At 48.9% G+C, this 70,737-nt stretch overlaps 1 protein-coding gene and 1 long non-coding RNA gene across 2 annotated transcripts; one reads left to right on the top strand and one right to left on the bottom strand.

Moving 5' to 3' along the window:
- Positions 1-38,292: 38,292 nt before the first annotated feature.
- On the bottom strand, positions 38,293-41,445 carry LOC119507349. Its single transcript, XR_005211211.1, has 2 exons — positions 40,834-41,445; positions 38,293-40,012 (listed from the first exon to the last, which is right to left on the bottom strand). It is a non-coding gene; the product is annotated as an uncharacterized LOC119507349 (long non-coding RNA).
- A 62-nt stretch (positions 41,446-41,507) lies between these two features.
- MEDAG (mesenteric estrogen dependent adipogenesis) lies at positions 41,508-58,832 on the top strand. Its single transcript, XM_037800527.1, has 5 exons — positions 41,508-41,987; positions 51,117-51,223; positions 55,050-55,162; positions 55,581-55,866; positions 57,989-58,832. The coding sequence occupies exons 1-5, from the start codon at positions 41,713-41,715 to the stop codon at positions 58,111-58,113; spliced, it is 906 nt and encodes a 301-aa protein (XP_037656455.1). The 5' UTR covers positions 41,508-41,712; the 3' UTR covers positions 58,114-58,832.
- Positions 58,833-70,737: the final 11,905 nt, after the last annotated feature.

The raw sequence follows: 70,737 nt of genomic DNA, 5'->3' as shown, positions 1-70,737 counted from the left end.
ATGGCTAATGAAGTTGAGCATCTTTTTCTGAGCTACCAGAGCCCTTCTTTACCTAATTGTTAAGGAGAGCAGACTTGCAAATTGCAAAGAGGACAAGCACTGCTGCTCTAGTGGGACTTTTAAGACATGGCACAAGCTACTCACATCAGGAAAAGCTTGGATGAGGCTGGAAATGCAAACCTGGCTCTCTGGTGGGTGTTTGCCCTTATGAGGTTTGTCTCCATCTGCCTTGTCATCCTTCTCCTTGTCTTCCTGGCTGTGTCTCCAGCTATTATGGGTTCGGGCAGACAGACACATGGGGGACGGCCATGTGACCATGCAAGCAGAGGCTGGCGTGATGCAGCTACAAGCCAAGGACTGTGGAACCACCAGGAACCAGAAGACATAGGAAAGTTTCTCCCGACAGGTTTCCGAGGCAGTGTGGCCCTGCCAGCACCGTGAATTTGGACGTCTGGGTTCCAGGACTGTGAGACAATGTTTCTGAGTCCCCCGGTCTGTGTGACTTTGCTCCACAGCCACAGGGAACAGACACCATCTGAGTCTGCCCCTTGCTGTCTTGCTCAGGGTCTGCCTTCTCTGCTCTTTCTTAGTCACCTTTCCAATTGCTCATGCTCTGTATTTGTCTTTTGTCCTTTCTATCTCTTTTTATGACCTGCTTTGAGTCTTCGTGTGCACATGTATGAGACAAAAAATTAAAAAAAAATTTTTTTATACAATGCATTGGGCAAAAAAACCCCCCAAAGTAGCTGGAAACAGAGAAGCAGCCATGGCCCATCACTTCAGATGCAGGATCTGACCTAATCCGACAACAGTCTTGTGAGGTGTTAATAAACCCATGTTTGGAGGGGAAACTGAGGCTCACTGGGGTCCCATGGGTGGTATGCGCCAATGCTCGGGCCCCATGTCAGTGCTTCCGGAACGTGAAGGTGCACACAGGTCACCTGGATCTCGGGAAGAGGAGACACTGGCAGAGTGTGTCTCGAGCAGGACCCAAGATTCTGCGTTTCCGTCAACCCCACAGGTGATGCCGCTTCTCCAAGCCTGTGATGTGGAATACCTGGACCCTGTGTGGTCTGCCCCCCACCCCCTCGTCTCCTCGGTCTCCCTCTTGCCAAAGTCCCGCCCGCTTCGTGGGCCTCCTCATTGTGCCCAAACACACTACGTGCACTCACTTGAGGGCCGTGGCTTGCTCTGTTTCTCTGTTCCCCCAGGTCTACCTGGGCCCACACCCTCCTTCCACTGGGTTGAATGGTGTCCCACAGAAAGACAAGTTCAAGTCCCCACCCCAGGACCTTCAGAGGTGACCTTATTGTAAACAGGCCAATATAATCAAGTCAAGATGAGGTAGATTGTTGGATAAAGGGCCCTAAGTCCAATGACTGGGGTCATTACGAGAGAATGGAGAAGGAGACTGAGAAACAGACGCACAGGATGCATTTCTGTAGTGTGTGATCTGCACAGCCCATGCCTGGTGGGTCGTGGGGGGCCTTGGAATCATGTTGTAGCAGAATGTGGACAAGTGGAGCACAGAAGGCAGATCACAACTGCATCGTCCAGCTCAGCACACCTCAGTCTCACATACCAAACATGTTTTAAGGTTGTCTCTGGTGTCACTTCTTTGTTCTACCCTTGGGTCCCAGCCAGGGTCCCCGATTTCTTAGCTTGTCCCCCATGTAGGAAGCTTAGAGCTCGCTTCTGGTCTGCCCAGGTCTTTGTCCTGAGTTTGGACCAGATGTTCTCGGGAAGCCTTTGACCCACTGCCATAGACCTGTCACCCACTCAACGTCTTTCCTAGATTCTTTGTATCCCCTTAGTGGTGGCTTTTGATTTAAAACTTTTATAACTGCTTGTTCTAAATATTTCTACTTAACTGTGTGGCTTCCCTAGCTCTGATCATATGGTCACTTTGGCAATGCAGCCAGTGTCCTTGTTTCCTTTTATCCTTGTGCCACCTGAAGTGGCTGCATATGGGGACAGCGCTTGGCAGAACATTCCCCCAGAGGAGGTACTTGGAGCTCTTCCTCCCAGCCCTCTAATCCTGTGGTCTTTTCCAGGGACCCCATGGTGGGCTGTTCTCCTGGCCTGCCACACACGATGCCCCCTCCACAAGAGGGTCACGCCTTCCCCGTGGGGCTGTTGACTGTGCTGGCTGATGGGATGGGGGCTAAAGCGGCAGGGGCCGTTCTTCTGAGCAGCAGCCTCTGGCACCAGCGAGCAGTTTGGGGGCTCTCCGTCCTCCACCCGGACCCCGCTCTGGACCGCAGCTGCTCCCCAGGCCTGAGCACGAGGTGGAGACCTGCGGAGGAGAAATGAACAGATAGTGAGAGTGAGAAGGAAGAAAAACACCTTTGTTTTTATAACGCAGACCAACACATGGAGGAGATAAAAGATCACAAGGACTTCCTGGGGTCCCTCGATTCCTCAAGTCTATAAAAGACCCCATTGTTTCCCTGATCAGTCACCTGTCTTTGAGCTTGTTTGAGTTTTATCACTTAATAACAATAGCAAAAATAATAAAAGCACTAATAATTTAACTTAATGCTTACCATGAGCCAAGTTTCATATTTAACTAACCCTTAAACCTACAGTAGCCCACTATATAGATGAAGAAAGTGAGTCACAAGGGTGGATGTTAAGGAACTTGCCCAAGTCACTCAGCTAGTAAGTGGCAGAGCCAGGAATTGAACTTGAAATCTGACCCCAGGGCCTGCACCTTCAACCAAAATGATGTAGTGTCTTTCTCCAAAAAAAATTCATGGGGGTTCTCCTGGGGGCAGTCTCCCAGCACCCCTCGCTGAGTGCAAACATCCTCATGTCTGTAAGTCATGTTTGGCTTGTATTCGTCTGCTCCTCACCATTTGGGGACCACACAGAAAAGAGCAGACGTCATCTATTCCCAAAGCCTGTTTTTGGATTCTGGATCAAAGCACAGAGAAGGAAATAAATACCACGAGAAGGACTGGTAGCTACCACTTGTAGCCCATTGTTTCAGATGCTTCTTTTTTTTGTTTTGTTTTGTTTTGGTGACAGGTCACTGGTCTACTTCAAAGTCCCACTGAAGACAAACCCATAAATAAAAGAAATTTAATTGCATTTTGAGTCTCACCTTCACCTCTGCTTTCTTATTCTCCACTCCTCTTCCACCAGCCAAGAACTTTTGTAGCATCTAAAATATATAGAGAAAAAGAATTTCACTAGACAGAAAGAGATGAGGATCAGTGTCCTTTAAACTAATTGAAGAGAGTCATGTCCCATGAGAGTTGAATAAAGGTCTGGTTAAAAATGAAAACACTAAAATTGGTTCTAATTCGGCAAGTGAGGTGTGGGCCTTGGCCTGTGTGTCTGAATGAAGATGAGCCTTCTCTGGGAGGGTCTTCGGAGAGCTCTGTGGGCAGCTTCCTGTGGCCACAAAGGCTGAGACGAAGGGGTCCCCTCCGGCCAGCCCAGAGACAAGGCTTTCAGAAGTCAGGGGCTGCCCAGAGGGGCCTGGGCTAGTTGGTCTTAGAGCCCCAAACTAGGTTGCCTTCGGGTGTTTTATTAATCTCTCAATCAACAAGGAATTCGACATATATTGGCTCAAATATTTTTCATAGTCATAGCAGGTGCTCAAATATTTTTGAATGAATTAAAGAAAATAACGGCTTCAATATATTGAGTACTCTCTGTGCCAGGAAGTGAAGGGGCTCAATGTTTTTCTCAGCTTGTCTTATTTTAACCTTTCTGACAGCCGCATGATTATCTCCAATTCACCACTGAGGAACCCAAATCCCAGAGATGCCAGGAAGCAGGCCCAAGCCACACAGCTAAGAGGCAGGCCGGGGCCTGGTTCCCAAACATGTGCTTTTAAATGCCACGAACCATGGCCTTGCCAGGGTAGCTCAAATCAAAGAAGCTCAGCAAGGGATCTCTGGAGAAATAAATGCTGAAGTTTATGTCAGCTTCTATAGTCCTTTGCTGGAGAGTTCCCAGGAGCTGGGGCTGAATGAAATAACTTCTTTGCAGCCTCGACATTGCTGACAAAGGGATTTGGGGCTTGCTGCCCTGCTGGCTCTCTCCACTTGTCTCTCCAAAATGAGCTTGGGTGCCTTCCGTTTGGTCTGGTCCACCTGCCCCTCCATGAGTAGCTGTGCCATGTGCCTCCCCCAGCTGGTGGCTCTCCGCGTCCTTGTAAACCACTTACTGGTCTGTTGCTGTCAGGGGGCAGGACCACGTGTTGAGCTTCCCAGCTGGTGAATTCCGAGCATGCAGCTCAGAGGTGGCACGTAGTTCTACTCAATAAATGTGTGTTGAAAGAGTTTATGAATGGTTGCTCTGAACATTTCCACTTGGTAGGATGATTTGACCTACTCTCTATATTTCTGGTACTGCAAAGGGCCAGTAGCCCCGAAAGCGGATGCTGTCACCTCTGAGCGCTGTTGGACTAGCTGTCAGGGTGGGGACACACTGCCTGCTGCTCTGGGCCTGTGGTCAGTGAAGGCCTCGCCCTGCCCATTCCGGGCCGGCCAGCGGGCACTGCCAGAGCCTGCAGCGTGTCTCCTGGGTGGTCCTCACATGGGGAATCCTCTCTCACTGCCCTGTGCCCTGTGGAGCTGTTGTCACAATCAATAACCTTGAGGTGGATTTGCAAAGGCCTGTCATTCACGCATCCATCCGGAGAACAGCCCTTTAGAAAATGAGCATTCCTTTAATCTCAGCAAATATCCACAGCGCAGGCAGAAACTGGTGCTCAGGACAGAGCAGGTTGGCCCCGAAAGCCCTAGCGACAGGGACAGCTGGGGTGCATCGTGTGAATGGGGGTCTGCCCCACAGAGCCTCAGTGATGGGGACAGCTGGGGTGCATCGCGTGAACGGGGGGCTGCCCCAGAGTTGGTGAGGGAATACCCACTGAGACAGGTTATCTGGCGTAACTTGTGGTATCACATGTAGTAAAAAGGGCACTGGATGGGCAAGTCCTTCAACCCCATAAGGGCCTGGCTGACTTCTAAGACAGGGTTGCCTCAAACCTCTGCTTCTATGGTCTGGATGTCCAGGGTCCTTCCTAAGTTCATGCAAACCCTGGAGAACTGCTCCGTCACCGTTCTCTCTTCTGCCACCCCATGGGTGCACCTCTGCTTCACTTAGCACCCACCTGGACCCCAAATTCAGCACCCTGGGGAGATTCCTCCAAGGGCCCCTAAATGTCCCATTTTAAACATTTTTAAGTATACAGTGTAAGAGTATTAATTACATTCAAATGTTGTGCCACCCTCACCCCCATGCATTACCAAAATGTTTCATCACCCAAAAAGAAACTCTGTGTCCATTAAGCAATAACTCCCCATTCCCCACCTGAGCCCCAGCCCCTGCAACCTCTGATCCACTTCCTGTCTCTATGAATTTGCTTATTCTAGATTTGCATGAAAGTGGAATCACACAATGTGTGTTCTTCCTGTCTGGCTTATTTCACTCAGCATGATGTCTCCAAGGTTCACCCCTGTTGTCTCAGCATCAGAACTTCATTCCTCTCTGCAGCTGCCTGATATTCCGTTGCATGGGTGGACCACACTTTGCTTCTCCGTTCACATGTGGATGGATGCTGGGTCGCTCCGTCTCTTGGCTGCTGTGAACCATGCTGCCATGCACACTGGGGTCTGAGCACCCCCTGCTCTGCTCAGGGATATCACACTCTGCACAAGCCCCCCTCGGTGTGCACACGTCTTCCAAGGTGTGGCCCACGCTGACGGAAGCTGGCAACCATGTGGACCGGCCAAGTGGCCAGGAACTGGCAGTTGGTGGTGACACAATCAGTCCATGAGATGCTGGCCTGGGAGACAAATGTGGAGACATAGCTGTCCATGCCCAGCAACCCGCTTCCCTCTAACAACAGAGCCGAGAGGGTCCTGTCTGGCTTCTATTCTCAGGGGAAGTTTTCTCTCCAGAGGGTCTTCCATGACAACCAATAGGGTTGTGGTGGGGCTGCCCACCACTGTCCACACGAGCCCGGTGAATCCCAGGGGTGGGTGCAAGTCAAGGCCAAGCTGGAGTTTCCATGGAAAAGGCCCCGGGGACACTTGGCTTTGGGGTCAGATTCTATTCAATTAGATTATGAATTCTAGAACATACCAGCTGTGTGACCTTGGGCAAGTCACTAACTTTCCTGCACCTCGGCTTTGACATAAAATGGAAATAAAGTGTTTTCCTTTCTTTCCCCCACAGTTTATTGTGAGGCTCAGATGAGATAACATATGTTCAAGACATACTTTACTTCACACACAGCCCCAACATAAGGTATTACGAAACAAATTTAATGGAGGGAGTCCGTCTCTAAGTTTTCAGATTTGGGACTGTCCCCGACAGATGCCTGGAAGAGGAGGTGTGTTGGGATAAGCTCAACTCTTGCCACTTTATTGCAGGAAACCTGGAATGAAATTCCCAAATTGTTCACATAAGCATGGAGCTGCCGATATCCCTTAGCATATTGGTCCGGTTCTCATCTTAAAAAGTGTTTAAACAGTGTGGCTGAGTCTGGGGCAATTTTAAAGTCGTCCACATGATGTGCACATGGTGTTCAGTTTCGGCTGTTCTTATGGCCTTTTGTCACACGGGTGATGTCCTTTCTTTCTTGGCTCAGCTGTCTGCACGTCCATCGGAGAATGTCAGCATAAATTGTCACAAAACCAGCTGTGTCAACAATCAACTCAGCAGGTTGATAAACGAGGCTTGACTGAGTTTTCCACGGCGTTGACTAAAGACCTCTCCCCTGGCGTTGGGTGCTGGCTCTGACGTCTCACGGCCGATTCTCCCTCTGTGAGTTCCCAAGCGGATTGTTGCCCGCACACCAGCCTGTCCTCAGCCCTCACCTGCAGCAGACACGGCCCTGCTGCAGCATCTCCTTCCTTACCTTTGCGATGTTCTGTTCTCTCTTCCTGTAGCATAGGACATGGAGAGTGGGTTTAGCAGTGGCAAATTTGAGATGTCTCTAAGACACCCAAGGAGAGGTGCAGGTAGATACAGGTGTTAGCTATTTGTTACTCTGTAAGTAGTGACCCTAAAACTCAGTGGCTTCAAACAACACACTGATTAGCTCAGGGCCTATGGTTCTGCGTGGGGTGCGGCTGAGCCGGGGGCTTGGCTGAGGTACGAGTGTTGTCTGAAGGTTCTCCAGGGGGAAGATCCACTGCTCAGCTACCCCACCGGCTGTTGGCAGAATTTGGTCCCCTCCCCACAGCTGATGGACCGAGGCCCCCGGTTCCCCACTAGCCATTGGCCAGCAGCCACCCTCAGTTCCTGGCCATGTCGTCGCTCCACATGGTTGCCAGCTTCCATCAGTGTGGGCCACCGAGAAAGTAAGAGAGGGCTGGCAGGATGGAAATCAGTGTGCTCTGTCACCTCATCCCAGAAGTGGCTTCCCATCCCTTCTGTCACGTTCCCATCATCAGAAATGGGTCACTGGGCCCAGTTCACCCCCGGGGGAGAGGATTGCACATGGGCACGAGTCTCATGAAGCAGGGATGATGGTGGTCATCTCTGAGGCTGCCCACCATGAGATGCAATCTTGGTGGTCGTGAGAGAGGGCTGGGCGCAAGTGGACATGTGGGACCTACAGGCAGCTTAGAGAGGAAACAACGAGGAGCTAAGATCCAGAGAGAAGAGAGCTGAGGCTGAGCCCTGGGTGCCCCGTGCAGATTCCTGCTTTAGGAATATGCACATGGGAAAGAACAAGCAAAGGAAAGAGGGAAGCAGGAGCAGTGCAGCCTGATCCGCAGGCTGGGCAGCGATCGATTAGAAATGTCCCAGTAGGTCTCCTCCCACCTCCGGGCTGGCAGGGCAGTCCCAAGCTCCCGGGAAATGGGGAAGAAACACGAGGCTGAGGCCAGGCAGCACAGACCAGAAGCATCTGCATAAAAGAGAGCGAGGCTGCAGCCCCCTCACGTCATTTCCCAGGACCTCAGTCTGTGTGTTCAGCCCCAGCGGGCATCGCTGGCTGAGTCAGCATCTTCGAGCCGTGGCAGCAAACCGTTTGACTTTGCACCGAGTCCCCCTGGAGCCGAGTTTCCAGCCAGGCAGTCAAATGAGAAAATGTGCAATTAAGCAAATAGAAATAAAGAACAAGGAAATAATAGCAGCCACCAGCCATGAACTTGCTGCAGCGTGGATGGTTTCCTGACACTGGGGGCGTCCACCCTGCCTAGCGTTCGTCCCCTCGGCCAGGCGGTCAAGCCCAGCGGAGGCCCTGCGACGCCGCGGTGAAAGGGCCGACACTGGCCCTGTCCTCGAGGAGCCGGCAGTCAGTGAGGGGATGGCGTGGACCCCACGTTCACACGGCTGCGTGGAGACTAGAGGGGCAATGACTGCTGTGAACGCAAAGAAGCGGGACACCTGACCTTGTCAGGGATGTCCAGAGAGGCTTCCTCGAGACCTTAAGGCAGGATAAAAAGTATGGAAAAATATGGAAATAAAGCAAAAGGATGACCGTATGGCCTCTCAGTGTTCAATATTCACTTCTCCGTCTGTTCCGGGAAGAAGGTTTGATTTTGTGTAGTGACAGGATGCCTTTGACACCAAATACACCCTCGACACCTTCTTTCTCTTTGACTTGGGGTATGGCGTCCCCAGACGCAGAGCCCCGTGAGTAAGGATTGCGCCGTGGCCTTGCTGAGCCCGGGACTGGCTAGGAGAGGAGGCCGCGTCCCGCTCCCCCGCGGCCGAGGCGTATCCCCTTTGGGAGTGGGGTCTGTCTTGCCTCCCATTTTCCCGCATTTGGTCTCCAGATCCTTGGGAAGAGTTCACTTTTTTCAGTTCCCTCTCAGGCCTGAAGGGATGGCCAGGGCGGCTGCAGGAAATGCGGGAGGGCCTAGAGGGGGCTGGGCGAGGGGAGGGAGGAGGGGAGGGTCTCCGGGTGGGGGCTGGAGGTGGGGCCGGGGCTGGGAGGTTTGGAAATCAAACGCTGACTTCCCAGTTCCATCTTGGGCTGACCTGCTGGGAATAAAAACATTTGGTCTGATTGCCACAGGCTCCAAGCCACGCTGTAAATGGTGAAGCATTTCGGAACACATTCCTTTTAGACCTCAGATAATTTCTCTACCAAAAGCCTGGGTGGGGGTGGAAATAAGGAATTCCTGGGCTCGGCTCCAGTCTGAGACATCGCAAATAATTCAGATACTAAAATTCAGACTCTAAATCCACCGTTGCACTTACCAATGAATTATTTGGCATCCCAATAGGCGGGCAGTGTCTCTCTAAATGTTCTTTCCATTCCCCGTGCTTGCTGTCATCAGCAGATGGCCCTGCCTTCCCCCACCGCCCCGTTTTAAACAGACCCTCCTAATAGCTAATATCCTGCAGTGACCACAGCCATTAGATGGATGAGGCCATTACTGCCCCCATCAGGCAAGCACACAATGCTCCCGGGGATTGTCGTTATTTCTCTTTGGTTGTTGCTTTTATGGAGGAGGGCAGAGGGTTACAGTTGTTCTTTTCAAGGACACCTCCCCACGAGCCTTGGGGTCTGAGATGCCTCCGTTAGAATGACGGCAGATGTCGGCTCCGGGGCTAGCACCAGCTCAGAAAGGACCCAGGCGCCTGTCCCTCGCCACCACGATCTCTAATACGTGTCCTTTCCCCACCGCCACGGCCACTCTCTGCCCTGTTTGTGCAGGGAAGGGTGAGCGGCCACCAGCCAGCCACCACGATGTGGGACGCTCTGGGGCACGGTGACCCGGCGGCACGGCCAGGGCGTGACAGCGCACAGTGGGGACACAGGCAGGCCCACGTGGCCGCTGAGGGATGGAAAGAGCCTAGAGCTGCAGGAAAGCACTCTCCGTGTCACCAACTGGCTAACGAGGGTAGGCGACCGGAAAATGGAGAGAGGCAGCAGGGATATGGGGAGAGAAAAAAGAGGAAGGGAACGGGGCGGTGCCTCCAGGCGGCCTTTTCCCACATGGAGGAAACGCCCACTTGCTCCAAGGGGGAGCTGGGGAAAGATGGTGGGAAGATGAGTCAGTGGAACTCTGGGGATCCGCCTCGGTTTGGATGACTCCGTCTCCCACACGTCTGGCTTCTTGAGGATCCTTGGCCCCCACTGACTTTGGAGGAGGGGAGAGGGGAGGGAATTGCAGGAGGTCATTTTCTTCTCCTAAGGGGGCTGAACCAGACTATCGGAAACACTGAGTGAGCAAGAAAAACAGAAATACAGAATGTGTAAGCCATGGGCAACCCTTAAACGCTTCAACGATTTGACTTCCAAATGCAGGAAAGGGAGATCCTAAAAGACGCCTCCATCTTAGCCCTTTCTTGGTCCAGGGCTTGCTGTCAGTGGCTGGGGGGGATGCCAGCAGGCATGGGTGATTCTCAGGAAGAACCTGCTGTCTCATCTTCCAACACCAGCTCCAGAGATCCGTTACATTCCAGCACTTTCCATGGGGGGAGGGCAGGCAGGACTGAGAGGAAATTGACACAGAAGGGCTGTGCTTCATTAAAATTAAGGCTAAACCAGAAGCTCATGGATTAGTAATTTAACAAGTCACTCTTCTCGGTCATCTTTTCATTTTTGAAAGAAAACCACTGTTAGAGTGCAAGTTATTCCAAAGAAATTCGCTTCTGCTGGTTGAAATTTAAGAATCCAGGCAGGTGGTGAGGGCAATTTGTATCAGATTGTTTCCATCTTGCCCCAGTGGCAGCTTGCCTCTGCCGTCAATATTTCAGGGTGGGGGGGTGGGGGGAAGGAAGCATATGTGACCACTATTTTAGAGACTGTTAGAATCATTTTCCTAGCCAGGTTGAAAGATTTGGGTTCAAGCTCCATTTGGAGAGACCCAGGCTGCATTTCCGTCTGAATTTAGGGTATGCTGGTTTCCACTTACCTAAAGGGCTCATGTTGCAAATACGAGTAGTAGGGCCTGGGATTTAAAGTCTGTCTTGAAGGGGATTTGAGCTGAAATGCTTTGCCCGCTGGCCACTTTATGAGCCAGGAATCATCAAGCTAGCTACAAATACCTCGAGGGGTCTTTGCAGTTGCTCAACATAAATCAGCAAAATGACAGGCAATTGACTTTGAAGACCACTCTTACATGGCTGAGTGGCTGAAGCTGCTGGGAGCAGATGAGGGCATTTTCCTGTAAACACAATTGTGATGAGTACCAGAGTAAACACTGCATCGGGCCCTATCTGTCAGACTCTGGCCTGCTGCGGAGCTTTTATTAGGTCAGAATCAGCATGCGACTTGGAGCAGCCAAGTTGGCAATTCTGAAAATGAAGTTTTATTTCCACACTTGGTGAATCCTGCTTCTGACTGCAACAAAAAGTAAGCAATGGAAAAAAAAACACAAGAAAACTTTCTTTTGCCCTGTTTCCATGGAGAACAAAATGGAGTGTGTGAATCAGATCCCTCCAGGCAAAAAGGCAATTCTGCTTGTAGCCCCTGCTCTGATGCCGTCCAACAAGGTTTGGCGTATCTCAGCATTTGGCTAAGTGGACGGGTGTGCGCTTGAAAGGTTGACGTTACTGATGTCAACCAAGGTTACCAATTCAAATGCCCGCGGAAGCTGGGAGGTCACCTGAGTGGCCAAGCTGGCCGGGGGCCCAGGCTGCCTGGAGAGTTGGGGCCAGGGAAGCAGGTGACCCGGCTCCAGCAACGGCTGCAGCCACGTGGGAAAGAGAGCCCGGTGCGGTCGCAGTTGAATTGTCTGGGGGGGGGGGGCGGCCGGTTGCTGAACCCTCGGCTCTCGGCGTTGCTCGGAGGGTACCGGCGGCGGGGGCTCTTTCCCGGAGGCGAGGGCGAGGCGGGGGACTGGGCCCGGTCCCCGGCGGAGGCGTGCAAGGTGTGGAGGGTGGCGAGAAGGAACAGGCAGGACACGGTTCTTTGAGGGTGAAGAAGCCAAGAGAGTTTATTAGGGGTGAGCACAGGTTATATAGGCCGGCATAGAGGGCAGGGGTTGTTACAAGTCAATGCTGAGGGGATAAAGGCTAGGATTGGTTCTGAGAGGGTGCGGAGGTTAGGATTGGTTCTAAGAGAGCACGGAGGTTGTTTGAAAAGGGGCGGGAGTTGCTCTGGCAACGGTGTCTGGCAACAATGTATGCGCACTGGTGGTGATGGGAGTTGCACTGGCAACTGGGAGTGTCCGGGCAAGATAAGGGGGTGGGGAAAAGGCGGTTCCCTCCGGCAAGCCTCCCCTAACAGTGGTATTTTGGGTGAGGAAATGGGGCCTGCCTCCGGCCTCACTTTCCCAGGCCTGGGGGGCTGTGGAGGGCGCTGTCGCCCGTGCCCACTACCCTCCCCAGGGGTGGCCGATCCCCTGGCCCAGGCCCGCCAAGTCGAAGCACGTAATCAGTGTCCCGCATTTCCCCCTTTTTTTCTAATTAAAGGAAGAAGCTTACCGGAGAGGTCCGCTAAAGGATGAGGGAAGGGGAAGGTTGGGGAGGGGAAAAAGGGTTGACGGTGGCTCAGCAAGGCTGGAGCTCAGCGTTGGTGTGGCGCCCGGGCGCTCGACAAGGGCCTCGCTGCTAGCGGGATGGGCGAAGGTGGAAGGTTTAACTGGAGCTCGAGGTTGGTACGAGGTTCAGGCGATTGAGAAGGGCCTCGCGGTCGGCGGGTTGACCGGTGGAGGTGAGGTTGCGGAGGGTTGGTTGTTATCTTGGAGTAGGGAGCGTCAGAGGTGGCGAGTCGCTGGTACTGGATTTGCACGAACGAGGAAAAAATAGCATCTGTTTGTTTTCTTACAAGTTGGACGATTCTGCGGATAATGCAGGGTCCTAAAGTGAGAGCTAGAATGATCATTAGTAGGGGGCCGAGAAGAGGGAGGAGGTAAGGGAGGAGGGGGGTAAAGATGTGGGACCAATAGCTGGTGGCTTCACGGTCTCTTCTACGTCGTTCTAGTCCCTCTCGGACCTTGTTTAGGCTGTCCTCGGCGAGACCTGTGGAATTGGCATATACACAGCACTCTTCTCCTAGGGCGGCGCAGAGGCCTCCTTCCTTGAGGAGGAGAAGGTCGAGACCCCGGCGGTTTTGGAGCACTACCTCAGAGAGGGAATTGACAGAATTTTTAAGATGGGAAATAGCGTTCTGTAGGTGACGAATGTCCTCGTCAACCGCCGCTCGGAGGTGAGTTAGGGCGGAGCCTTGACTGGCTAATGCAGCGATTCCGGTGCCAGCGCCTGCAAGACCTAGGAGGGAGGCAATTGTGAGGGCGGTGATGGGCTCTCGCTTTTGCAGAAGGGCGGGATCTGCAGTTCTTTCCAGGCGGAGGAAGAAGTCCTCCTCGCTGTGGTATAAGACCCTAGGGATAAGGACAATTAGGAGGCAAGTTTCATTAGTGGTATTGAGGGTTTGCACATTAAGGCAGGGGGTAAGTCCTGTAGAGGAGCACAGCCATTGGGAGGAGTTGTGAGGAATAAGAAACTTGGCAGAGCTGCTGGGAGAGGAGTAGTTGGCACAAGCTGTGAGGCTGAGAGAGTTGCTTGAGCGAGGACGGATGCACTTTCCTGTAAAGGAGACTGAATGAAAGGTTAGGGGGACGGCAGAGGTATTCCAATTGCATTCCGAGGGGCTGTTCTCTGTGTTTTCTGAAAAAGAGAGGTTGGAGGCAACTGGCTCATACAGGGGGGAGGAAGTGGAGAGGCAAAGCCAACAAGAGGAGGTAAGATTGGAGTTGGAGGAATTCACTCGGACTGGAGTCCAGGCCCAGGTGTACTGTTGTCATCTGGTAGACCAGGTTGCGGAGACGACGGCGTTCTCGTCTCATTAGACGCGTGGTTGCTGGTGGCAGGCCGGATTGCCCTTCCTGGGATCCAGATTGGTTGTGCTGCATCATCTGGGAAAACACAAGCAAACCCGCGCCCCTGGGCGAGGAGTGGGGAGGGACCCTTCCAGGCATTATTCTCTGGGTCCTTCCAGTAAACCATCGGGGCCTGGGTGGGCCTATACGAGGGCCCCCAATGTTTATGTAGGGGCGAAAGCCCTTCTTTATTGAATGTGAGTAGATTAAGGTGAATAAGGGCTGCTATGATAAGGTCCCCTGGAGTTGCCTGGGGGAGCATTGCCCTTTCTTTTTCAATTTGTGTTTTTAAGCGGCGATGGACTGCTTCCACAATGGCTTGCCCCTGTGGATTATAGGGGATGCCGAAATGATGGGTGATGTTATATAACTGAAGAAAGGCCGCAAAGGAGGCACTGCGATACGCAGGCCCATTGTCCGTTTTTAGGTCCCAGGGGACTCCCATGAAGAGAATTCCTTGTCTTAGGGCCTTGATACAGTGTTTGGCCGCTTCCCCGGCAAGGGGGACTGCATAACACATGGCCGAGAAGGTGTCAATTATTACATGCACATATTTGAGGCGTCCAAAGGACGGAACGTGAGTTACGTCCATTTGCCATCTAGAATTGGGTTTTAGGCCTCGTGGGTTGACTCCCTGAGGTTGCAGGGGGCCAAGCGGCGCAAAGGGCACACAAGTTGCACAATTGCGGACAAGATGTTTACAGGTATCTAGGGGGAGGCCACATAGATGATGTAACGACGTAGCCGAAAAGTGAAACCTGGAATGCAATAACTTGGCCTGGTTAACAGCGTCCCCCGGAGGGGCTGCCGTGTGGGTTAGCATAGCTTGGGTAGCCTGAGCTGAGACCGCTTGGTCTACTATACGATTGCCACTAGCCAGGGGCCCCGGAAGGCCTGAATGACTACGAATGTGGCTAATGAACCAAGGATCCTGTCGATGCTCCAGGATGCTTCTGAGGTTAGAAAGTGCTTTATCAATGGCCGAGTCTCCCGGGAAAAAGGTGGAAAACGCGAGGACTCGGCAGACCTGATACGTGTAGAGGCTATCTGTGAAAAGGTTTACTGGGTGGTTACAGTGGGTGTTTAGCGCGTATGACACCGCCAGAATTTCCCCCACTTGGACTGAATGAAGGTTGACATAGCTGAATAGGCGGGGTTTTGGGTGGTCCTGAGAATAAGAGAGGAAGGCGAAACGGGTTTTGGAGGCGTCAGTGAAGACGGTAGTGGCACCCGGGATGGGTGCAGAGGAGGGGAAAGGATGGAAGGGGCTGCGGAAGGGAAGCTTGGCGAGCCCCTGTAACAGTCAATGGCTAGGATAGTGGCAGCTGAATTCCCTCTGAAATCCTTCTAAGAGGATTTGCATGTCCGGGTTATTACGTATAAGCAGGCGGGTTTGGCCTGCGTCCAGGGGCCAAACAATTTTTTCCGGCGGCGCTCCAAATACATGAACAGTCAGGGTGACTAGATCTGAAGCTAGGCTGATCCAGAGCCGCACTGCGGGGCAAATTTTCCTAAGCCGGCTTTTAGCAGGGTGCACCCAAAGTAGAGGGCCTGGCACGGGAGTGGGGGTAGGGGCAGCGCTGTTCTAAGGGTTGCCTTGAGGTGTAGAAGGCAGCCAGGGGTTGTTAGTCGGCAGGGTGGGAGGAGTAGCGGCAGCTGCCGGCAGCGGCTCCGAGGGGGAGCTTGTCGAAGGGGGAGGTGGAAGTGGGAGGCCCCAAGCGTCGCAAGATGGCGGCGCGGTAGGCGTGGCTAAGACACAAGATGGCGGACTAGCTCTGCCCTGTGAAAGGGCGGGGTCTAAGGCATAAGATGGTGGACTAACTCCGCCCTATGAAAGGGCGGGGCCTAAGGCATAAGATGGCGGACTAGCTCCGCCCTGTGAAAGGGCAGGGCTTAAGGCATAAGATGGCGGACTAGCTCCGCCCTGTGAAAGGGCGGGGTCTAAGGCATAAGATGGCGGACTAGCTCCGCCCTGTGAAAGGGCGGGGTAAAGTGCATGCGGTTTCCGGCCCGGCTTAGGGCTGACGTCATCACTAGAGCACTTCCTCCCCTCAGTAGAAGAAGAAGGAGGAAGTTCGCCATTTTGGAGCAGTCTGGGGGGGCGGTTGCAAAGAGGTACACGGCGCCAAACAAAGAAAGAAACACACAAAGGACTACAGCAAAGTAATGGAGGGAAAGAGGGAGAGCGTTAGGAGGAATGGGGGTCATAGAAGAAAAGGACGAGAGGCAGACGGAAGAATGGGTAGTGGGGAAGGGAGGAGCGGCTCCGGAGCGGCGAGGGAGAGGCGGCCCCTGACGTGGAGCGGCGAGGGAGAGGCGGCCCCTGACGCGGAGCGGCGAGGGAGAGGCGGCTCCTGACGCGGAGCGGCGAGGGAGAGGCGGCTCCGGGAGCGGCGAAGGAGAGGCGGCCCTTACCTTGCAGGCGAGGAGAAGGAGAGCTGGAGAGGCGTCCGGGCGAGCGAGTGGCTTCACTGGACCGCTGTGTGGAGAGGACTTCCAAGTGCAGGTGCCCCACGTTGGGCGCCAGTTGCGGTCGCAGTTGAATTGTCTGGGGGGGGGGGGGCGGCCGGTTGCTGAACCCTCGGCTCTCGGCGTTGCTCGGAGGGTACCGGCGGCGGGGGCTCTTTCCTGGAGGTGAGGGCGAGGCGGGGGACTGGGCCCGGTCCCCGGCGGAGGCGTGCAAGGTGTGGAGGGCGGCGAGAAGGAACAGGCAGGACACGGTTCTTTGAGGGTGAAGAAGCCAAGAGAGTTTATTAGGGGTGAGCACAGGTTATATAGGCTGGCATAGAGGGCGGGGGTTGTTACAAGTCAATGCTGAGGGGATAAAGGCTAGGATTGGTTCTGAGAGGGTGCGGAGGTTAGGATTGGTTCTAAGAGAGCACGGAGGTTGATTGAAAAGGGGCGGGAGTTGCTCTGGCAACGATGTCTGGCAACAATGTATGCGCACTGGTGGTGATGGGAGTTGCACTGGCAACGGGGAGTGTCCGGGCAAGATAAGGGGGTGGGGAAAAGGCGGTTCCCTCCGGCAAGCCTCCCCTAACAGTGGTATTTTGGGTGAGGAAATGGGGCCTGCCTCCGGCCTCACTTTCCCAGGCCCGGGGGGCTGCGGAGGGCGCTGTCGCCCGTGCCCACCACCCTCCCCAGGGGCTGATCAGGTCCCCCAGCCCAGGCCCGCCAAGTTGAAGCACGTAATCAGTGTCCTGCACTGAAAGCTTCTGGGGCCTCCCCTGGCCTGCAGGAAAGGACTGCTGTGGGCCAAACACATGGGCGGGTCAGAGCCGCAGACGCCGTGTCTCCAAACTCCCAGGGCCCTCCCGGTGCACAGAGGACCCTTTATTCTATCTCAGTCAGTGAGTGCTACTGCTCCCGATTTGCCGGTGGGAATCTCAGCAAGAAGCAAAGGAATTTCTCCAATGGGATAAAATACAAAACTCTATCATCAATTTAGGCTGAATTGATGGACATAAATATATCCATATCATCTTTTTAGGGTGTAGATCCTGGTTCATCTTTTACCATGTCCCCAAGTCTCCGAAGCCTGCGGGAGGAAGTGAGTTGACAGTAACTCATTCTGCGGGGTGCTAACCCCCCAGCCTCCTGGAATTCTACACACACACACACACACACACACACACACACCTGTTCTCTGGAGATCTCACACGCGCTCTGCGCGGCAGGATCTCTTTTTCCCCAGATCAGCTACAGGCCTCGGAAGCTGAGGCCTGGGCCTTGGTAAGAAGCCGCTTGGGGAATTGTCTCCCACACCCTGCTTCGCCCCGGCTGGGGACTCGGGTCCAGCCCGACAAACTGTGAGCAAGCACGCCCAGCCAGGGCAGGACGAGCAGGGTGAGCTGGGGCCGATACAACATGTTCACTTATTTTCAAATCCCTTACCCCAAATACGCTGTATACAAATCAGCACATAAAAGGAATTATTTTCTACTCAAATCTGCTCTTCAGGGCCTCACATAGAAAAGAGTCCGGCTCTGCTCCCAAAGGCAGCCAAGCCCACCCCAGACATCCCGGGGACCCACCTCTGCTGGCAGAGGATCCGAAACGGGCTGCTTGGAAAAGATGTGAGGGAGTCCCAATCCCCCATCTACCTTGATTTTTTTAAAATATCACACTTAAAATTAAATTTTCTTTTTTTTTCTACTGTGTCCTTTGTTATGTGAGCCCTTATAAAGCAAATTTTACTAACTTTTCCCTGCCCTGCAAATTGTCCTTAAGCTCCTAGATGTTGGGATCAAAATATTCATTGAGAAGCCCCACATCTCATGGGGCACAGCCAGCTGGCAATCGCTGCTTCACGTAGAATTTAAACTTTGACCCAGGTGCTGTAGTGAAATGTGTTTGGGATAAATGTGGGTCTTTCATCTTTGGCATTCCCTGTCTATGAAAGTAATCACCAGGCTAATTAGAGCCAATAGTGTTTTGTTTCCCTTTGGGATATCTGTTAGAGTCTTTTATCCCATTGTTTCAACTTACCACATTTTAAGTATCTAGAAATTATCTGTGAAAAAAGCAAATATGTTCTCAGACTCTCAGCATTTTAAAATAAGTCAGATTTGATTTACGAGATAACCTTTTCTGTATATATTTTACGATGTTTGTAAGAATAAGAAGGTATGCATTTACAGAAGTGTAATAATACATAGTTACATAGGGTGATCTTATTTTTGTTGTGAGACATTATACTGACACTTCATATCCACTTCCAAGTTTTCATTTAGATGACACAAGCACAAAGGAAGTTACATGTTTTTTCTTTCTGTAAAAAGAATAATTTGGTGTGACATCTATAATTGAGAGTAAATCAATATAATCAGATTTTACCCTACCCTGGGGTGCAGATTTGAAGTTTATATATTAAGATATCCCATGAAGTGTGTCCAGCCTCTCAGCTGGATGGTTGTATTTGAACGGAAAAAGTGGAAATGAGGAGAAATCTGACCTTGGTCACCAAACTTTTTAAAACACCCACTCTACATAGCTTGTAACTCAGGCAGCTGGCAATATTTTTCTTATGAGATATTTGTCATCTGGCTTTACTTTACACGCTATTCCAAAATTAAGGAAGGCCCAAATCCTCCGTTTCTTATTCATCGTGAAAGTTAGTTCAGGCTGCCTTCAAGTTACTTTTTATTTTCCTTGCCTTTGTTCCACACTCTCTTAAGTATAAGGCATGGGGGGCTTTATGAATAATTTTTATCATTATGAATCCATTTCCCAGAGAACTTGCAACAGAAGAGTCAGGAGAGAACCGGAGAAAAGGTGAGTTGCCTGGCGGTGATGCCCACGGCCTGCCACGCTCATCGAGAGGTGGCGAAGCCCACAGGCTGACACCAGCCGACTGAAACCCACTGCCAACGGCTGGGTTTAAAACGGGAGTGTGCACTGGGAGCCTGGAAGTTTAAGACACGTTACCCTCAGGCCTTTCAACTTCGTGCGGTAATGAAATACAGAAACAACCCAGCATCCATCACCTAAGCAAGACATCATGAAAAAAAGCCTTCCCTTCCCACCTCGGGGAGCCCGGCAGACAGATTCCATCTCAGAGCTGGAAAGACAATTTGAACTGCCTCCCCGGCTCCCCCGCAGGTTAAGGCTGATGACAAGGGGCTCTGTTCTGCCAACACTTTGCAGTTTTCTTCCTTTCGTGAAGGTATGTCAGCCCCTACCCAAAGATGCCGGCTTATCTGCAAAATCTGGCAGATTTGTCAACCACACAGACATCTCATTGTTTGAAAGTACTTTGTATTCTATTTTTAAACTCACTGACAACTCGATGTGTTTTCAATTAACTTACTTTAATTCGATTGTTTTAAACCACAAGGCTTCCTTGTACAAAAATTAGCTTTGTTGGTTCATGTGTGTTTTAACCCAGTGTTAAGCCTTTTCCAGGCTGCGGATATATTGGGGACCATTCACTCATCGCAGAGCCGGCAGAGCCCACCTGGATTACTTTGCATGAAATCGGGCCTGGACCCGGTAGGGCAGGGGAGAGCGGCTGACCCCAACGCTAAGCAGCACGAGCTGGGAGACCTGCTGACAGTTCCGACGGGCGCAGGCAGCCCTGTGTCTGGGCTCTGGGGCACTTGCCTCTATGAAGCCTTCTGTCTGCTTACAGCGCTCCCTTCTGTCTTCCCCATCTCCATGTGCGGAGATCTAGGGGCTCTTCCTGGCCTCCCTCAAACGGCACCTCCTCTGGGAAGAAGGGGAGGGTGGGGCATCTCTTTGTCACCTAGGCGCCCAGGAAGCTTTGTGTGTGTTAGTCTTTCGACACCTCCTCGTTCTATTTTATTACTGTCCGATGGATAGTGTCGTGTTCATTCCTGAACGGAGAGAAGCGGCCAAGCACATAACCGGGGCTCCGTGGTACTCTCTGAATGAGCAGCCTCCGTTTTAGCTGCTTCTCACGTCTTGTATGAAGTTTGGTCTTTCTGGCATATTCTCGTATAAAATGCAGGAAGAAGCAAGCCCACTAGAGCATTGAAAGCCTTGCCATTTTTGGTGTTCGCATGGAACGGGCCCACACCATTGCCAGCTTCTCCACTTAGGTGTGCAAGTCACTTCACCTTTCGGTGCCTGTAAAACTGGGATAAAAAGAGTGCCCACCTCCTGGGATGGTTATACGGACTAAGCAGAGACCCCATAGAACAGAGCCTCGTGTATTACTCTTGTTACTGTTCAGACCACATTTCCCTCTTTGTTGAGCCCTCGTGAGAATTTTGAAAGGGCATTGTAACTGAAACGACACCTGGAGCTGTCAGCACCCGCGGTGCAGGGAGGCCTAATGTCCACCCACAGTCAGCCCTGCTGCCTGGACCACCCAGTGGACACTTATGGGACCAGATGATGAAATCGAGGGCTGGTGAATGTGACACCGTGGAGAGTCCTCTTCAACGTGAAGGACAGACCAGGCTGCCCCACCCTCTCAACCTGAGGTCCGAGAGTCGAGGAGCTGAGGATCTGCACATCGGGGTTGTGTCTGTAGACAGGAAACAACAGCCCCTATCTCGTGGGTTAAAGTAAAGGTCCAACGAGAGAACACACACAGAGAGCAGCCAGCAGAGGTTCTCATCCATAAACATTATTTCATATCTATAGAGAGTTTTCCTAACACCCATCCTGGACCATGAGTTGACTGTTATAGGAGAAGTGTGTTGGGTTCTCTGGAGAAGGTGGGGAGGTGCCCTTACATTTCTTTCAACTGTTGGGAAACGTGCTGTCTCAATTTGCCAGGGTTGCTGTGACAGATGCCAACGGGCTGGCTGCCTTAAACAACAGGAAGTTATTGCCTCATGGTTTTGGAGGCCAGAAGTTCAAGATCAAGTGTCAGCAGGATCAGGCTTTTTCCAAAGCCTGTAGACTCCTGGTGGAGGCTGGCCAGCAATCCATAACTCACTCGCTGCCTCCGTCACCTGGCTGTCTGTCTCCTTCTGTCTCCTGCTGTGTCCAAATTTCCTCTGCTTATAAGGACTCCAGTCACGTTGGATTAAGGCCCACCCGCTCTGATTCCATTTGGCCTCACCTTAACCAATGGGATCTCTGAAGTGTTTATTTGCAAATGAGTTCAGATCCCCAGGATCAGGGTTAGGACTTGAACATGTTCAACAGCACACTGAGGGTGCAAGGCCACCTCCTTTCGTCGGGAACAGTGGTGGATGCACCTTCCCCTTTGGTGAGCTCTGAGTGCAGGGAGGCCAGTGTCAACAGCTGAAGAACTGTCAGGTCACTACCCACACAACACCAGTGACCTTTAGGGGCAGAAGTGATGGCAAACGAAGGCCATGACATGACAGGCTGGGGGAGATGAGAAACCTTATTAATCCCGAAGGACAGCCCTGCCAGGAGGAGGGGTCCCAGGCACCCATGGTTCTCCTGGGTGGGGGCTCAGGCCTGGGTTTCGTTGGTGTGGTTACTTCCTCCTGCCCTCCCAGGACACCTCACCAAGAGCATGGCAGCCCAGAGAACCCGGGGTCACCAACCAAGGGAAAGAAGCTGTTCTTTAGTTTCCAGGCACATCATCCACATAAATGACACCCCTGTCCCGTTCCACCAACTTTTCTCGGCATTCTGAGCCAACAAATTAGCAAGATGTTTCTTTATGTTTAACCTTACTGCCTTAGTTTTCTAGGGCTGCCATAACAAAGTACCACAGCTGGATGGCTTAAAACAACAGAAATTTAGTGTCTCACAGTTCTGGGGGCTGAAAGTCCAGAATCAAGATGCCCAGAAGGCTCTGTGCCCTCTGCAACCTGCAGGGGAGAACCCCTCCTCGCTTCTAGGTTCTGGAGCTTGCCGGCCATCCTTGGTGTCCCTTGATTTGTAGATGCCTCTGTCCAATCTCTGCCTCCTCCGTCTTCAGATGACTTTCTCCCTGGTCTGTCTGTATCTGTGTCCCCAATTTCCTTTTCTTATAAGACGCAATTCACATTGGATTAGGGCCTACATTCCTGGGACTGGGGTCAGGACATCAGGACATCAGGACATCTTTTTGGGTGACAGCCCAAACCATGGCACGTACGCGTGCCTGCTCCTTGTTCGGCTGAGCTCGAGGATGGAGAGCAGGGTGGGCTGCCTTCCCCGAAAGCAAAGCCACCCCCAAGAGTCCATGTGACTCCATTGACCTCAGTTAACTTCCACTTAGCTTTACCAATGAGGCGTCCTGACCTTCGGGCACCAGCTGCTTCTCCACCCCTTCCCCTGCAGATCAGCCCCGCGGTGCCCTGGTTGCTAGAGCCCCAACCTCCTTCCCAGCAGGGAGGTGACTCATTATACCTGGGGCCACCGGGCAGACCAAGCACTCGTCTGGGACATGCTTTCGACAGTTGTATCTGTCCTTAGCCAAGGTCAAGTTTAGTGAAAAAGACAAAGAGTCCCCATTTTGGCCCCCTCGCCTCTTCAATTCCCTTCCTTTCCCTCCCCAAGGACACAGTGAGAAAGATCTCATCACAGTTACATCCAGGCAGGAGCCCACCGAGTCCCGGGATTTGATGACGCGCTGCAACAGGCATGACTGTGGGGTGAACGCGGACAAAGCTCACCACCGGCACACTGTTTTTCTTTTTTTTTGGGGGGGGTTCTGGTTAAAGTAGATTTCCATGGCAGCACACAGAGGGGGTGGGTTGGGGCTGGGGAGGCTTTAAGTGTCCCCCTAATCTTCCCAGCTTCCCTCTGGGCTGCCACTCCACCGAGAAGTCGGGGCTTAGATTTGCAGCTGTGAGCGCTTCAAGGGTGGCGGATTGGAGCAGGCGCGAGTTGGGTTTCCCAGCCAGGAACTAAAGGAACTCCAGGTCCTTACATCCTCTTGTACTGGGAAAGTGTCCACAGCCTCCACCCATTCAGCCTGCCCAAAACAATTCTGTCATGGCCAAGCTCACTTGCTCCCCATTTCCTCCCCCAAAAAGGGAAGAAATCTCACAGGTTAGACACTTGGTCAAGCTACAGTAATAAAAAATGGAGACAGAGGGGTGTGGGGAGAAGGACAGAAAGAGGCATGGGGCTGGATGGTGGGAAAAGTTTGGGGTAAAGCTATGGAGAGAGAAACTGTGAGGTGGAGTGGGAAGAAACAGGAAAGTCTACTTTCTCCAAGTATCCCTGGAGGAAGTATATGGGTCCCTCTTGGCTTTTGTGAAATGCTAGTAAATGGTTGGAGTTGTTCTGAAATTTCTTTTGTTTGCAAGATTATGTTTGGCTGCTCCACAAGGGTCGAGGCTGTGCCAAGATTGCATATCTAAATAGCTTATGGACCTGCCCGCGTAAGCAAGCAAGTGTGGGGAGTGCCTGGCTCCTGGAGTACAATAGCACTGGTGGGTATACAGGCCTGGGGGGATTGGGATTTGGGTGCCTTGAAGGAACCCGGCCTTACTCTGCACTACTCTGCAAGGTGAAAGGTTTCGAGGGGTGGGAGAGTAGCTGGCGTGGGTTTGCATCCAAAGTACGTTTGCTAATAAACTTACATTTCCGGCCAGGGAAACTGAAGCCATGGTAGGCTGCCTGCCTGGGGCAGGGGTGGGCGGCTGGGGAGAAGGGGTCAATTCCAGAGGCAACCTCAATCCCTCTTTCCTAGGGCTCTCTCTGTACTTGGCAACTGGAAATGGGAGGGACCAGTAAAAAAAAAAATACTAAGGGTTAATGTCCTTTGCTCTACCAACTTTTGTTGCTTGCGACATTCTCTTGGAATAAGACATTGATTCATCACTAAACAATCCCTACACATAGAGAGAAAACAATAATCCTTTCCATTACTTGTAGAGCTACATTTGGAGGCTCTTAGGAGTTCATCTTTGTTTAGAGGAACTGATGGCTTTTATAGATTGTTCAGAAAGTGGCAGAAAGAAATTTGACTAAAAAAGTTAATGTTTTTATTTCTGTCTCTCTCCCCCCACAGATGAGTCTGAAATGCTTGCTTTGGGCCATATGGAGAGGATATTTTGGAAGGAAATTATATGCCACTCTCTGTTTCTATTTAACTACTTTTTGCTTTGTCAAGTGGACCCTTTGAAGGAGCTTTTTCCATACCTCAGTTTCTGATGTGAATAATTGTTTAATTGTCTTTCAGTCTACACCAGATAAGGAACCATGTCTCAAAATTGTATAATTCTCTCAAGTAAACAAGAGTTTTCAAGGAAATGAAAGAACTCCTTACAGATGTTAAGTACTTTTTTTCTTTCCAAAGTGCTTTGCTTTGTATTATTTTGTTAAATTGGATAATGGATTTGAAAGCACTGTGGAAACTTATGCCATAACATAAAAGGCGGGATTTTACAACGGTTACTGTTTTTATTTTCTGTACAGGAAACTGAGGCTCAGGGAGGGGTAGTCACAGCCACACAACACAGCAGTCACGAGGGGCACAGACCCCCGTTGTGTTTCTCACCAGGATATGCTCTCCTCTGTCTCAGGTGCCTCCCCACGCAGGGCCTGGGAGGCAGAGGTGAGGAGCAGGCAGGCTTCCTGGAGGAGGTGGCTGGAAACGGCTTCTGGGGAGCTCTCAGGTGTGTGACCCCACTGTTTCTCTCTAGGGCCTCAGGCAGTGACACCTTTTGATCTTGTTCAGTTGTTGCCAATCTCGGCAGATTCCTTCCTTTTCCTTGGGCTGGGCAGAGGTGTTGGTACAACCTCTAGATGTGTGTGTGTGTGTGTGTGTGTGTGTATAGGTTGCTTTTTCTTTAAAAAAATATCATCCCTGAAACAAGTGCCCAACTATTTCCACGTTCTTACAAAGTGTTGGTGAATCCCCATGGTCGCCCAGTGTCACCTCAAGCTGTCAGCAGATAGCCTGGGAGCACCACTGAGGGATGAGAGATCCCAGCAGAGTTGGCACCTGGCACCCCCACCCCCCAGCAAGGATGGAGCCCACCCAGAGGGGCTCAGCCATGAAGCCTGGGCAACAGTGGCCAACCCTGTGGGGGGTGCGGGGAGCACAGCCGGTGTGAGGGCTTGAAGAGAAGGTTCCAGAGGGAAGCGAGAGGGTGGGGGAGAAGGAGGCCAGCAGGTGCTCCCCACACAGGGTGCCCTGGGGGCTGCTCGGCGGAGACCTGCTTGCCCCTCACCCTGCCTTGGCCTGGGCGGTACTGAGGAGCCTTGTGAGTACTGTCCTGGGGGAAATGGGGGGTGGGTTGGCCCCCTGCCCTGTGGTCATCTCTCTGACAGGTCACCTATGCGGCCCAGTTACGGAGCACAGCGGGGAGCATGGACGGCGCTGTCTGGGGCCGTAAGACCGACTCCCAGGAGGCTGCTTTGCCCCTCGAGGAAGTGAAGAGCAGGCTGTGGATAGACAGGGTCGGGGGCAGGGACAAAGCCACACAGGTGACATCCGACAGACGCCTGGCCTCATCCCTTTTCCTGGAGGTTTTTAATTTCATTTTTTAAGCCATAGACATTTTTGTTCAGATAAAATTGTCTGGAATTTTGGTCCAAATTGTCACATCTGTCTTTTCACACTCGATGCTTATTAGGTCCAACAGCAAATTTTGCTAATTTCTTTGCTAGCATTGCTTCTTCGTTTACCCCAATTTCCCTTCTGGACTAATTTTTCTTCTTGCTGGATCATATCTTTTAGTAATTCTTGCAGGGACTCTGGGTGGGACATTTTCTCAGCTCTTGAATGACCAAAATTATCTTTATTTTGTCCTCACACTTGAATAATACTGTGCTTGGATAGAGAATTCTAGAACAAGGTTATTTTTCTTTAGCACTTCAGAAAGTTGCTCCTCCATGACCTTTTTGTGTCCAGTGGAGCTCATGGAGTGTGATGTTAGACTCAGTCATGCTTTATGGTAGGTGACCTGTTTCATTCTCTCCGGAACGTTGTAGGAAGGAATCTTTATCTTCGATATTCTGACATTTTACTCCAATATTTGTAGGGGTGGATTTGTTTTGTTTTTATATATATCCTGTTTCTTTCTTCCAAGGTACTTTCAATCTGAGGACTTTGTTTTGGGAAATTCTTCTCTTATCATTTCTTTAAATGCTACCTGTGTTCCCTTCTCTCAATTTTTACCTCTGAAATTCTTAAAAGATGGATTTCAGACCTCCTGAGTCTATAATCCTAAATATTTCTTATTTTTCTGTCTCATATTCCATTTCTTTATCCTGTATGTTGCTTTCTGGTGATTCCCTCCCACGTTCACCTGCACTCATTCTGGTCTTTGGCCCACCTGCTGAGTTTTCTCCATGAACAATTCTGTACACCAACCCTGTTTGCACAGAGGGAGGGGAACCGGCGGCCTGGGTGTGTCCGTGCTCCGCTCTATTCACCGTGGAGGGGGGAGAGGGGACCCTGCCAGGGCTGCTCCATTCTTCCTCCCCCCGAGTCAGCACCTGCCCGCTGCGCTCCAGCCTCCCTGCTCCCCGCTCCCAGCCCCCAGGCAGGATGGAGATTCGGTGCTGCTTGCACCTGGTGCAGCGGGTCTTCCTGGAGACACCTTGGGCTGTGGATTTTCTCTTCCATCTGATCTCTTCTGATTTCAGGGATTTTCACAGTCTTGGGTTCACTAAAAGTTCCCTTCTAGTTTTTTGAGTATGGTTACAGATATTTTCTATTATTTCAGAAAACACAATGCAGGAGGGCGGGAGAAACCAGCAGTATGTGTTTTGACTGCCATCTTGAAAATGGAAGTCCTCAGATAAAATTTTATACCGAAGTTCGAGATGGAAAAGAGGTAAGAGTGGAGCTGCTTTGGTTGAAGCAGGGTGGAGGCCCTGGAGGTCTTCCTCCCCTCCCGCTCCCAACGGCCTGTGAGGAGGCTCCATGGCTCTACGGAGCAGGACTGAAAACCGCTCGCTGGAGTGAGGATCATGGCTTCTTCTCAGCGGCAGAGCAGCCTCTGGAGTTGGCACCACATCTCAGTAGCCTGTTCCCTCCAATAGTAACAAGTCATGTTTTTTTTTTTCCCATTTTGAAACTTGAGACCCCTTTTGGACCTTCCCTGAAATTCCTATTTTTGGTTTGAGCGAAGTCTTGGTTTGTCTGCAAGGAGCTGACATTCTCTGAGCTCAGTCAGTTACTGCGCTGTGGCTGGTAAGCCCAGCTACTTCCCCAAGTTCTCCCTGACGCTTTAGTACGATGGGCCCCCAGACCTAACACCAACAAAGCTCAAACAGGTTGTGAACATAGCAGCTCTCCTTTCCCTCCGTGACAGAGGCACTTCTTTGCTACTTTGCACGGGGCTCTCCAGGCTGGGGCACAGAGGGACAGGCTTGTCTAGTCCCCGTGGGGTGGACAAGGGCTGGGTAAAGGGACTGCTAGAAGCTTTGCCATTTGTTGCTCTGTGCCAAGGCTTCCTCCAGGCTCTCAAGATACCTTCAGTAAAGATTTATCCTACTTTTCAAAACTCTGAAGGACTTGGACCTTCTTCTCTTTTGGGAATATCGCCATCTGAGGCTCATCTAGGAGAGGCCCAGCCTTTCCAGATAACTTATTTCTAGTAAAAAGCATTTTTTCTCTGTAGAAAAATAATAAATCATCATCATGTCTGACTAGCTAGTGATTTGAACAGAGAAATTTAGAAAACCTCTTGGGCATTTACTATCAGATAAGCAGACCCCTGTTTTTCCTAATAACTGTAATTCAAAAGAACATCAAAAATTCATTTAAACCCTATGGCCATTATTTGGAGTAAATTAGTGAATCATATAAATAATTATTCTTCAGAGTCCTTTTTACATATATAACCTTCATATCATCTTGGAAATTTTATTTACATCTCTACTTTTTCTAAACACTGAATTTTTTTTCAGTTTACCTGGGGCCATAAAATAGATTTCAGGCAGTATTATTGGCTCACTCTTGCAGTGCATCGTGGGCAGTTTGTTTGTTGGTTGCTATGCATCATCCACTCCCCCAGCCCCATTGCCTTCCCAGTAGCTACAACTTTCCATTAGGGGATCCAAGAGGTTGGAAAAGCTGCTCCCCAGAGGTGGGGCATGTGGTCTAGGCTCAGCCAATCAGTGCCTCTGGACACAGAGATTGGCTGCAGAATGGGCATGTGACCTAAGGGCACCTAATCAGAATGGATATTCAGGTTTTTCTTGGCCAGGCTGGCAGGGATGCTCTCCCTTTTCTCTCCTAGACTAGAAGGAAGAAGCACACAGCCCTGAAGGGTGCTGGCGGCCACAGAGAACCTTAAGGGGAATGAGTCTCAGGATGAATTTGATACTAAGGAGGACAGAGTGAAGAGAAGGAAAGAAATCAGGTTCTGGATGATGCTGTTGAGCTACTGGATCAAGCCTTTCCTGAAGCCAATGTTCCCTCTGTCTGGCATTTCCAGTTATAAAAGCCAACAAATCTCTTTAATTGCTTAAGCCAGTTTGAGTGATACTTTTTGTTACTTGCCGTCTCAGTGATACAGTTCAACAGTAAGAACAGTGTAGGACTTGACCGTATACAAATCATATTATCTCATTTCATTTTCCTAATACCTCTTATGGGGCATTCAGAAAAGCTGCTATTCCTCTCATTTTATATGACGAGAGAGACCATGGAGGCCCTGCCTGAGGTTAACCAGATGGTTAAGAAGAAAAGTTATTTGAGGATAGGAAGAGTGTATGTATCATAAACTTGTATTCTTAGCCTCTTCTGGATACTAGTCAACTGGATAATAATAAATGTTTGTTGAATGAATGAATCAACGGAAGAACAGAGCTGGTTGAGTAAAGAGAGTATTACTTGGTTTTAATTATTCATTCATTTTTTCCAATAAATATTTACCCAATGTCTACTATGTGCCAGGCATGAAGCTAAGTGTTGGAGTCTAAATACTCTTTGTGCCAGCATCTCTGGTAGAAAAGAAAAGAAGAAAAGAAAATTGTTGATGTCTTCAATATTCTTGCACTCTTTTAAAGATTCAAACAGGAGATTCTTTATATTTGAAGTCCTGAAATGATTAGGGAAAATTCTTGGGTTTTAAGAACTTCCCTTTGCTGCCGCACGTGCCCACCACTTCTGCCGTGGTGCCAACGGACCTTCTCGGGTAGAAAGTTGGGCCAGCCGTTGAGCATTGTGTGTGCACAGCACAGTCTGAACAGCTCACAAATGTTGATTTATATTCTTCCCAATGTCTACATCTCTCTTTGGCAGTAAGTTAGGAACATTCACTCACTCAAGTCTCTGGGGGACTGAAGAGAGTTGAATTTTACTGTTTTAGTAATGGATTACAGTAGATCAAAAATCCATACTTCACAAATAAAGGCAACATATAGATTTGAGACTCTGTCAGATTTTAGACCAACAAGAAAATAGGAGGTTGATCATGCTGTAGGGTTGAGACACTAACCAAGGGGTTGGGAAAATAGCCTGAATTTTTAATTCCCCAGCAATGCAACATAGAACTTAAAGAAAGAACAACGAAGAAATTTAACTACTTATCAAATGAAGACTATAAGGCATTGGTAGAATTAATGGTTGAAAATTGTTCCAAGATTTAAAAACTCAGCAGGCATCTGTTTCCCGTTTCCCTGTCCTAGAAGGGCAGAGAAAAAGATAAATGCATGTTGGGTGTGTTTTGGAGTTTGAGTTTGGGGAGGTCATCGCCGAATAGTGGGAAGAGCAAAAGCTTTTGAGTGAGAAGGAGCAGAGTTTGAATCCTGCTTCTGACAATTTCGACAAGTTACTTCATCCCTCCCAGATTCATTTTCCTCACCTGGAAAACAGTGATAATATTTTCTTCATAGGGTGTTGCGGCAATTAGATAAATGTATTTAAAGTGTCTGGCATATATCAAACACGCAGGAAATGGCAGCTGTTATTTTGTACTTTTTATATAAGTAGGACAGACTTGGGCTCATTTAAAAAGTGTTTTCACACTTATTTCTTGCTTTTCTTAAAAGAAAAAAAAAAGGCTCTTAAGAGAGCATCCTTTAGCACAGAAAGGAAAAAGAAAATGAAGACCACATGGTGCATTTCAGAGAATCAAGATTTTTTACTCAAAATTCCATCCCGGCTGCACATGCCGTGCAACACGGTGGCCCTCACCCCTCTCAGCGCTAAATTCACTCGCTTCCATCTGGGATAACGAGGGGGGCATTCCAAACAAATGCCTCATGCTGCTTACAATGTCCTGCAGGACCTTGAGCAATCTAACAACAGAGGAGATGGATGACTGAGGGTTATTCAGCAGGTTCTCGGTACCCTTTCAGAAACTTTAAAAAGAGTTTCTTAACTCCTCACTCGGAAGTTTGCTGCTGTCCCCCTGGGGTCATTTCCCGCGTCTCTAAGCCTCAGTGTGCGCAGCCAGGCGCGGACGCACCATAAATTCCTAAGCGCGCAAGGACGGGCGGTGGTCGCGCTCACTGTCGCCCCTCTGGCCTCGGAGCCACCCAGCGCTGTTGTGATTGGAGAAGACAACAGGGTAGACGTTTGCAAGTCCTGGGCAACAGAAGCGGTCATCTTGCACAATGTACTAACCAGTTTGGCACGAGGTTTATAGAGAATCAAAACAACTTAGGGAATGCAAGCTTTTTTCAGCTTAAATGCCTGATAGTTAACCATTTCTTATTTTTCTTATTTTTGAGGTTATGGAACTTGAATTTTGCTTTTTTTTTTTTTTTTTTTTTTTTTGACAGTGTGTAAAGTCAGTTCTGTGTTACCCTAAATGTATAAAGTGTCACTGACATGCTCAAACCATATCTTTCTCCCATACAATCCCAACTGCCTCCCTGTTTCGGTTTTGGGAAACTTAGTGAGTTTGTCAGTGATTAGAATTAGGAATTTACAGCAGAAGAGTCTCACTTCTCCTCAAGATCTTAGAATAAATTTTTGAACCTTGTACTTCTGGGTCTTACTCCGTTTATATCCTGAAGTTGAATCTGGGTTTGTTTCTTCTTTACAGTTAATAATTGCACACGCTGTTCTATGACTTGATAACTTTTCAAAACATGTTTACTCACAATACGACAAGCAGAGATTTTATTATTTTCAATTTTTTGGAGAACATTGCTGTTCAAAGAATTTGAAAGATTTTGTTTAATGTATCTATTACTGTTTTGGATAATGATCAGTTTATAGAATCATTGAGTCCAGAGGAGAAACCACATATGTTAAATTCAAGTTGCAAAATAAGTTTGAGATAAGTTCAATTTTTAAATGTAAAAATGATATTATAAATGTGTTGGAAGAAAATTTTTAAAAAGTTTTGTGATAGTTGGAGAAGGATGTTATAATTATGATTCCCAGGATAAAAATCATAATGGAAAATATTGCTAGATATGAATACTTAAAACATACACACACATAAAACTTCTGAATGATGAAAATACACTTTGACATGCTTTGGCATTTAACAAAGCTAAAAGGCAAATAATAAACTGAAAAAAGATTGTAGTATAAGTGTTAGAGAAGGGCTAATATCTTTAATATATAAAGAGCTCTTACAAACCAACAAGGAAAAGATGAATTCATATTTTAACAATGGAAATAAATGGGAAATTCACAGTGGGAAAAGTAAAAATAACCATGCACATACAAAGCTTTTAAACTTTCCTAGTAATAAAATAAATAAATAAATAAAATGATAAAAATTCTCCTGCCTGAGGGGGAAAAATGAATAGAATAAAAATAGTCAGTGTCTGCAAGGATTTGGGGAAATGGGCACCTTCCTGCTGTGCTGTTGGAGGTTTAAAGTGGTACAACCTCTTTGGAGAGCAATTTGGCATTATATATCAAAATCTTTTAAAAAGAGCAAAACATCTGACCCAGATTTTAGGGACAAATTCTAAGCAAGTAATTGGACAAGTTGCCAAAGACCCAAGTGCAAAAGTATAAATGGCAGCACTTCTATCATTGTGAGAAATGAGAAACAACCAATATGATTGACAATGTGGCCTCAAATATGTTACAATTAACCCTCAAAAAGAAAGGCTACCAAATACAAGACTAATGTAATATGATTTTATTTAGGAAAAGTACATATAAATTAAGGAAGACACACACACACGTTCGGAGCGATGCTCCAGGCACTGTTTTCAGTGCTCGACTTATAATAATTAATTTAATCCTCACCACAACCCCATGAAGTAGGCCCTAGAATGAACCCCATTTCACAAATGAGGAAACGGAGGCAGAAAGAAAGAAGCACTCACCTAACGTTGCATAGCCGCTAAGTAGCAGAGTCAGGATTCAAATCCAGGTAGTGCGGCTCTAAAATGCCTGGTCGTAACTATTAGCCCCGGTCCACCTGGTGAAAAAGTCTGCTCTGCAGACGGAGAAAGGGCTGGGGGGCACAGGCTGACCAGCCTGCAGGGCTTACCTCTGGGTGGTGGGATTACGAGAGAAGTAGGGTTCTGTGTATTAATTTTTAAAAAACTAAAATCTGTGTTATCTGATTTTTCTGCGCTGAACCCATATCACTTAGTGGTAAAGAACTGCAAGGTTTCTAAAACTGCAAAGTTGTCAGAAATGATGAGAAAATGTTCCTTTTTCCCCTTTGCTCCGTGGCTTTGACAATTTACAGGCCCGGATTGTACTAAGCGAGGGCTACTGGGCTTTCCTGACCCCAAGCCTCCGCTAAGCCCTTGAGCATGGAGCCCTCACAAAGAAACAAAATGTGTGTTTTCTTTCTGCTTCTTTCTGAACATTCTGTGCTTGTCATTTTTTTTTTTTTTTCTAGAAGGATTACTGTGCCAGGCCCAGCATTCCAAAGACCTGACGCACAGACCAACAGCTCGGGGCCCTCCTGCAGGGATCTCTGCATCCCACCCCTGTCAGCCAGGAACCTCGTGATTCCTGATTCCTGCTTGACCTTGTCTCAGAATCCCAGAGGATCTTGGTGTGAGGGACATTCTCATTTAGTTTCAGATTCACATCATTTGACTCTTGAGATCATAACAGACACCAAGAGACCTAGAAAAAAATCAAAGAGTCCTAATGATTAAATAAAAGAGAGGACACGAGGGGTTGCTGTCTTGAAAATCTGCATCAGTTTTATCAACTCAGGGGCAGGCCTAGTTAGATTCTTTAATACCTGTGAGGATGATGATGGGGTGGGGGGTGAGGGGCTCGCCCTGTGCCAAGTGCGCTTCCCGTGCTGTTTACTGCCTGCTCTGCCCAGGGTCCTACTGCTGTTTGCAGATCCGGGCTCAGGCCCAGACAGGGCAGAGACTTGGCCATCACAGAGCTCAGAAGCGGGGGCGCCAGGCTCCTAGCAGGTCTGTCCAAGTTCAAAGCCTGAGGGCTGACCACGCAGGTTCGGCTCTCAGGCCAGAGCCAACTGCTGGCCACGTGGAGACAGCAGGTCCTTGGAAAGCACCAGGCCCAAAGTGCTCGTCAGTGTGGAGTGAATGAATGACTAAGTGAATGATGCATGAGCCAAATGACCATCGACTAGCCAGACCACACGAAGAGGAGAAAAATGGCCAATTAAATAAAGTTACTTTTTATTTGAGAGAGGGACTTGAGAGGTTGGGCAACTTCTTTTGGGGGGATGGTGGCTTTTATTCTCTTTTCAGCAGCAGGGGGTTACTTCAAGCTCTGGAGAGGGAGAGAGGCTGAGGGGTGCCTGGAGGCCAGGGGATGACACCTCAAATGAGCAACTGACTCGACTCCAGCCTGGAGGCAATGCAGGAAGTCAGCAAGCTTCTGTAAATGGCCTCCTGGTAAATATTTCATGCTTCGAGGCCCAGTTGTTGCAATGACCCAATCCAGCTGTTATCGCACAAAAGCAGCCAAACATAAACAAATGAGTGTGCTGCATTTCAAGAGAACTTCATTCCTGTACACCAAAATCTGATTTCAGATCATTGTTATGAATCTCAATATTGGTCTTCTTTGATTTTTCTCAAACCATTAAAAAATGTTAAAAACGTTCTTACTCGCAGGCATATGAGAACAGGCGGCAGTTTGCCGGCCCCTGCTCTCGGGTTCTAAGCAGGCGGGCAGAGTGAACCTTCCCTCCTGGGAGGTCAGCTCAGCCACCTGGAGCAGGAGGGGATTCAGGAAAGTGTTTCCCCCGTGGTGCCATCTGCGTGACTCTGGGCAAGTTGCTGGAGTCCCGTTTCCTGTTATGGCTTGAACTGTGTCCCCCAAAGCCACCTTTAGGTCCTAACTCCCAGACCTGTGAGTGTGACCTTACTTGGAAGTAGGGTCTTTGGAGATGCTATTAGTCAAAATGAGGCCAAACTGGATGGGGTGTGTGCCCCGAGCCAACAAGACGGTGTCCTTACAAGAAGAGGACATTTGGACACAGACAGAGAAGACGGCCGTGTGACAGCGGAAGCAGAGAGCAAAGCCCAAGGATTGCCTGCCAGCCTCCAGATGCCGGGAGAGAGACCCGGGACAGACTCTTCCCCAGGGACCTTGGAGGGTGCATGGCTGGGCCGACACCTTGCTTTCAGACCTCCGGCCTCCAGAAGAGCGAGGCAAGAAATTTCTGTTGTTTTCAGCTGTCCAGTTTGTGGCACTTTGCTACAGAGGCCCAAAGAAAGACAGAGCCTCAGTTTCCCCTTCTATATGACGTGGATATTGTTAGTCCCATGCTTGGAGTATTGAACGAGGTCACTCACGGATGCCCTTAGAGCCGTGCCCAGCATGCAGCAGTCCTCACCAAAAGTGCGCCGTTCTCACCATTGTTTGTGGGGTTGACATTCAAGCTGGAGTGCAGAAGGAGGAAAAATCCCAACTAGTTTGGCATGTTTATTTCTTCTGGAGCAGCAGTGTTTTTTGAGAACATTACAGGGTTCCCTGGGTCTGTCCTTTGGTCCCCCCAAATCTACACATTTTACAGTGATACATTTTTAGGGTTAAAGAGCCCTCCGAAGCCTCCTAGTGCACCCTCCCATCCGAGGCGGGAATCTCACCTGCAGCAGCCGTTGCAGAGAATCGGCCTCTCAAGTGAGAATTCAACTGCATCCACCCCTTCCCAAGTTCTGGAGATGCCACTGGTCACCTCCTGTTCCTGGGGCTCAAGACCCCTCATCCCAAGGCTCTCCCCAAAACCTGACTGTCCTTGGGACCCCGAATTTCTTCTCCATGTCCTCCTCTGTCTCCTCCAGCAGTAGTTACTGAGCATTTGCTGCTGGCTTGGCTGGGAGGCCCCTGGAGGCAGGGAACGGCTCCCCTGCATCTTGGAACCACCCTGTTTAGGCCAGGAAAGGAAAACACCACATTACAGAAGGTGTAAACATTCAGGAGGAGTTGGTAGAATCGACTGACATCCACCACCGCAGGGCCCCACAGCTCACCAGCGATTAAAGAATGAGGCAGGATGAACCGTCGGCCTGGAAGGACCTCCGTGTGAACCCTGCCACCGAGACGGAGTGTTTATTTGGGCCGACAGGAAGCAGCGAAGCCAGGGAGTGACACAGCCAGAGCCCAGTGAGGTCAGCACGGAGGGCAGGAAGTAAAACTTTCCATGCTAATTCGGCTGAGACGAAAGTTGTCAGGAATCAACTCAATAACTACAGATTTGAACTCATTTGAATGGGCTGATCTCTTTCCCCTTTGCAAATCTGGGCTTTTATTTTCTCATGTATTTCCATTTTAGCTTTTGCGAGACTTCAACAGTTACAATTGCAGAAAAAATGATCCAAAGCATTTTCAGTATATTTTGCTCATTTGTTTCACAAACACTCAGTAGTATTTGAAGTACATGCCAGGTATGGTTCTAAGAACTTGGTTATCCAACCACGACACAATGCAGCCTTTCCTTCATTTATTCATTCATTCAATAAAAACAAATGGGATGTCTTCAAGGAAACCACAACTGTGCTAGGAATAAAAAAGCATAAGACATTGTATTTTGCTCTCATGGGCTCAATGGGAAAGACAGACAAATAAATCAATAACCCAATCCTGTGCTGAAGGCATAGACAGCATATGACATTTCTGCTACAGGACATGGGGAAGGGGCAGCTCACTTAGCCCTGGGCGGGTGACATTTCAGCTCCATCCTGCAGGGTGAGTGGGGTCTGCAGAGCGAGGAGGGGAAGGGTGTGTGTGTGTGTGGGGACAGACTGTGCACAGCCTTGAGGGTGGGTGAGCCTGCATGTGCAGGGGACCCCAGCCCACTCCACAGCCCAGAGCACAAGGTGTGGACTCAAGCGTGAGGTGCCAGACCCTCAGGTGGGCCGGGGCCAGGTTATAAAGGCATGTCTGAGCTCAGCTGTGGCCTTTGAAATGAAGGCCATGGAGAGTCACTGGGGGATTTAAAGCAGGACAGAGCCATGATCGGACTTGCCTTGTAGAGAGGGCGTTTTGTAACAAGGTGTTTTCCTTTCCTGGCTGCTACAACAGATACCATGCAATAGGTTGGTATGACAACAGGAGTTTATTGGCCCATGGTCTCAGAGGCTACACAGTCGGTGTCCTCTGGCTGGCCACCATCGTTGGGGTTCTTGATGACAGGAGAGTCTGCCATGTGCATGGACCATCACCTCCTCTAGTCTTTACTGAAGCCCCTTATGGAGGTACAGAGAAAACACTGCAGAAGCACTTTCCGGGTGCCAAGGGGCCGCTCGAGGGGCTTTACAGAAGCTTACTGCATCCTTCCGGCAGTTCTACTGTTCACACCCGAGAGAGGAGACTGAAGCTTAAAGGAGTGACTTGTTCAAGATCACAGAGCCAGCAAGTGGCAGAGTTGGAACTCAAAGCTCCAAAGCCTGAGCTGTCAACCACGCTGGTGTCCTGCCTCTCCATCGAGGGCATGGATTCTAGAGGCGAGAAAACCAAGGTCGGAGAGGTTAAGAAACTCGCTCAAGTTCACAGGGCTAGTAAGTGTTGGAGTCAGGTTTTAAACTCTAAACCTTTTCACCTTTCAATCCACTGTGCAACTTCACTATGTGCTAAGGGGGGAGATAATGGTGCAGATGAGAGGTCTATGCGATCAAAGAAGGAAGTGTCTATTAGACTTGGCTACATGGAGGTCAAGGTGACGTAGAGAGGTCAGTTTCAGGGGCACGATGGGGGCAGAAGTCAGCTGATAAATTTGGCAGGAGTGAAAGGGAGGCAAGGAATTTAGACAAATCCTTCAGGGAGTTTGTAGGGAGAAGGAGAGAGACAGGGAAGTAGCTAGAAAGGGAGCAGGGATGAAAAAATGTTTAAACAGTTATTTTTGTTTAAGATAGAAACCCACAGATATTTGTACGCCAACAGAAAATCCAAGTATTGGGGTATTGGTGGGGGAGAATCGATTTTCCGTCTGTTTTGAGTTTGGTTCATTTGAACGGCATCTCTGAGCCTGACCATCTTTGGATCTCCAAAGCCGGGAAACCGAGCCTTCGAGCTGGTGAGCTACAGTTCCCCCAGGGGACCACACGGGGCTGGCGAGAGCTTGGTCTCGTGTTGCTTTAACTGTAAATATGGCCCCACACTCAACATTCTCTAGATTTGAATAGTGACATCACAGCTAACTCGCAATCTAAGAAATCCAAATGTAAATAGCCATGAAGTGCCGTACCAAAGATTTAAAACTGATAATTCATTGATGCTGGAAAGAAACATTGGTGCAACTATTTTGGAAAACAATTGTGTATGTTTCAAGAGTGTTATGAATTCTCATATCATCTGTCCCAATAATTCCATCTCTGAGAGTTTGGATACGGGAAAATATGAAAGTGCAAAGATGTTCATTGCAGTATTGTTTACAATAGGGAAAAACGGGAAACAACCCAAGTGTTCAAGAGTCAAGAAATGTCTAGACAAGCAGTGGTACATCGTGGTGTAAAATGCTATTTGCAAGGGCAATGCAATTTTTGAAACACGACATACATATAGTGTTAAATGAGAAAACCAGAATAAAAATTCTACAATATGAGCACAACTGTGTAAACAAACCAACAATTGGAAAATGACTGAAAATATCTTCACAAGCAGTGATCATGTTTACATCGTAGGTACTCTGATTATGAAAAAAAAACAACAACATGAAAATATCTCCATAGCTCTCTACTGACCAGCAATGGCTGACAGTACAATGAGCACTATTTTTTCCTGTTCACTTTTTCATATCTTTCTTTGACATTTTGATTGTGCATAAATTATCCACAAAGAAACACAGGTGTTTTACTGAAAATGCGTCAAATGAAACCTCTTAGATAACAATTTGGGAAAGCATCTTTTAAACGTTTTTATTATGCTCAGTATCATTTTTTGGTGCAAGAACAATACACATTCACTTGGAAATGCAGGAAGAAATCAGTAAATCAGTAAAATCAGATAGCTATAGAGAAGAAAAGAATAATCTCATTTAATCCTTCTATTTGGATAATAAAAGTTGGTATGTTACTGTAAAGGAAACAGATTTTGATGGGAGGCCTTACTCTGTTTCCCTTAAACAGGTGCATATAACTCTGATATCAAATTCTCATGCAATGTTTTATCCCTTAGCAAAGCCAGTGGTCACCAATGCAGGTTCAAGGGTGATCCGTGGCTTTGGAGTTCAGTCTGTGCTGGGGCTGGGTGGGCTCGAGTGTGGACCTGCCCTCAGGGACCTCACTAATTGTTAAGAAAACAACTTTTGCAGCTGTTATCATTGTGTTGTGGGCGTACTTGACAACTGCATAGACACGTAACCAAAACATGACACAGCTTCAGCAACATGTTTGGACACGGTGCAGAAGACTAGCTTATGCGGATCCTTATATTCCTTCTGGCTGTTTGAGACTAGGACCATCCCCTATTCATTCACCTTTGTACCTTCAGCAAAGCACTGGCCCAATAAACATTTGAAGTCCACTATAGGCTTGGGTTCAAATTGCTACCCTATCACCTATTAGCTAGATGATCTCATCTGCTTCTCTGGCTTCAACAACCATCTTTGAGCTAATGACTTCCAAATCTCATCCATTAACCCTCTTCTAAAACTCCAGACCCAGCTAACTCGTTGCCTATTGGACTTTTCCACATGGATGTGCCCTAAGTAGCTCAAAATCAGTATGGCCCCACTTGGACTCATCACCTTCCCTACTCAAACCGGCTCTTTCTCCCCTAGCGCCTAACTTCATTATCGTTATCACCATCTGTCTAGGCATCCAGGCTAGAAACTCAGTGTCTCACTCCCCCCCAGACCCCAGATTCCTCCCTCTTCCATTTATTGGCTCAACAAATCTGGCTGATTCTATCTCAAAAATATGCCAAACATGTCCTGTCATTTCCATTCTCACCATCTCCATAATAGTTCAGACTCTCATCATATGATACCTGGATTTTACATCACTCTCCTAATTAGTCTCTCTGACTCCAAGCTTTCCTGTTTCAAGACATCTTCTATATGGCCATAACCAAGATAAGCACTGAAGTTCAGATTCAGGCATAATTAGATCCCAACTTCCCTTAAGGGTCCTCATTGCCTTAAGGATCCAAATTCCCGAGACAACTCAGAGGGCTGACGGTAATCTTCCATCCACTTCCCTTTCCAGTCTCATCTCATATAACTCACCTCCCTCACCCACACAGAACTGCCCACTCTTCCTCAGATAGACCACACTGGCTCTCTTTGACGCGCTGGTCTAGAATCTTCTCTCTCAACTTCCAGTTGATCGTGCTTCTTCCACCTGGGAGCGCCTACTCAGAATTCAAAGTCCAGCCCCCATGAGAACCTTCAGGGTCCTCCCTTGAGAACCTTTCGTGGTCCTCCAAGGCAGAACCAACCACCCCCTTGACTTGTTCTCACAGGAGTTGGTCCGTACATCCACTGTTGCACTCGTCACGGGAGTTCTGTTCTGTCCTTTTGGCTGGCATGGATTTCCCTGACTGGGGTCTCTATTGGGTTCATTTTTGTGCCCTCAGAGCTCCTGGTGTTGCCTGGTGCGTGGTGGTGACTCTGTAAATGCGGAGAGAATGAACTCGCGAGTGGGGTGTGAGGGTCTGAGTCCCTCCCTCTGTGAACACAGCCCCCGCCTCTGGCTCCTGCTCAGTCTGAGCCCATCCCAGACCCACCCCTGGGTGCATGCTTCCCAAGCAGATTCCCCTTCCTTCCTTGCAAATGATTCTGAATCGGTACTAATCAACACGCTTGGCGAACTAAATCCACTGAGAGAGGCCCAGAGGTGGGGACTGGTCCTAGCACAAAGGAACCACATCTGGAGAGTCATGTATGCTCCAGAACAGAGGAAAAGAATGAAGTTCATTTATGTTCTAGGATTTCAATGACACACGACAGAAGGACTGGCCATTCAATTTAATTATCCTATGCCTGGATCCATGCTAGGACATTCCAAGACAAATTAAAGATATTGCTCTAAGTTCCACTCAACTTTTAGATTTAGCTCAGCACCCTGAATCGCAGCACATCAGGAAGGCCCCCCAGCTCCTCGGAACTGGCTGGGATTCCTCCCCCATCACATCTGAACTGTAGCCTCGGCAGAGCTTTTCACCATAGTGCATCGTCACTGCTGGGATCCTTGTCTGTCCCTGGATTACACTGCAAGCTCGGCCGGGGCAGGGAGTGTGCCGGATTCATTTTAGTGTTCTCAGAACTGAACTATTGTCTGCCTCCTAGATGTTCCAGAAATGGTTGTTGAATTAAATTGAATGGAATAGCCTCCTTTTCACCCCTAGGGGACTAAGCACATTCAGTTATGTCCACAGAACGAGCACACCACACTCAAAATATTTTATAGATCGACGTACAAATGAACATACTCTTGGACTGGGGAGCCATAATCTCTGCGGAGCAGCAGGGGTGGGGAAGACTGCCGGGTCCCTTCTGCTCACAGCCCGCGGCACCCTGTGGCCCACGGCTTGCAAGAGAAGATAACGTATTAATAGAAGGAACGGGATCCATGAGGGATTTGGGGTAGGCTTTACGGAGAAGCGGCACGGTGGTCAGCAGAATTTCTAGGGTGGAAGGGCAGCGGGAGAAGGAAGCCACGCGAGGAGAGTCTGAGGGGAGGGAAAATGCAGGGCATGACCTGTTACGAGCAAAGCAGAAAACTGAGACCGGAAGACAGTGGCTTGGCAATTGACTCCAACTTGGGCGGGGTATGGGGGGTCCCGGGTGGACGGAGTGGGCGAGGAACGGTGCACCTCCCTCCCATCAGTACGCAGCTGCAGGGGTGCCAGGAGCCCGGGTGGGTGCCTGCCGCCCCATCCCACCACCGGCCAGGCCCCGGGCACCCCGGGGCGGACGCTCCCCCAGCAGCGCCGCCAGGAGGGGCGAGGGCCAAGCCGCCCGAGGGGATGACTAACCGCTGGCGGAGCGCGCCAAGGCCGGAGCCCGCGATCCCACGCAACCCGCAGCGCCGCGTCCAGGCTCGTGCCCGAGGGCGCGGAGGGGCGCGGGGGGCGGGACGAGGGGGATAAAGGGCTGCGCGGCGGCGACGCCTCTTCTTCCGCCGGTGTCTGCAGCGCTCCTCGCGGGCGGGCGGCAGCTGCGGGGGGCTCGCTGGGTCCCGGACAGAAGGACGCGCCGCTCGCCGAGCGGGCCCGAGGGAGGCGGGGCGCCGGGACCCTCTCGGGGAGCCTCGGGTGCGCGGCTGCCGGGCGCCCGCGGGGGACTGCGGAGGGACCGACGGCCGGGCCATGGCGGCGGCGTCGTGCGCGCCCGCGCGGCCGAGCCTGACCTCCATCTCGTCGGGGGAGCTGCGCAGCCTGTGGACGTGCGACTGCGAGCTGGCCCTGCTGCCCCTCGCGCAGCTGCTGCGCCTGCAGCCCGGCGCCCTCCAGCTGCGCGGCGACCAGCTCGCGGTGCCGGGCCCCGGCGACCCGGGCGCCGCGCGCGGGGGCTTCAACGTCTTCGGCGACGGCGTCGTGCGCCTCGACGGGCAGCTCTGCCGCCTCAGCGGCTACATCAAGAGGTGGGTGGCAGCGCCGCGTCGCGGCCCGCCGGCCGGTCCCCACTGCCGTCCTCGCTCCCCGCCCGCGGGCACCTGGCTTTCTTCCTGCCCTTCACCCTGACATTTTGCAGCTGCAGCTTGAAGCCCCCGGGCGCTTGGGGGCGGCGGGGTGGGGAGCCCTGCGAGCTGGGTGCCGCCCCACCCAAAGTGCGCAACTGGAGGATGATGCATTGCTCGTTCTGGCTCCTTTACTGGGTCAGATGAGCTCAAATTGGGAGCACACCCTTCAGAGGATGTGTGCAGCGGAGACACTCACTCCCTGGTGCTAGATTTTGGGTGGGGATGGGGGGTGGGGGTGGGTGCAAAATTCTGTGCACTTGGCTTTATCCAGTGGGGCGACCCAGCAGCTCAGCAAGTGTTGGAGGAGTGCACAGAAGGTCAAACTTAAGCATCCTTAGCCTCTCAGTGTTTATTTTTTTAATTAACCAATGTTGAAAAGACAGCAAAGCTCCAGGAAGTCCTGCCCTGGACTATGTGAGCTGTGGAGTGGGCGGATAAATTCTGGGAAAATCAGTGTGATGAGTGTCGCTTCCAGGATGGGGCACAGAGTTTAGGTCAAACCTGGAACCTTGGTGTAATGGCAGCTCCCAGGCTGCTGAGCTGTGAGGCAGAGGGCACTGGCTTTCCATGAAGCACTCCTGAGCACAGCCAGCTGGGCCACCTGAAGCAGGCTCTGGGCTGTTACATAAAGGAGGTGGCACCCAAGCCTGGTTCTACCCTGGCCTGGTGCTTTCAGAAGCCACCTTGGGGGGCTGGACTGAATGGTGGAATGGGCAAGTAGAGTCTAGAATTTGATTTAGAGATGAGTAAGCCCACCAGCTATTAAGATATAAAGCCTTTGCTACAGGGAGGGGCAGCAGTGCCATTGGATCCTGCAGTGGGATGGAGCCAGGATGCAGGAGCAAACAAATGAGATGTTTAAAATGCCTCCTTAAAGCTGCTGGGGGAAAAAAAAGCTTGCTTTTCCAAATAAAGATAGTGAGAGCTTTCAATGCCTGAGAAACCCATCTCCAGCAAGAATTTCTCCCTTGCTTAGTAAAATGGAAATTCCAACCTGTGAGCAGAGAACATGGGAGGAACTGACAGAAATCAGATTTGCAAAGATTAAGAAAAAAAGATAACCATTGTATTTGAGATCAGGGTGTGAAAAATAAAAATGTCCAGAATTAATTGAAACCAGAGGTTAGGTTTTTGGCAGAATATACTTCCCCAGTCTTAGCTAAAAGTGCTGCAAAATGTAAAAGTCTTTGAACACCTCCTATACAAAGGACAGTTGCACAGTGGTGGTCCCCTGGCAGTTTGGTGTCCAGAATAAGCAGTGGACCAGAGTGACCGAGCGACACAGATCAGGGTGCCTACACTGACCACCAAAGAGAAAGTTCTCGTTGGATAAGCAATCACGTGTGGGCTTTTGTAGTCTGGGAAAGAGCCAGGGGTATCTGAGAATAATTCCATTGATGGAAGGAACACACTGTCTTCCTCTCAGGGGACATACGGAGGCAGGGAGGTAGGCTTTTTGAACTGGAGAAGGGGGTCTGGGCTTCGGGCAGTGGGGACCGTGCAGTGGAAGATTTTGCCGTCATGGGTTAAGCAGCAGAGTGCATTCTGAAGTCAGAGCTGCCACATTTGCCCGGTTGTCTTTGACTGTGGAGCTTTTGAGACACACATGTAGACCCCTCCCCAGTAATGTAGCTCTACGCCCAATTGTGCTGACTCTTCAAGGGGTTCACGGGGTAGGGATGCTTGTACTCAGGTTAAAAATCCTCACTCTATTAATTTATTAGTTTTTTTTTTTTCACTGAAAAAAACATTTTGGGTGTGGGATAAGCCCAGAGTGTAGCTGGATGTCTTTTCTGGACCTGACATGCATGTGCTGTAGGTTTCATAAGATCTTTTCACAAGGATCCCCGAAAAGCTAAAAACTGCTGCTCCAATATTCATGCAGTTCATGCTTTCAGAGAGCAAGAGACTGACTCTGGTCTCAACTTGTTCAGGCTCAAGTTTTCTGGGACTTGAACACGTTTCTAAGCACATATCAACTAAGTAAACCCCAGGACGCCTAGGGGGCTGGGAGGATTTAGGGATGGCTCCCGAGGACTTGAAAGTCTGGGGAGAGCCTGCTTTAAAAATATCTGTTCTGTTCTGCAGAGGTTATGGCAGGACCTTTATTGTTATTTTATTCTTTCAGGCTTGGGAATTTTATATCCATGTTATAGACAAAATCTGGACAGGACCCCAGGAGTATGTAATGCTCATGCAAGAATCTAGTTATTCAAAACTTGAAGTGCTTGTGGAGAGGTGGGAAGTATTTCACAGGTATTGGCTCACAAAGATCAGCACTATCGCTACAGCCCTTTACACAGATGAGAAAATCAGGACTCAGAGAGAAAGCAGTTGACCCAGCTAAGATGCTGGCAAGCAGTAGAACCCGGGGTTCCATGCAGCACTGTTTAACCAGGAAGCCTGTGCTTTCGGCAAATTGTCTCTAAACTGAAGTGATTCTGGCTCACCACAGACAGCAGCAGCTTTCTTATAAATTTCACAAATCTGCAGTACATCCTCAGAATTACATCAGCCGGTGCACGTCTTATATAATCAGCCTGAAAGAGAAAGTCAGTCCAGCGGTTTTAAGGAAGCCACTAAAAGCAGAACACGACCTACTTCTGCCCATTTCTGACCAGTTGTTAGACGGGTGACAGCCTACCCACCTCACTGGCAGCCCCCTGGGGCAGAGGCTGAGCAGGTGGGGTGGGGCCAGGGGTATAGGGGACTCGCTGTGCTGACACGCATGAGCAGACATTCTTGCCCCCTCATGGGGGGATAAAGGGGGACCCAAGGTAGGGCTGCAGCATACTCAGATTTTCGCTGGGGGGGAGGCCTCGCCTCGGTTCCCGGGAGCAGTCTGCCTTGGGGCCCGGAGCAGGTGAGCAGTTGCAGCTCCACCTGCAAGTGATGGCGCTGTTGTACTTGGTGCCGCTGTTTGGTTCTTGCAGCAGGTCCCTCTGCAGTGGTCCCTGCCCAGGACAGAGACCCAGTGATAGGACACATAATGATCCTGGCATAACCATCTTCCTCATCCACATATTGAGCTAATGCTTCTTTGAGGTTCAGTGTAGAACGTGAGGGCCTGGACCAGGGGCTGTGGTTTGAGTCCCAGTTCTGCCGTTTATTAGCTGAGCGACCCGGGGGAATTTACTTAATCCCCATGGGCCTGTTTCTTCAGCTGAAAAATGGGAATGACAGCAACGATCTTGTAGGATGGTTGTTCAAAATTAAATTTATAAAGTCCTTAAAACAGCTTTGGCACACGTTGATCACTCGGCAAATGTGACCCGTTATTATCGAGCAGCCCCTATGAATCAAGCATTTTAAATGCAATATTGTATTTAATCTTTTAGCAACTCCCCCCCCCCCCCGGGTGCCTTTTGTTTGCCAGGTTTTACAGGTGAGGAAAATTTTAAAAACTTACCTGAGGTCACGGAGACAGAAATCAAGCCCAGACCCTGTGATTCCAAAGCCCCGTGCTATCGCTGTGCTCTCACCGTGGGCTTTCCCCAGACTTGTGGCCACAGCCCATCTGGTGCAGCACCCACAGTCCCCAAGGCTTTTCTAAGCCACGACCCCTCCTGGGGTCCCAGAGTCCCCCCACTCTCGCCCTGACAGAACAGCCTCTGTCCTGGTACCTGGCTTTGCTCACTAGGTGGGTCTGACTCCAGGCCCCGCCCCTCTTGCTCCTCTTGATGACATGACCAGGACATAATCCAGCGGAGGCTGGTGTGTGAATGTAGAGAACCAGGCACTCACCTGGCATTTAAATGTATAAATGAACTACTAGCTTATAAGCCTGTGAATGGCAGGGGCCATGCCTTGTTCCACTGTTTCTCAAATTTTAAGTGAGCATGTGAATCTCTTGGGGAACTCAAAACTGGTGCAGGGTAGGAGATTTTTACAAGCTCCTAAGAGATGCCAACACTGGTGGGCAAGAAGGTCTTCTCCATGCTTCATTTCACACTGCAGTGGCTTATTTTCTTATCCTCCTCTCCCAGTCGACCGTGTGCTTCTTAAATGCGAGACTCTTTCCTTTTCCATCCTTGTGTCTGTGGTGCCCCCCATATGGTAGCGGCTTGGTGTCTGAGTCTGCCAGGGCTGCTGGGACAGATAGCATAGACTGATTGGTGGTACAACAGGAATTTATTGTCTCACAGTTTTGGAGGCTGGAAATCCCAAATCGAGGTGGTGGCCAGGCCGTGCCTTCTCTGACATCTGGGGGCTTCTGCTAGAGGCTTGCCAGCAGTGCCTAACTCAGTCACTGCCTCTGTCACCAGGCGGACAGTCTCCTTCTGTCTCCCACTGTGCGCAAATTTCCTCTGCTTATAAGGACTCCAGTCCCACTGGATTAAGGCCCACCCACTCTGATTCCACTTGGCCTCACCTTTGCTTAGAGGATTGTTCAAGAGTCCGTTTACAGGTGAGCTCCTGTGTACGGGACTGGGGTTAGGACTGGAGCCTGTTTCTTTAGGGGCCCTGATTCAATCCATAACATTTGGTGAATGCTTACTGCATGAATAAATGAATCATTCTCTGCCCCATCACGGTGTTTCACACATATGGGGCCTCAATAACAGCTGAATAAATGAATGAATGACTGAAGAGGGTATCCTTGATTTGAGCCACAGACAATAGAGTGATAGTCTGAGAAATTTGCTTAATTTCACTTAAGAAGGAGTGGGGGAAGTGACAGAGAAGGAATCATCTGAGAGTTTAGAGTGAGGTTTGCATAAGGCTGGCAAGTTAACACTGAAAACCCAGAGCAGGACACACCTGCTGGCCCCAAGCAAAGCCTGTCCCTGCAAACATCTCCTTGGTGTCACAGCAGGGGATCGTGAGAGCTACCAGGCAGGATCTGAGCCTCCTGCACCAAGACCCTGGCAGTATGTGTTCCTCTTTTTCTTGGCTCCATGCTCCGTATTTTTTTTTTAAATGAATGCACACACACGTACACACACACATTTCAGGTAGAGACCATGGGTTTGTTTTCCTATTTGAGTATGAAATTGTCAGACCCAAGGGAAGTAAATTTTGGATGGCTTCTCAGATCACGCCAGAGATGCTTGGACACCTGAAAGCGCTGCTGGAGGAAGGTGAGACTCTTAGAGGACAGGCGATCTCTGCTAGGAGCAAAATACAGCGCTCTTGCTTGGAGCTTCTTTCAGAGGTGCCTTCATTAGCTCTTCCCTCTAGTCCTCCCAGCTGAGAAAATGAAGAAAAAAATTGGAACAAGGAAGGCGAAACACTTGCTCATTTATCTTTCAGCTCTTCCAACCCTCCTCTTTCTCAGGTAACTCAAATGAACACAGCCCTGGTTGTGTCAAAAGCCTACAGAGCTTCATCCTCAGGCCAGCAGGGTTTGCCAAATTAAGGATGATGTTTGTCAAGCATCTCCTGTGGCTCCAGCGCATATGTGCATGCGACAGGTACTGCATTTAATCATCACAGAGGGAAATGCAATTGTGCCTTTTCTATGGATGAGTCAACAGGTTCAGAGAGGTTAAGTAATTCACTCAAAGTCACACAGTAAGCTATGGCTCTGGAACAGAGTTCACACAGCTAGTAGATTAGGACATGAGTTAGAGCTACTTCTTTTGGGTCTCTGTGCTTTCCAATTATATCGTACTGCCTTCCAAGCTCTGGATTGAATCCAGGCTTAGAAAATTTCATTCTCAAAACATTTTTGGGCCAAGGCAAAAGCAGTGAAGAAATGAGAGTTTAAGGGAACTGTCTGTCTTAAACTGTTTGCTTTTCATCCCTAATGACTTCAGGAAATATAATAAATATTTAAAACTCAGAAGCAATATTTGCATTAGTAATTCAGAAATATTCATGAGTAGAGCTTAAATAACTAGTCCCTAATGTAGTCTACTGATGCTCAGCTGAAAATAAAACCAGTGACTAAATGTCAGGTACTTAAATCCCTGTGAGACTCACCATCCAGATCCTCTGATCTCTTTGGACTTTAGTAATATACAGATTCAAATTTTTTAACAGTGGATTTCAAAGGAAGGCTTACATGTATTTATTTCACTGGAATTTTGAGGAGTTTGACAGTTGGACCATAACTGGGAGTCTGGGAATGGACAACGTAACCCATCCTCTCTGCCTTGTGACCTGGCTATAGGGGGAGTTTATTAAATGGGGATCTAACCAACCCCCAGACTGTGAATGCTGCTGTCTGAGCTCTCGCAAAAGCAAGCTGTGCACAGGATGGCAGCTGATGTGCTCTGTGATGATGTTGACAGCCTCTAAAGACCCTAAAAGTGTCTTCTGAATCCTCAAAAGGAGAAGATTGAACTGTGTTGAGAAGAGTTTCATTTTTCAGGGTATTTTACTAAATCCCAACTCCAAAATGGATAATTCCAATATATTGGTTGTACATTAAACTTAGTAAATGGCTTTCCAAGACTACACCCCCTCTCCCTGCCCCCAGTTCTCTGGCCATGCCAAATAACAGCTCTTGAAGCCCTCTAGCAATCAAAAAGCCTTCCACGAAAATCGGGGGGAAATGGATTATTCTCCCAACCAGTGAGCATGTCTAAGTTGAGATTTTTTTTTATCTTTTCCCTTTAAGCTTTGGTTTCACCAGAAAATTGATGACACCTCCAAACGGATGTAGAACGATTTTGTAGGCAGAGGGAAATACTACATTTTAATTTGTGACATCTAAACTAGAGATTTTCTGGCTGCCCTGTACACAGCACCTGTGCCCACCCTAGAGAATGGCAGGCAGACACGGGCACTGAGAGAAGACAGGCATCGCCATGAGGGAAATATTCCAAGTGCTGGAACGCCTGGGGCGTCACCCGGCTGATGGGATACGGTGCCGCCTGCTTGGCTAGACCTGGGTGGGACGTGACTCCCCACCCAGCGTCACATGTCTCGCCACGTTTACTCCATCAAACTTGCCTTTTCCCCGTTGGCCACTACAAGGGATTTTCTTCCCCTTTCCTCCCTCCGCACCCTCCTCGCCTCGCCTCTTGCTGCAATTACAGACCTGACCTTGCTGCCCCTCTGAGCCCCCTGCCCAGGCCGGGTTGTTGGCAAGAGGGGGTGGGAGACCCCTGTGCTGTCACCCTCCAACCCCACCCCACCCCACTTCCCAGCCCTAGCGCCTCAGGCCTGATGCTACCGGGGGCCCAGGTGCTTAAGGGATAGTTGAATGAATGAGTGAATGTGAGGGAATGAGCCCAGCAAATCGTGCCTGATTCCCTTTTTCCTTCTCTTTTGCTCCCTTTCTCCAGTACCTTTTGGTGGATGGTCAACTGGGACCAAGAACAGGGGAGGGGAGGCCAGGAAATTGTCTCCAGGCTGAAAGGGAGCGCGGGGGCATGGCTCCCTCGGGGGTTGGGAGGTGCTCCCCCCTTCCCGCTGCACACGGCTCCGCCCAGGGAGGGGGGGAGGGGCGCCCTGCTGTTCCCCAGCCGCGCTCCCCCTCCCCCCTCCCCGCCCGCCTCTGGCTGGCCTCGCGTCCCTCCCGTTCCTCCCCTGCTTCAGGCCGCACTGCACCGCCTCCGCACCCCAGGACCCGCCCCCAGGCCGCCCCTGGCGCAGATGGGTTGGGAGGTGGACGCTCCTTGGAAAGCCTGGGGAGGGGGAAGGCAGAGGGGCTTTAAAAGGGCTCCGCCCGGGGCCAGGTCTCACCATCAGGTCTGATGAGCCCAGAAAAAAAGATGATGGCAGATTTCTCAGAAACCAAGCTGGGAGAGGGAAGAGCAGAAGCTGTGCTTTTCTAAGACTTGGGGGAGCGATTCTGCTGTGAGCTCTTTGCCGCTTATCTGGGTCCATACCTGACCCCATACCTGGGTCACTCCCTGGGGCACTGGCCCCCTTGAGCGAGGTCCGGGGGACCGTCGCAGGGGAGGGAGGGAGAGGGCTGGGTGGCCGCAGCTGCCTGCAGCACTGTGTTCTCCAAGGCTGGGATTTTCATGGCAGGCGGTGTGAAGACAGCTAGCTGGAGAGAAACGCCGGGAGCTGCCTCTGCCCCTGACTAGATGTAAGATGCAGACACGCTGCAGGGTGGCAAAAGGCCGCTGGCGCTGCCAGCTGCGTCCGGCTGTGGGCTTGCAGCTGCGTCCTCAGCGGGGCGGTGGCTCAGGGTTTCAGAGGGTCCGCAGCAGACCACCACCCTGCTGGGGACCTCAGCCCCACTGGAGGCCGTGCAGTCTGTTCATGGCATCTGAGCTTGGGTTTGGTTAGAAAATCAGCCATATCCTGGAAGGAAGCAGACTTGCCCTTGGACCTGTCTTTTTATCAATGACGTGAGTAAAGATATAGACAGGCCGCTTGGAAAATTTGCAGGGCAGAGAGAGAAAGCTAACGTGCTGAATGAGAGTCAAGATCAAAAAGATCCTCCCAGGCTGCAACAATGCCCTGTAGCCAGGGAGGCCAAATTTCACAGGGGTGTTGGGAAAAGTCCAACGTTTAATTTTTTTGTTTGCTTTATTTTTCCATTGCACAACTTAGGCTCGGGAGACGTGAATTAGTAATAGTTCATATGAATATTGGTTGGTTGTGTTGTCTGTAAAGAGATGGGTTGTCTTGGGATTAGGAAGGGCAAGGAGGGAAAAGAAGGAAAGGAAAAATGTTCATTATATAACCTGGCCAGACTCACCACTTACGTGAGAGGTCTCCATTGGAAAAAATCCAGTTAATTCCACTGATAGAGTGAGTGTAATTCATTCTCAATCCACAGGGATGTAGAGCTCTTGTAGCGTCACATGAACTCTTATTGCCTCCAAAGATAGATGAGACTGTTCACCCCTGAGAAAGGCTGCCCGTGAAAGCCAAGCATTGCCACCAGCCACCCCAAAGATCTCAGCCACCTTGGACTTGCAGGCTGATCCCTTGACAGATCAGTTGATGCAAATATGAGGAGGGAGGGAGATTGATATGGTACAAAATATGGCAGTCTCCATGTAATGCCACATTGTAGGGGACTTTCCTCAAAGGGTCCGTGGATGCACGTGCCCAGTACATCCGCTTCCTGATTCGGATGGGAGTGTAATTACATTTGCAGTGACCTCTGCTTTTCCGTAGGTATGTGGAATTGACCAACTACTGCGATTATAAAGACTACCGGGAAACGATATTGAGCAAACCAATGCTCTTCTTTATTAATGTACAGAAAAAAGGCAGCTCCAAAGGTAGGTGTGGATATATTTTCAATTTGGTTCTGCCTTGCCGGTGGGTGTCAGCTAGTGACAAGGCCGGCTGCCGGGGGCCTGGGTGGGCAGGCAGGTAGAAGCTGTCCGGCGGAGGTGTCTTCCTTCTTCCTGTCTAGCAGAAGTGGTCTGACATTTCTTACTGCAGGAGTGGGGTGATGACGGTCTGTGTAACACTGTCTGCTGTCTATCGAACAGTTACAGTGTGCAAGGCAGCTTTTGAGGCAGTGAATTTCCACAATAGTCCCATAGGGCTTATCATCCCAACAGGGACACTTTTGAGCGTGAAGTAGGTGCTTTCGATACTTACGCTGGGACAAAGGTGTAAAGAGGGGTTGACCTGGGCGGACCACCAGTGGTGGCCAGTTGCCTCTGACCTAAGGCCTTTTACTGTCCCCGTCTTACAGGTGAGGAAGCAGAGATGAAGAAAACAGCAGTTTTGGATGCTTTTACGTGCCATGCTGTGACATTAGAATTTCGTTTTTAAACACATTTCTTTGTTGTTTCTTCCATGAAATCAGATTAGCTGGTAATAATGGTGTTAACTCAAATCCCAATAGGAAAATGCCTCCATTTCCCTTTTTTCTTTCTGCTCTCTCAGAGGGATGCGTGGGGAGTGTTGTTAACATCAAGTTGTATTAAAGAGGTTCAATTTCCTAAACCTGCTTCTAAATAACATTCTTCAAATGAGTTCAGGATAATAAGAAATGATCTGCAGATTCCAAACAAACTCCTTCAAACGTTCACACACATTCAGATTGGCGGCAGTCCCTCGGCTCAGCTCCTGATTCCAAGTCACGGTGCCGTCTCGACGGGGGACAGAAATAGGACATGCGGTAACGAGCGGTGATGCTCGTTAGAGGATCTGAAACCCTGATGCTGTGTGGCTTGATGATGAACAGGAAGTCAGATATATCTCCAGGCCTGTAATGCACAGACACGTCAACTACACCTCCTGCCTCATGCTATCAGGAGAACTCTCAAGAAAGAAGACGACGACTTTCCATTTTTATCATTTTAATGAAAGTACAGGAAGTATTTGCGGACAGCCTACGACAAGAATGCAATTGTGTGACAACTATAAAAGAGATACACAAACCTGGTGCTGGTTAATTGTGAGAAAAGCCATACAGTGAGAAGGCTGTGATGTGGCAGCAGAAAATGAACAGGCTTAAATGTGAAAATTGTTGTGCCAGTTTGAATGTATTATGTACCCCAAACGCCATTATCTTTGATGTAATCTTGTGGGGCAGAGTGATTGGTCTTTTTGATTAGGGTGTGACCTTTTGATTGGATGTTTCCATGGAGATGTGCCCCGCCCAACTTGTAGGTGATAACTGATAAGATATTTCCACAGAAGTGTGGCCCCACCCATTCAGAGTGGGCCTTGATCAGTGGAGCCATATAAATTAGCTGACAGGCAGAGGGAACTCAGTGCAGCTGTGAGTGACGTTTTGAAGAGGAGCCACAGCCAAGAGGGACACTCTGAAGAAAGCACAGGAGCTGCAGATGAGAGACATTTTGAAGACAGCCATTGGAAGCAGACTCTTGCTCCGGAGAAGCTAAGAGAGGACAAATACCCCAAGTGCAACTAAGAGTGACATTTTTGAGGAACTGCAGCCCAGGGAGGAACGTCCTGGGAGAAAGCCATTTTGAAACCAGAACTTTGGAGCAGACGCCAGCCACGTGCCTTTCCAGCTAACAGAAGTTTTCTGGACACCACTGACCATCTTCCAGTGAAGGTACCCGATTGCTGATGTGTTACCTTGGACACTTTGTAGCCTTAAGACTGTAAGTGTGTAACCAGATAAACCCCCTTTATGAAAGCCAATCCATCTCTGGTGTTTTGCATTCTGGCAGCATTAGCAAACTAGAACAATTGTGATTGATGCCACATGTCTTGCCAACTGCACTGTTGTGCAAGTCAGAAAAAGCCGCCATTTCCTCAAGACGGTGTACTGCGCTTCCCAGAGATTTTGTCATGAAAAATATACAAATAGGGGGTGTCCGTGAGCAAAAATGACACCCCATTGAGCAGTGACCGTCCTGCCCAGCCACCCCAAAACGAGCATGTCTAGGGAGCCTGAAGGTCTTGGTTTGGTTTGCGTGAAGGTTAATTCGAGGTACCAAGCAGCTTGCTTGCTCTGTTTGTTTATCTCTTGCCTCAAAGAGGACGCAAGGCAGTTTAATTAGATCTAAAGTGTCCAGGAAAAAAAATAACTGGGGAGAAAGGAAAACCTGGGTGGGAAAAATCAGTTGGATAAGGTTAACACAAGGGTTAGTCCAAAGTGCGTTCCCCGCAGAAGTAAGCACTTGTGATTGGCCGAGCCCGGGTCTGTCTCTGAGCGTCTGAAAGCCAGCGTGGCTGGCTCAGGCCCCAGAGGCACCTCACGACTGTCCCTGGACTTTACAGAGGGGCTGGGATCCACGTGTCCCCTGAGAAAAAGCACCTGAGTAAATAACAGGGGCTGGTCCTGGAGGCTGGAAGAGCTCCGAGGTGGCTGGTTAATAATCGTTCCTGTTTCCTAATAAATAGACAACCTCCGCCTAGCTTAGACAGTGCAGAATTGGATGTAAGGAGCTGTAAAAGAAAGAGAGAGAGAGAAGGGAGGAAAGGGAGGGAAGGAGAAGGAAACTGCAAGGACAGAAAGAAAGAGGCACGGTATTTTTTCAACAGTGGGCAGCACTTTCCCCCCCTTGGGATTGTGTAGTGCTTGGGGGCGGTGGAGACGCGCTCTCAGCTTGCGATGATTCTCAGAACCCTTGAGTCCTAGCACCTGATACCTTTTGCCCGGAAGCTGTGGCCTGTGAATTCTTAGAGATGATATTTTGGGCAGCATCTCATTTATAAAGATGTTGAATTTGGAAGTCAGGCAGCCTGGGGCTAGTCTGATAGAGGATAAAAGATTTTTCCCAGTAGGGTAGAAACTGAAAAGAGAGGTTTCCCAGAGGAGGGCAGTGTGGGGTGGACCCGAGCGGCTGTGGGTGATGTTCCACAGCCTGTCTGCAGCCCTGGGAGTGGGCTGTGAGCCTGGGACAGCAATCCATGAGCCGGGATATGCGAAATGAGAGCTCAATCCCCATTCGGCCTTTCTGGGGCTCCAGGTCTGTTAAGAATCCTGCTAGCAAAGTGGAGCTTTTAAAGAAAACACAAAACCTGTGTAAAGCAGGGCTGACTTTGCGAACTTCAAGGTGGTCCCTGCTGCAGTGTTGAGGACGTTTGATTTCCTGGCTCCTGATGGAATGTCGAGAACATGACCCCAGTGGGCCTGAGATGTTCGAGCAGCTTCCAGGCCTGAGAGGGGGAGGCAAGGCACCGGGCAGAAAGAAGGCCCGGCCCCCAGGGAGAGCTTGGGAGGAAGGCGTGGAGAGGCCTCCTTCCCTGGACTTGGATGATTTTGAGGAATTGTTACAGAACAGTGGAGTTGTTTAAATATCCCAGCAAGGCAGCGACATGGAAACCAGCCACTGAGATTTTTCTCCTCAGCTCCCCGTGCTGGAGGTTTGCCAAGGAGGCTTGGTTCTTGTGTGTGATAGTTAGAGTGGCACTTTTAATTTCTGAGATAAACTGCAGCCTTGGCAGAGCTGATTTTCTAACCTGCTTTGACGATATTCCAGAGCGTCCGTCAAACCTGCAGAGTTCTCAGAAATGTTAGTCTTTGCAGCAAGGGTTGGTGGGAAGGGCGAGGGAGGTGGTAAATGAACAAAGCCTCCAAATAAGGCAGGAATTGCTGCCCCATCAAACACTAATGAGCATGCTATGTCCCATATGCACACTCCTTTTTGACCTCTGTGTCTTAATTTCCAGAAAAGACATATGCATTCCTTGTGAACACAAGGCACCCCAAGATAAGAAGACAGCTAGAGCAAGGAATGGATACAGTCATTTCTTCGGTGATTGGAGAAAGCTACCGGCTTCAGGTGAGCTTGAGCCAGTCTGAATCCAGGACAGCTACCCACAGGGAAGGGGTCTGTGCATTTGACACAAGGACCCAGTCCCAGAACTTTCAGTTAACTCTCCAGACACTGCAGTTCTCCACTGCTTCACTACTGCTCCAATAAAATGAGCTTAGCTCCTGCCAACTCATTAGACATGGGGTCAGTGTAATTAAAACAAATGTAATTTTGACTTACCAATTCAAACTCTTTAGATGGAATGTGATGCAAATGCATAGGTCTGTTTGAAAAAATAAAGGCAACGGTTAAAAAAAAAAACTATCAGAATGAAAGAGAAATAAAGGGTGGGTTTGATGTTTTGGAAAGTGGGCATTTGTTAATTCTATAATATAAACATTATAGTTGCATCCATGAAATTAATTAAATGTTTCTTCTCTTTCAGTTTGATTTTCAAGAGGTAGTCAAGAATTTTTTCCCTCCAGGAAATGAGGTGGTTAACGGAGAAAATTTGAGTTTTGCGTATGAATTCAAAGCTGATGCATTGTTTGATTTCTTCTATTGGTTTGGGCTCAGCAATTCCGTTGTCAAAGTGAATGGAAAAGTTCTGAATTTGTCCAGTACGAGTCCAGAAAAGAAGGAGACAATTAAATTATTTCTGGAAAAAATGAGTGAACCGCTAATCCGAAGGAGCAGTTTCTCTGACCGAAAATTCAGTGTAACTTCCAGAGGTATGTTAACAATTCTCAAGTGAAAGGGTAGAATAACGTAATGCGAAATGAGAGTCAATTAATTGAGAAGGCAAGGCCTGTTGATAAAGGAGAAATATACCATCCCATAACTCAGGAAGTAGAAAGTGGGAAATGTTTACTACCAAAAAGAAATTGAGTATCTTTTCCTTTTTGCTCCTTTGAGTTTTTGGACTCAGCAGTTATAATTGTGCAGCACAGCTAGAAAATAATTTAAAAATTTTGGTTAATTTAAACATTACTGTTTAATTAAATATAAACACTAGTTTTCAGATAATTAAAGAATGCATTCGCTTTCCTGATGTACATATTCTCTCTGGACAACAGAATGTTAGCAAAATTGATTGGCATAGGGTCCTTACGTCAAGCTAACTTTAACAACATTTGGAAGGGTTCTTGGGATCTTTTAAGATCACAAAAGAACACCTTGAGAATGCTTCCTATAACCTACTTTAGATTAAATGGAGGGGGTTCCTGATTTTCACGTCCAGTGCTCCCTCACCCAGAGTTGGTGAGCCTTTCCGCCCTGGTGTGGCCCGGGCAGATGATATCAATTAAGTCTTGTCTGGATTTGGCTTCTGCTGTACCCTCTCTCTGTCCCACACTAGTCTGGGCTGCAAAGCTATTTCTTTGGATTAGATTTTTGTTGCTAATTGTGAAAAAGCCACCAGTATCTATGAACCTGACATTTTCTCAATGTTCACATGTAAAGTACAGAGTACTAATTAATTCTATTTAAAGACAGTTGCTTTCTTCCCATATTTATAGTAAAAGTGCTTCTTCCTGGCTATTTCCTGTCCTGGAAATTCTCTCTCTCAGTCTCTGTCTCTGCATGCTGTTTTAGCTTTGCCTGGGTGCATCTCCCAAAGATGCCTTCGTATTCTGCTCTGCTGCAGCCATGGGGACGGGGAGGGTGCATTCTATCAGTCAGGGTTCTCCAGGGAAACAGAACCAACTTGATAGATGTATATGCACATGTGGATAAAGAGATTTATTATAATGAATTGGCTCTTGCGATTTTGGGGTGCTGGCAAGTCTGAATTCTATAGGGCAGGTCAGTGGCTGGAAATTCCAATAAGAGTGATGTTGAAGCTCTGGGTCCAGTTCCTCAGGCTGGAGTCTCAGAGGATTGGAGGGTGTGGTCTGGAGGGTGAATTCCTGCTGTTTCTTGGAACCCCCAGTTCTCACTCTAAGACTTCCAGCTGCTTGGCTGAGGCCCACCCACATTATGGAGCATCATCTCCTTAAAGTCAGCCGATTGTAGATGCTAATGCCATCTACCAGATACGTGCACAGCAACATCTAGGCCAGGGTTTGACCAAACAACTGGACACTGTAGCCTGGCCAAGTTGACACATAAACTAACCCTCATGGGGGTTATACTTTGATGCTTTGGGAGGGAAGATGAGCCTCTCCCCTTGAGGCAGAATTGCAGGTGCCCCGTCCTACCTGTGACACCACATCAGGCCTCACCCGCTGGCCACAGCAGCCTGGGTAGGGTTTGACTGTCGCACCATCTTCCATCTTCTGTCGTGGAGGCTGTCCAGGGTGTCTACCTCCATCTCCAGGACCCCAAGGCCTGGGTGAAATTGGGCACAGCTTCCTTGAAAGTTGACCCTGAGCTCCGGAGTGCAGGAAGGGCTCCTTCTGGGCTGCCCTGAGCTGTTATTACGCATCCCAGAGGCTGCGGCCAAAGTGCCATCCCTGCCCTCTCAGGCGTGCAGGACCAGGGCTGTACCCAGGGGTCATCAAGACCGTTGACTCAGCTTTGGTGAATCAGACTGGCTCTGTCCCTTTCTCATCAACCCCCTCTGTCCTGGGCACCAAGTCCCCAGAGCTGGGCCTGTTGGTCATCATGTGAGAAAGAGCTCATGCCACTCCCTACACATCTCCAACCCACGGCCCAGCAGGTGACAATCCCCGTCCTACCAACCTAGTGATGTCACCAGGGAAACAGAAAGCCACCCATTTCTGTTTAGCTTTTTTACTTTTTCTGAGGAAGCCAGGACTCTTAATCATTCAGTGATGATGTTTGATGAGTTTTAAAGGCTTTTTTCCCCCAATGATGCGAATAACAACTCACGTCCTGCTTACTGTTTTTAAGGTTCGCTTGATGATGTTTTCAGCTGCAGTCTGTCTCCCAGGGCATCTCTGACAGAGCCTCCTTTGGCAGAATTGCCGTTTCTGAGTGTTCTGGAATGTGAAGAGACACCCACCCAGTGCGTCTGACTGGAGTTTGCATTCTAGCTGCAGCCCCACAGAGGCCCAAGCCGGAACTGGAGGCTGCGGGGACACGGGGAGGGGGAGGCAGCCCCCCACCCACCTGTCAACCCCTCCTCTCTCCTCGGCGTCTACAGGGCCTGTTTCTTCCATCCCTGAAGCCGGGTGGCCGGGCAGGCCCAGGGCTGCTGGCTCCTTCCGCGGGTCGGAAGTCTTCGACCCCGTGGCCTGGGGTATCCTGAATGTTCACCGTTTCCCCGGAGAGGCAGGTGTGCCACTGAGACCTGCCACCCTTAGTGTTGTACTCAGTGCCCTGGCATCTGGGGCTTCCCACATCAGGGTTTGGCCCTCGCTTGGGGCGTCCTTGTCTGACCCCACACCCAGCCTGTGTGGGGTTATGGGGTTGGCAGTGATCTTCTCTCAAGAACCCAGCTGGGCACGGAGCCGTTGACGTCTTTCACGGGGACACAGGTGCTTTCCGTCCTGCTGGTTTGAAAGCCTCATGGGAAACGTTCACGGTGAGGCTGGTTGCAGGGCTGGCCAGCCTGTGGGGTGGTGACCCTGCCACCCACTGCCTGCAATTTGAGCCTCTCGGCCTGCCTCTTACCTGCCTCTACCTGACCCAGGTAGAATGAGGCCAGGTGATAGGCCACCAAAAAGGATGGGGAAAGCACACTGCTTTGGGTATTTCACCTAAGCCTTTAGCTACCCTAACACTAAAAGCAAAAGAAAAGAAAAAACTATATTACCATAATACATTGTTACATCAATGTATTTTCATCTCATAGCTCTAATGGATTTCTTCAAAAGGAAAAAAATATCCTATCTACATATGCTTATAATGAAGAAAAATTATGGGTCCTGAGTATAATTTTTCTATCCTTTTTTAACAGAAATGTTCCAGTATTATACATTTTAATAACATGACTGTCCTTTCATTCATATGGAAATGTTATGTACTACTTTGTGCAATTAAAACTCTTCTTAGTATTCAGTGTACAATTGATTAAATTTGCAACCAAGTGTGTGTGACTATTTTCATTGTGGTCTGTAGGTTGTATATTTGCCTTGTAACTTACCAGATTACAATAAGAATTGTGGTTTTCACAGGCACTTTCCCAAGAAGAATCTTTTGAAGAAAAAAGGTGTGCAGTAATTGGAGAAAAGAAGCAAAATTTGCTACAGTTCTTTCAGAAAAGAGGTGAATGATACTTAACAGAAGTTAAACTCAATAAAAATGAAGTGTTAACGATAACATAAGTTTTATACCATTGCAAACAAACCTTAGGTGGATATCAAGTATTAAATGCTTTCCAAAGGAAGTAGAAACTCTATTCACACAAACTGACCAAGAAGATATTTTTTTATGAAATAGCTGCATTGAGAAAAGCCGTCAGTAAACACCCAGGAATAGACTAAAGGCCTGGAAGGTTTCTTTTACCACTAAAAACTATTTGTCAGGACAACTCTCCAGACTAAATGCATTCATCTGTTAGTATTCATTCAGCAAAGTTTAACTGACTGCCTTGAAGGAAGCATTGCTATGCTAATTATGAGCAAATAGCAAATAGTGCAAAGACGTGCTATTGAGCCATTTTTAAAACTGATGAAAAGTCCAGATGGGCAAATCTTCCTGGGTGAAGGAGGCCTCAATATGGTTATAAATGTGGTCTAGGATAAGGTCGATAGACATCTACAGGACAGCAGTGACCTAAGCAACTCATCCATTTGTTGAAGTCATTCAGTCTACAAATACTATTGGGTTCCTACATGTCCCTTGCAGTGAGTTAGATGCTGGTCTACAGAAGTAGCTAAAACATGACTCCTGCTTTCAGAGAGCTTTTAGCTTGTATACCTTTTGTCTTTTATAAGCTAATAAGAGCAATAAAATAAGTGCAAAGAGAGTGCTATAAGAAAAACTGAGAAGCTTATAATCTAATTTTGAATGAGATGAATGAAGTATAACTAGAAAATTTAGTTTTAAAATAAATATGTAAGGATTATTTTATCCAGGTTGACTTTTTGCTCTCAGTGAGACAGTCACCTTGGAGGCTAAAGTTCATTCCAACAAGAATGAAAATCCTGAAATTATCTTCAGATTGAGGGAATTCTTTTCTCATTACTCCACAGCCACAGTTTGATTTTGGCTGAAGGATCCCATTGCACAACTTGATTGCATGCTTTTATTATTAGCTTCAATGTCTTTTTACTATTTCAGATACCCAAAGAGCAAAGTTATTCCCCTATTTAAGAGATACAAGTGAATGTTTCTACAGAATTTCAAAAATACTTTAAGCAATGGAATCATTAGAATAAATGTTCACTTTGAAGAAGGGAGCAGTCATTTGGATGTGTAAGTGCTGATATAACAGGTTTAAAATGAGCGTTCATGTTTAGTATTGACCACTTGCATAAACCTAAAAGGGTAAGTAACAATGCAAGGAAATGTGTTGTAATTACTCAATGGCTGGTCTGATCTGCTTACTTCCTAAGTGTTAAGAGAAAAACACAAGAATCTGGGTGAGCAGAGAAGGCCCTTGAGGGGGATGACATTTAAATGGGATTGGCAAGATTTTGAGATAATCAACAAACCGAAGCTTTTATGGCTTTATTTTGGATGAAATGTAAGTAAATTTGATGAGTGGCAAGTTAGAAACAGAGCTAAGAATTTACTCCCTTAAATTGAACTAGTCTAATAAAAATAAGGACTATTATGGTTTTCTCTTCTGGATATTTTCAATAACAGGGTATCGGCCTTTCTTGGACTGCTTAGCCACAACTGCTCCCACTGCAGGTAGGAACTTGATGATCTCAGGAAGATCTGAATCCACCACAGAAATGGGGGAAATATTTTAAGAGTTCATCAATGAGTTAAAAAAAAAAAAAAGAGAAATAGCAGTATTCTATTTAACAGGAAGATACTTGACTAAATAAAAGCATTGCATACTACATAGTAATATGAAATCTTTTGCCCACATTTAACAATCAAACCAAAGAAACTTCACTCAGTAATTTCATCCAAAGTGACTGGGCATCACTGCAGACCATCTTTAATCTCTCCCAGGCTTTGGAAGCTGCCCCCTGTCAATTTGTGTACACATCTTTGGTTGGCTTCCTTTTTAAATTCTCACAGCAGTTATTGCTCATTCCCCTCTTGCTCAGCAGATGGCTTTGCCTCTCACTTGTCTGCAGCAATGCTTCTCAACCTTGAGTGTGCCCAGGAATCACCTCGAGTCTTGTCAAAGTGCAGGTTCTGATGCCGGAGGCCTGGGCCAGGGCCCGAGCTGCCGCATTTCTTACAAGCTCTCAGATGCTGCTGATGTGGTGGTCGTTGGACCACAAGCACAAATCTAGTTCTGTGCATCTCAAACTTTGTGAATCGCCTGGGGATCTTGTGGGAAATGCAGAATCTCGGGCTCTTCCTGTGTCCCCACAAGACCCCGGGTGTCAGTGGGCGACCGGCTTTGAGCTGCCTTGCTCTGTTTCCTCCGTCTCCTTCGGGCCTGTACCTGCACCTGCTCTCTCCAAAGCTTCAACCTCTTCACCTGCTCCTTTGCCCCAGCCTGCGGACTGGCTTAGGTCTCTCCGGTTCTAAATAATAACTCTGACCTCTCTCTGCCCCAGGCCTTCTGCTTCTCAGCCAAAATTTGAGTCTTTTACACTTGCCATCTCCTCTCCGTCACTGCCTGTCCCTGTCTGTAATACCTTAGGTCACATTCCCTTGTGTGTGTGTGTATGTGTGCGTGCAGGAAGAAATTTGTTGTATTTAAATTCGAAATAAGCAGTTAACATTTAAGCTGCTCAGTGCAACTGCTCTCAGTGGAAACTGTGAGAGGCCCGTGGATGCTTTCATTCGAGTGACTGACTTATTAAGGCAGAACGATAGGGAACTGTCCTCCTGGAAAAAAGAGACCGACTTAAACTTCCCGCCTGGCCTCTTCACTCCGTCGTTTAGCTCCCTCCAGTGAATCCACCTCACACACAGGTGAAGTCCGAGCTTCTTGGCATGGCCAGTGGAGCCTCCCCCCCTCAGTCTTTACAATATGGTGGTACCGAACTGCTCGGGGCTTCTGGAGTTCTCAGGCTGGGCCATGCCTCCTGGACTCTTGCTCCATCGTTCTTTCCATTGTAATGGCCTCATGGCCCCTCTCTCCCTGCACCTGGTTGACTCCCATGCATCCTTCAACATTCAGCTCAGGCATCCCCGCCTCCAGGAAGCCTTCCCAGAATTCCGATACCCCCAAGGCAATGTTTTTAATATCATACAGCTCAGGTTTAGTGTACAGTGCACAGTCAGTTTTCGTTGAAGGAAAGAGGAAAGGAAAAAAATTCTACTTAACTGTTTAAAGGGGTTGCTCCGTGCAACCAGAATTCAAAGTCAGGAATAGTGCTATTCTGCTTACAATAAAATGGACACTTGCCTAAATAAAATTTGAAGCAGAAATGACTTTATAAAAAGAATGAAGATCAGAATTACAAAAAGACAAAAGGACAATACTGCAGACTTTGTGGCTTTACCAATGTATAAATCATCATTAAGAATTATTACTCTCATAACCCAGTGAGGTGGGTGCTAATCTACTCACTTGACAGATAAGGAAGTGGGGGCTCAGAGAAGTTTCTGATTTATTCTAAGGGTTCTCAATTCCATGCTCACCCCACCATTTCACAGCTTGCACAAGATGAGATGAATGTGAGATATTAATAAAAATTCACTTTTAAAATTCTGTATGCTCACTGCTCTATTTTTAAAATAAAGTTCTCTTAAATTATGCTATGTTAATTGCCTCTGCCATTTCCAGACAGTAATCTGTTATTGGGCATTGCTTTCTTAATTTAGATGCCACTACTAAATCCTAATTTAGATTTCATTCCTTCGGGAGCACTGACAGAGGAGCCTGTGCCTTCTAATGTGTTCCACCATCCATTGCTTTAAGATGAGACAGTCTAAAATATTGTTGTATTCATTCCATTATATGGACAGGACTCTACTCTTAGAAGAGTCGAGTTTAGCTCTTCATTTTTAAGAAATCCCTTGCAAATATATTTGGGACCCTTACTCTGATGTCTTTTATGTCCTCGTTTGATAAATTCCTTGTTATGCTTCACTGTTCACCTAACATTCTATATTAGAATACCCCCTCTGGATAAGGAGCTGTAAACTGCTTTTTAACCATGCTGTCAGCTGTCTCCAAGGTGTATCTGCTGTCTTCTCTTTGAATGCAAGGGCCCCTTCACTATATCCCAAGGTGGAGCCATTCAGTATTTATTAAGCACCAACTATGTCTCAAATTCCTAGGTAGTTGCCAAGAATATGATGACAAAAGACCCTCCATATCTGGGGCAAACACTTTCTAACAGGGTGGAGATGTAGGACACAGCTCAGTCTGGGAGCAGAAAAACAAGTCCCCAGGCCATGGCAGCACGACCGGGGTTGGTGCAGGAATGGGGAAGAGAGACGGGTGGGCTCCTGTCTCCGCGCAGGCCTCCAGCCTCCTGCCAAGGCGTCGGGCCCGCCAGCCGGAGGGCAAAGCAGAAACTGTTACCGGTGAGCACGTTCCCTGGCTGGGTTCCTATTTACTGCAAGGATCCGTGACAGCCTTGCCCACGCTTGCTTAAGCTGAAAGTTACAAACGGATGGAAATTTGAAGTTGAAAATCTGGCAGTTCTGCTCTCTTCAAGGCCACTCCCCTTTCCGCTCCTCTCCCCAGATGCACAGGGTAGTGCTGGGGACAGCTCACGGCAGGAACGCATCTAGGGACACGCGACAGCGCAGCATCCGCACTACCCAAACATGCCCCCGGCTTTGCTCTCCGCACTCCCTGCGCTGCCGCCTGGAGAAGCCCGGACCCGGCGCGGAGCGGGAGCAGCGTCTCCATGGCGACGCGTCACAAAGGCCGCCCACCGCCCGCAGCGCCGAGCCCCGGGGAGCCAGGGGCGCCCCCCGCCGCCTCCGTGGGCCAGAATGACGCAGCCCGGGCCCGAGGCTCCGTGCCCCGCTCACTGCGGCCACAGGACCCGGCCAAGTAAGAGGGCTGCGCCTGCTGGTCTGCGGGGCGAGGCGTCTTTCCCAGGGAAAGGGGGCTGCGGGGGGTTGCCTGCCTCTGGGGGGTGCCGTTCGGCTGAGGCAGAGCCTGGGAGTCAGGGGGGGTGAGCAGGTGCTCATGATCTTTCCCCTTCCCAGCCCTTGGCCTGACTTATGCCAGGCCCCTCCTGGGCCCCTACCCTAAAATGTGCAGGGGGTTTAACAGCTGGCTGCAGCCGAGGCCAGAAGCTGCTGCGTTCAGCTGCCTCTTCTAACCAGGGCTGATTTTTCTTTAAAGGTGATTGGGTATTTAATCGACGTCTGGCTTTTAATATTAGTTGTGCATGCAGATGCAGGCGGCTCTACTAACTCGGCTGTGTGTGTCCTGTAGGGGAGGAGCTCGCTGGCCTAGCTGAGCTGCTAGTTGCACGATGACTGGGGAGTCAGCTCTGTCCTTACCCCCTTGAGGCTGTCTAGCTGGGTAATTGTGGTTCCACAGCTACTGAGCAGTAAGGAATTGCTCAAATGCTAATTCCCTAGAATTGTGGCCCCAGAATGAGTGAATTGTGTATTTTCCTTCCATTCATTCCCCTTGTAAATTAAGAATAGAAAAGGAAAATATTTAATTCATACAAAAACATTCTTAAAACGCTCAGTTTCTGTATTATGGCAGAGGAAACAGGAGAGCCAGAGGGGAGAGAGAAACTCCTCCCAAGACTCCTTGATGCACTCTTTTTAAGTCTCTTCCTCTCTTCTAACCCCACTTTCTTGGTGTCTTTCACTGTCGCCTCTCCCCCTCCTTGTCCCGGAAATTTTTATCCTTCTCGGTTTTCATCCTCTATGTTATGGGGCTTCCAGGGCTTTCTAAAGGCACTGGGGTCCTGCTCATGTGTCCTTCTAACTCTGACTTCCCTTCTACTTTTCAGACCCAAATATCCTACTGTCTACCAAGCAGTTCCATTTGGCTGTCACAGAAGGGCCTCAAACTCAGCATGTGCAAAATCACATTCCTGGCCCCCTCCCCCTCTGGCCCTCCAGACTTTGCCTGCTCAGTGAGGAGGCCCCTCCATAGCTTCCTTGACACCTCCCAGTGACCACCAAGTCCCAGTGATTCTATCTCCCAAATTTCCCTGCCCCTGGGTTTTTTTTTTTTTTGGTTTTTTTTTTTGACTATCATTTTTTTAAAATTTTATTTTGAAATAAATTCAAACTTACAGGAACAGTTGCAAAAACAATACAAACCCCATACACAGAACTCCAGCATACCCCAACCCCCTCCCCCGATACCCCGATCCACCCACTTTAACATGCTGTCACACCACCATTTCTTTCTTTCCCTCCCTCCCTCCCTCCCGATCATCCATCATCTATTGCTCTGTCTTCTGAACATGCAAGCAGACTGCACACATCCTTGAACAAGCAATACAATTCACATATACATTTCCCATGAACAAGAACATTCTTTTATGCATTCCCATTAAGCGCAGCTAAGAAGTTCAAGAAATTCAACATTGATACAAAGCTTACATTCTATAGTTCCTTTTTTTTCTTCTTATGTCCCAACTGTGTCCCTTTGAGCCTCCTCTCCTCCATCCTCAAATCCCATCCAGGATCATCCTTGTTATTTAGTTGTCATTGTCTATTTAGACTGTCTTTTTTTTTTTTTTTTTCACTTGTGGAAACATATATACAGCCTAAATCTTCCCATTCCAACCCCTCCCTAGCATTCCATTAGTGGGATTAATCACATTTAGAATGTTGCAATGCCATCACCTTCCCACCATCCATTGCTAGAAATTTCCCTTCACCCCAAACAGAAGCTCTACACTCATTTCTTAACTCCCCATTGCCCTTCTCCCACTTCTCATAACCCGTACTCCACTTTTCATCTCTATGGTCATATTCTCTGATACTTTCTTTGTGTTTTCCATCGGGCTTAAATTTAACCTCTTAAGTCTATAACAAACTTGTTTTTCTTTGATACCAACTTAACTTCAACAGGACACACAAACTATGTTCCTTTGCTCCTCCATTCCCCCACCTTTATGTAGTTCTTGTCAAAAATTACCTATTTTACATTGAGTCCAAAACCACTGATTTATCATTACAGTTTATGTATTTCAGGTCTTGTAGGAAGTAAATACTGGAGTTACAAATCAAAAATACAGTAGTGTTGGTATTTATATTTACCATGTGATCTTTACTGGAAATCTTTATTTCTTCATGTGGTTTCAGTCAATTGTTTAGTGTCCCTTCCTTTCAGCCTGCTCAGTTCCCTTTAGCATTTCTTATAGGACTGATCTACTGGTGATGAAGTCCTCAGCTTTCGATTATCTGGGAATGTTTTCATTTTTACCCTCCAGGTGTTTGTAAATTTTGTAAGTCTCTGATGGTTATTGACTTCTATTTGTATTCCATTGTGGTCAGAGAATGTGCTTTGAATATATTCAGTTTTTTTAAAAAAATTATTGAGGCTTGTTTTATGTCCCAGCATATATTCTATTCTGGAGAAAGATCTGTGATCACTAGAGAAGAATGTGTGTCCTGGTGATTTGGGATGTAATATTCCATATATGTCTGTTAAATTTCTCTCTATCTCTCTCTCCTTTCTTTGTTTCTCTGTTGGTAGGGCTCCCTTTAGTATCTGAAGTAGGGCAGGTCTTTTATTAGCAAAATCTCTCAGCATTTGTTTATCTGTGAAAAATTTAAGCTATCCCTCAGATTTGAAGGAGAGCTTTGCTGGATAAAGTATTCTTGGTTGGAAATTTTTCTCTTTCAGAATTTTAAATATGTCATGCCACTGCCTTCTCACCTCCATGGTGGCTGCTGAGTAGTCACTACTTACTCTTATTTTGATTCCTTTGTATGTAGTGAATTGCTTTTCTCTTGCTGCTTTCAGAACTTGCTCCTTCTCTTCAGTATTTGACAGTCTGATCAGAATATGTCTTGGAGTGGGTTTGTTTGGATTTATTCTATTTGGAGTTTGCTGGGCATTTATGCTTTGTGTATTTATATTGTGTAGAAGGTTTGGGAAGTTTTCCCCAACAATTTCTTTGAATACTCTTTCTAGACCTTTACCCTTCTCTTCCCCTTCTGGGATACCAATGAGTCTTAAATCTGGACGTTTTATTTTATCTATTGTATCCTTGAGATCCATTTTGAGTTTTTCTTGAGATCCGTTTTGATTTTTTTGATTTTTTCGATTTTTTCCCCATTCTTTCTTTTGCTCTTTAATTTTCTGTTCTGTGGTCCTCAAGGACGTTGTTCAACTTCTTCTAATCTTGTATTATGAGTATCTAATGTCTTTTTAATTTGGCCAACAGTTTCTTTTATTTCCATAAGATCTTCTATTTTTTTATTTACTCTTGCAATTTATTCTTTATGCTCTTCTAGGGTCTTTATGTCCTTTATATCCTGTGCTATGCTCTTTTTCATGTCCTTTAAATCCTGTGCCATGCTCTTGTTGTTTGACTTCAGTTCTTTGATTAATTGTGCCAAGTATTGTGTCTCTTCTGATCTTTTGATTTGGGTGTTTGGGTTTGGGTTCTCCATATCATCTGGTTTTATCATATACTTTAAGTTTTTCTGTTGTTTTTGGCCTCTTGGCATTTGCTTTACTTGATAGGGTTCTTTCAGGGTCTATAAAATACCAATCTCTAATTTGTCAGATCTACAGCTTGGTGGCATACACTTTCGCTAACTAACCAGCAGATGGCGTCCACGAGTCACCTATTCCCCTCAAGTCAGTTCTCCCCAGCTTTGTCTTTGTGGTATGTGGGGGTCTGATTCTTGTGGGGTTCAATTGGTGCACCAAGTTTGGGTGTGTTGTTGGTGCTGTCCGCCCTGAATGTGGGGCGTGTGTCTGAGTGGTTAAAGAGGCAGGGCAGCTTTAATAATCAAATCTCCTAGGTGTTCCTGGAGATTCAAGGCTGTTGCAAGAGTCCAAGCCTTCACCTCAGTCCTGCCACAGATTGTCTCTGCCGCTGACCCACAAGTCCCTGGCACTAGCATAGGGTCCCTGGGATTTCCGAGAGGGTCTCCCTTCTCAGCCGTGCTCTTCCAGGATCCCTGCTGAGGAAAGGCTGCACCACATCACAAGTGTGCACCGGCCCTCCAGGGAAGCCCTGGGCCGCCAGGCCCTGCAGGGGTGTTCCCAGCCTGCTGTAAAGATGGTTGAATGGGGCATGTTAATTTCCCCCTGTTTGCACAGCTCTGCCTTCCCAGCTCTGGGACAATTAGCTGTGGGTGCCCTAAAGGCCACTGTCCACAGCCAATACTGTGGCGTGTGTGCAGTGCTGTGGGAAACACTTCCCGTCGCACTGGTTTCTTGGTGTGGCTCTGGGCTGTGGGTCCGGCCCCGGGTGGGAGCGTCCCCAGCCTGCAGGGGAGATGGTTGCAAGGGGTGTGGTTTCTTTCTCCTTTTGGCTCCCCTCTGCCCCCCTGGCCCTGAGACAATCAGCAGCAGTTGTGGGAAGGGCTATCCTCCAAGCCAGACACCGAGGCGTTGGGAGAGCCTGCTCCTACCGTGCTTCACTGCGCAGTTCTCACCACTGTAGCCGCAGTCGGTCCCAGGTTTTTTTTTTTTTTAAAGAACTAGTCCATCTCCAAACGCCAACCCATGGTTTCCCCACACTGCAGTGCACCCACCAGACTTTCAGCTGGTTTACTCACTTGTTTCAGAACACAGACTCCCAGTTTCACCAAGTGCTTGGTCCCTGTGGATTTAGCAGACCTTGTCTGGTTGGTGCATCGCTGGAGCTGGTGTTCTGGGTCACTTTCCGGCTTTTATCTAGAATTTTTCACAGAGGTGTTTTTTTGCCCTGTCTTACCTACCCACCATCTTGGGTTCTCCCCCTGGGTGAGTTTTGGACCCATCTACTACTCCATCCTCCATGGCCAGAAGTCACCCTCCAGCAGGTAGACCAGCTGTGTCCCTGCCCAACTGTGACCACAGTGGCCTCCACGGCCAATTCCATTGAGCAGTGGCTGCAGACAGGGCCCTGAAATGCTGTCTTCATTTACTGGGGCTGCCGTGACAAAAGTTCCACAAACTGGTGGCTTAGGACAATGGAAATGCATTCCCTCCCAGCCCTGGGTCCCCAAGTCCAGGATCAAGGTATGGCAGGGCCATGCTCCCCGGCAGCCCTGGGGGACACCTTCCTTGCCCCTTCTAGCTTCAGTGCTGCCAACACTTCTTGGCTCATGGCCACATCACTGCATCTCTGCATCCATGGTCACATCTCCTCCTCTCTTATCAGGACACTTGTCATTAGACCTATGCTCCCCTCCCCCCCAATAATCCAGGACAATTTCCTCATCTCCAGACCCCCTAACTTAACTCCATCTGCAGAGACCCTTTCTCCAAATAAGGTCACATTCCCAGGTTATGGGGACCGGGATGCGGACATATATTGGGGGGCCTTTCAGTTCCTTACAAGCCTTTGTCATCTTGAATCCCCCCAACCACCCTGTGAGCTAAGGCTTACCAGCTGCCGGTCACACCTGCCTTATCTACCACATCATTGTGAGAATAAAATGACAATATATGTGGAGAGACTTTATAAAGTGGAATACAACATATGCATGTTAGTTCCTACTCTCTAATATTTTCATAACTTTTTATAATGTGCTTTCATAACCAGTGGGCCTCCCTGGTTAGCAGAAAGCAGGGAAGGATGTAGCGGGGCTAACAGAGCCTCCCCAACCCGGTTTGAACCCCTTCTCTCCCCCTTCACTCACATGGGCCCAGCTGTCCTGCTGTAAAGACTCAAGCCACCCTTCCCTGTCAGCCTGGGGGTCTCTGTGAAAAACTCCCACTGCAGGGAGTCTTGGCTCAGCCCCCACAGTTCCCTGGAGCCCCTCCTGGGCCCCCCCCCCTTGCTGCCCCCTAAGGGTCTCGAGGGCATCAGTGCGTTTATAAGCTTGTGCTCGGCGGGTGTGGGTTTATCTCCAACACCCATTGCTGAGGTCCCCAAGGCCAAGGCAGGGTGCGGGGGCTTGGTCCACAGCGGGGTCCGGGACTTACCTGGAGAATGAAAAAGCACCGAGAGAAGAAGGAACAGACAGGAAGGTGGTACCCCAGGACACGGAGATACCGAGAAAGCTGCCACGGCCCTGAGCATCCTCCTCACCTGCAGGAAGGCCAAAGCAGGGGATAGACTGGAAACAGATTTTTAGGATGTTATGATTAGAGATTTTAAAATTAGTGTTTCTGTTCATTCTAATGACATGCTGTTTTCAGAAGCTTTGTCAACAGAGGTAAGAAGCGTAAACATACAGAGCTGACAAAAAGGAGGTGTAGTAAGAAAACTCGTGGGACACTAAATTAAGGGAGGGCACATGCACGAGTGCATCTGATCCTTTTAGTCTTCCGGAGGGTTCCAGTCGGGGGATGTGGAGAGAGCCCCTTAGCCGTGCTGAGCTAGCAGGCCAGCTGGTGTTCGGTCCCGGGAGCAGCCAGCCTGCCCCCTCCTGCCCCCTCCTGCCCCCTCCTGCCCCCGCAGCCCTTGGGGACAGGGACGCAGCGATAGAAGGCCTCGGCCACCAGCTCTCGCCAGCCTTTCCACGGGGGACAGACCACAGAGGGATGCTCGGGGGCTTCTCTTGCT

The sequence above is a fragment of the Choloepus didactylus genome, chromosome 12, assembly GCF_015220235.1.
Source record: "Choloepus didactylus isolate mChoDid1 chromosome 12, mChoDid1.pri, whole genome shotgun sequence".
Taxonomy (NCBI): domain Eukaryota; kingdom Metazoa; phylum Chordata; class Mammalia; order Pilosa; family Megalonychidae; genus Choloepus; species Choloepus didactylus.
This window is presented reverse-complemented; position numbering and strand designations above follow the sequence as displayed.

Coding starts and splice junctions, on each gene's coding strand:
- MEDAG (XM_037800527.1), top strand. CDS start 41,713: ATGGCGGCGGCGTCGTGCGCGCCCGCGCGGCCGAGCCTGACCTCCATC. Junction 41,988..51,116: donor CTCAGCGGCTACATCAAGAG/GTGGGTGGCAGC, acceptor GCTTTTCCGTAG/GTATGTGGAATTGACCAACT. Junction 51,224..55,049: donor GAAAAAAGGCAGCTCCAAAG/GTAGGTGTGGAT, acceptor CTTAATTTCCAG/AAAAGACATATGCATTCCTT.